The sequence below is a fragment of the Mytilus edulis genome, chromosome 3 (assembly GCF_963676685.1).
Source record: "Mytilus edulis chromosome 3, xbMytEdul2.2, whole genome shotgun sequence".
Lineage (NCBI taxonomy): Eukaryota > Metazoa > Mollusca > Bivalvia > Mytilida > Mytilidae > Mytilus > Mytilus edulis.
Window position 1 is genome coordinate 23,139,775 of NC_092346.1, and position 72,089 is coordinate 23,211,863.

The 72,089-nt window shown below is 32.8% G+C and overlaps 2 protein-coding genes across 3 annotated transcripts; both read right to left on the reverse strand.

The window, feature by feature from the left end:
• Window positions 1-5,984: 5,984 nt before the first annotated feature.
• LOC139514226 (microtubule-associated protein 1 light chain 3 gamma-like) lies at window positions 5,985-51,662 on the reverse strand. 2 transcript variants are annotated; one of them, XM_071303079.1, is made up of 4 exons: window positions 51,471-51,662; window positions 31,264-31,319; window positions 22,200-22,306; window positions 5,985-9,533 (listed from the first exon to the last, which is right to left on the reverse strand). In XM_071303079.1, exons 1-4 carry the CDS (start codon window positions 51,532-51,534, stop codon window positions 9,368-9,370), a joined length of 393 nt encoding a protein of 130 aa, XP_071159180.1. In that variant the 5' UTR covers window positions 51,535-51,662; the 3' UTR covers window positions 5,985-9,367. The 2 variants fall into 2 exon arrangements, with proteins under 2 accessions (XP_071159180.1, XP_071159181.1); XM_071303080.1 differs by lacking the exon at window positions 51,471-51,662 and adding an exon at window positions 51,392-51,434.
• Window positions 36,585-41,488, reverse strand: LOC139514225 (uncharacterized). The gene is made up of 3 exons (XM_071303078.1): window positions 40,354-41,488; window positions 39,549-40,137; window positions 36,585-37,845 (listed from the first exon to the last, which is right to left on the reverse strand). The coding sequence occupies exons 1-2, from the start codon at window positions 41,204-41,206 to the stop codon at window positions 39,575-39,577; spliced, it is 1,416 nt and encodes a 471-aa protein (XP_071159179.1). The 5' UTR covers window positions 41,207-41,488; the 3' UTR covers window positions 36,585-37,845; window positions 39,549-39,574.
• Window positions 51,663-72,089: the final 20,427 nt, after the last annotated feature.

Consider the following 72,089-nt stretch of genomic DNA (forward strand, 5'->3'; position numbering starts at 1 on the left):
AAACAGGACCATAAATGAAGAATCTACAAACACAGTTAGATTTGGTATATCAAAGAACCCCATTTATTCAATTTTTGATGAAATCAAACAAAGTTTAATTTTGGACCCCGATTTGGACCAACTTGAAAACTGGGCCAATAATCAAGAATCTAAGTACATTTTTAGATTCAGCATATCAAAGAACCTAACTGATTCATTTTTTGTCAAAATCAAACTAAGTTTAATTTTGGACCCTTTGGACCTTAAAGGGAAATTCCGCAATTTTTTACTTATCATCTAATTATGTTCATCTTAACATAAAAAAACACATTTGCAAAGTTTTAAATTTATATTCCTTCTAATAACGGAGAAAATCAAGTATTTGTAACTTTTTTGGTTGAATTCTCGAGTGGGTCGTGACGTATTAGCCCGATTTATTGAATTCTGGGAAAAAATAAAATCTGTTTAACTCTTATAGCTTATCGACAATATACGTAATTAAAAGCACACAGCTGACGAATGGTCGAAGTTATAAACCACAATATAAGAATGAACGAAAATGAATATGCATATACCGTTTTGTATTGATTGAATTAAACTCCTATAAAATTATCTCTAGTAAATGTTTTTGAATAAATTTAATAAATTATTGTTGAGATTTTTTTCATAAAATATTTATTGAACATTTTTACTGATATTGAACTGAAAATATTTCAGTTCTATTTACCGTTATTGTTTTGATAATCATTTCAATGCAACTAATGTGTGAGCAGAGTGTGTATATTATTTTGTAAAGGTCACTGTATATTTCTCGGCTTGAGGTCAATTCGTTTACCTTGTAGCTATTTAGCCGCAGGTGTGAGTTCAAGCGTACACAGGTATAAATGTTGTTATTTGGAAAGGATAAACAGAAAGGATTAGAAAGAGTATGCTGTCACGATGTTAATACACTAAGATTTAATACACGATGAGAATAAAGATACAATAATTAAATTGTGTAAATTAATTGAAAATAAAATTCAGATTCGTAATTCCGAAAGTGTATAAAAATAAAAGGAAACAATTTTTGATTACTTTCTTAGCGGCAATTGGCGTAAAGATTCAAATATGAAGCAAAAAATAGTAGTTTTAATCTTTTATAAAAACTAAATGCAATATTACCCAATTTGATAAACCATTGTACATCTGTTTGATATCATTGACTTTACCGGAATTTCTTAACTTGTATTCAAATCTGGCTGTGTTTAAATGCTAATAAAACTATTGCAATTTTAAAGTTTTTACATGTAATTGACAAAAAAATACAACATACAACATGCATGATTTTTTTTTAGTTTCTTTTTAACATTTTATTCTTACATAATTAAATTCATTTGACAATCATTTACACGAACTTTTTGTGAAAAGAATATCAATTATCTAAGCTAAGGCATTATTTCTTTTGAGGATTTTTGAGGATTTTTTTTAAAATTCTATGATAATATTTGTGCAATGTTGAACATGATAGCCGTCATTAATCCAAATAAGTAATACAGTAGTTGTAATAAAAGTTATATTTTAGTCATGCATAACTGATATTGATGAATTTATAATAGTTCGTCCATACATCGTTGTTTTTGAAACAATCATTATTAGTATACATGTAAGTTTCCTGACGTATAAGAGCCATTACAATTCCAATTCCTAGTGGCGTTTCGTTCGTTTGTTTGTTGGGAAAGGAGAGGAAATGCAACCGCTTGTACAGATAAACGACAGAATTACCATACAAGCATTTATAGTCAACACAATCAGAAAGAGGTCCCATCGTTAGACGGGGAATATGAAGGCTTCCAAGAATGAACAAGTGACATGTTTAACTCTGAACAGTTAGAAAACAGACTATCGACATCGACCGCTTGTTCTTAATATTTGAAACTGTATGCATATATATACGTATACGTTTATGATATGTATAGTGATGAGTTCTTGCGTCTGACAAAAACTAAATTCCTTCATGGTTATATCTTGCCATACGTTTATATTGGTTTGTAAGGTGATTACTCACAATCGTTATTTGAAAATCCTGTTTGTGAGATGTAGATTCATTTCAATACAGAAATTTCGTCTATATATTTCACAAGTGTATAACACGGAGAAGCTCTGAAGGTCCATTACTCCCATTTTGTTTGGGTGTGAACCATCGATGTTTACAGCAATATCACAGAATAAGATGATGATGGTAGAAAGAACTATGGGCGTCATGTGGCAAATATTACATGCATATCGGACAATGAGTTGTCAATCTGTATGAAAAGATTTCCAATACAACCATATTATTGAGAAGGAATGTTTACATGCTATATTCTCGTACTAGTATTACAGGGTTCTTGTGGCGTTCACCTTAGACACACATCTTTTTAACGATGTTTAAAAAAAAGACAGAACCAATTTAATGTCATATTTCCCTATTTTTTAAATATAACTAAAAGTCTTTTATCTGACAAGAATATCCCTATTTAGCGAACAAGTAATTTATTCTTTTTTCTGTTATTGAATACCAAGAAAGAAAATAAATCCCGAAATTAATTTGAAACTTTGATACTCAAAAGTTTCCCAGCAAAATATTCACATATAAATCTGTGATTTTACTAGGTCCACAGCTTCAATGAACCAAAGCAAAAGTTATACATCGACCTGTATTTAAATCAAATTGGTTCTCTTCTTCTTCTGGTATACAATAGTCTATCGACATTTGATGATTACATACTGTTGGCATACGTGGACTAGTCTATTTACAACAATTTTACCCCTATTTATTCAAAATATATGTTTTTTTCTTATGTTCAATGTATACATGTATATATTTTGAATTGCGCTATAGTTCCGTAACTTTCTATCCAGTCGTATAAACGAATCGTCGGCAAGTGCGTACATTTTTTTAAATCAATATTTCTGGTCTGTTCCAATCTGTCCTTCACTATTGACAATGACTATATATTACATTTTCCCAAATTCACCCTTGGAAAAAATATTTAAATAGATTTTAATTTCATCAAATCTTATTTTTTGGGCTTATATGTTTATGAATTATATTCTTTACACCAGAAATGTTATTTATAAACAAGCGTATGAGTTTAGTAATGACAAGTAAGACAGAGTTGTATATTATTCATCTGATAGTTCAAAATGGAAAGTTATAAGTTATAAGTTATCAGCCGTGTACACTGATCAATACCTGCAGAAGTGAAACGATGCATGAACTTGCAAGCCCGACAGGAAATCGCTTGAATACCTGGACGTGTCACCTCACACCCCTCACAATACCTTTGGAAGAAATACCTTTAGCCATGCTGGTGATCAGATGAGGGAAGATCAAAATATATTTGTTTATTACTTTAAAGAATTATGAACAAATTAGATTTTCGAAAACAATTTTCACGGAACACTTATTTATGATTTCAACTTTGACTTTTCACCTAATTCCAATATCAACAGCTTAAAAACAACAGACCATAGTAATTTAAAAAAAGTAACAATATTTTTCGTATCAAGTTAGTTAGTCGGATAAAACAACCGTACGATTGACAAGATATCGACACGCAATTACGACTACATCGGTTACTGTAGTTTTGTTTCTTTGTGGTTTATAGACATATCGTTTTTATTAATCGGGAAAGAAGACAAAATGGCGGATCGCAGAGAATTGATCCTCTAAATTTAAAATCGATGGTGATCGCTTATCTAAGGGAATAAAACTTTAATATCTATGAATTTGAGCATTTTTATACAGAATGAACATAATATCAATTTTTGATTTTTTTGCGAAGTTTCCCTTTAATGTAGACCAATTTGAAAACGGGACCAAAAGTTAAGAATCTACATACACATTCATGACAGTTAGATTCGGCATATCAAAGAACCCCAATTATTCAATTTTGATGAAATCAAACAAAGTTTAATTTTGGACCCTTTGGGCCCCTTATTCTGTTGGGACCAAAACTCCCAAAATCAATACCAACCTTCCTTTTATGGTCATAAACCTTGTGTTTAAATTTCATAGATTTCTATTTACTTATACTAACGTTATGGTCCGAAAACCAAGAAAAATGCTTATTTGGGTCCCTTTTTGGCCCCTAATTCCTAAACTGTTGGGACCTTAACTCCCAAAATCAATACCAACCTTCCTTTTGTAGTCATTAACATTGTGTTTAAATTTCATTGATTTCTATTTACTTAAACTAAAGTAATTGTGCGAAAACCAAGAATAATGCTGATTTGGGCCCTTTTTTGGCCCCTAATTCCTAAACTGTTGAAACCAAAACTCCCAAAATCAATCCCAACCGTTCTTTTGTGGTCATAAACCTTGTGTCAAAATTTCATAGATTTCTATTAACTTAAACTAAAGTTATAGTGCGAAAACCAAGAAAATGCTTATTTGGGCCCTTTTTGGCCCCTAATTCCTAAAATGTTGGGACCAAAACTCCCAAAATCAATACCAACCTTCCTTTTGTGGTCATAAACCTTGTGTTAAAATTTCATAGATTTCCATTCACTTTTACTAAAGTTAGAGTGCGAAAACTAAAAGTATTCGGACGACGACGACGACGCAGACGACGACGCAGACGACGACGCCAACGTGATAGCAATATACGACGAAAATTTTTTCAAATTTTGCGGTCGTATAAAAATTGTATAAGAAAAAATATTGAATAATAATTTCCTGTCAATATACATAGTATGTCCTTATTATCTACAAAATTTCATGAAATTCTGTTGTGTGATTTCAGAGGAGTTGAGATGACAAACTGTTGCAGAAGTACATTGAGGCAAATAAGTTCAAAGGGGCATAACTCCTAGAAAAAAAATTGAACCGTAATTTCCTGTTGATATGCACATCTACATAGTATGTCCTTATTATCTACAAAGTTTCATGAAATTCTGTTGTGTGGTTTGAGAGGAGTTGCGATGACAAACTGTTGCAGTAGTACATTAAAGGAAATAAGTTCAAAGGGGCGTTACTCCTAGAAAAAAAATTGAATCGCAATTTCCCGTCGATATGCACAACTACATAGTATGTCCATAATTATTATCTGAAAAGGTTTCGTGAAATTCTGTTGTGTGGTTTGAGAGGAGTTGCGATGACAAACTGTTGCAGTAATACATTAAAGTAAATAAGTTCAAAGGGGCGTAACTCCTAGAAAAAAAATTGAATCGCAATTTCCCGTCGATATGCACAACTACATAGTATGTCCTTATTATCTGAAAAGGTTTCGTGAAATTCTGTTGTGTGGTTTGAGAGGAGTTGCGATGACAAACTGTTGCAGTAGTACATTAAAGGAAATAAGTTCAAAGGGGCGTAACTCCTAGAAAAAAAAATTGAATCGCAATTTCCCGTCGATATGCACAACTACATAGTATGTCCTTATTATCTGAAAAGGTTTCGTGAAATTCTGTTGTGTGGTTTGAGAGGAGTTGCGATGACAAACTGTTGCAGTAGTACATTAAAGGAAATAAGTTCAAAGGGGCGTAACTCCTAGAAAAAAAAATTGAATCGCAATTTCCCGTCGATATGCACAACTACATAGTATGTCCTTATTATCTGAAAAGGTTTCGTGAAATTCTGTTGTGTGGTTTGAGAGGAGTTGCGATGACAAACTGTTGCAGTAGTACATTAAAGTAAATAAGTTCAAAGGGGCGTAACTCCTAGAAAAAAAAATTGAATCGCAATTTCCCGTCGATATGCACAACTACATAGCATGTCCTTATTATCTGAAAAGGTTTCGTGAAATTCTGTTGTGTGGTTTGAGAGGAGTTGCGATGACAAGAAACTGACGGACTGACGGACGGACGGACGGGTCAAAAACATTATACCCTCAGCAACTTCGTTGCGTGGGGTATAAAAATGTTATAGCCCAGACCACTTTGTAGTAGCAGAGGCGGATTTAGGTGGGGCCAGGGGGTCCGGTCCCCTCTTTTTTGGGAAAAAATTTGGATGCAGACTCAATACATAGGAACTAAAAACTATGCAATTTAAAAATTATTTTAATTATATATGTAAAGATGAATTATTTACAACTCCACAAATAATTGCACTATATAACCATTCCCTGAATGAATGAAAGACAGAACATGTACAGTTGCTAACAGTTACAAATATATTTATTGTCAATGATTCAAGTCTTAAATGGAGGCCCATAGTAGAGTATCACTCTCTTGACACAACATGGGAAGATAACTCCCAGATATAAAAATATTGCTAAAACATTTAATGCCAGTACTCAGTTAGGTTCAGTTAACTCCTATTTTTCATTTTAGTCATGGAATAGGTCATGCTAAATAGGAGCTGTAGTTATCGAACCATTATTCAAAATGGAAGGTTGAAATTTATTCCTTCCTTATAAACATGTTTTGTATTAATTGATTCTTTGAAAGATTTTAAGTGAAAACAAAAATATGGCAGCTTTATTTCTTTTTTTGATAATGAAGATTATCAATTAAATTTATAAAGTGCCTCGTGAACAATTTAACCAGTCACTTTTCATATATTTTTTTTTATATGGATAAAATGTTAAACTTTCAGCAAAGTTGATAGCTAAGTTTGATGGAGGTGAAGGATATGGATCTAAAGGGATGATACAACATATGATTGACTAACATTCTAGTTGCAATTTCAACTTCTCATATTTTTTTTTCTTTGTTAGTTTTAGAAGCGGTTGTAACACTGGCTGATTGTCAAGAAGATTGGTAAACTGTGAAACTAGATACCTTTAGAATGATCTTTACCTATTTAGGTTCCAACTGAGGAAGTGGTTTCATAGGAGAAAATGTTCATGATGTACAACAGATGACTGACACATTGTGATGAAATAATGTGTCACACAACCTTTTGGTCCTTTACAGGAATTTTTGTTTTCTTGTCTTCAAAATAAAGATTGATTATTTTGGGGGTCACAACAATAAAACTTTCAATAGTTGTGTCATCTGAGAACATCAAAAAAACTTTTCCAAATAGATACATAATTATACTTCATTCATAAGAAGATTTTAGAATACTTATTGCCAATAAGTATTGGGGTAACTTTAAGGTATTAAATATAGAATTGCTTCTAATGTGTTCATTCGGGTACGTCTAAATTTAACAATAACTGGCAAAATTGTTTTTTTTAAAACCTGTTGAACATATTTACTTGTTGAATTTACAGAAATAAATACATTGATTTTTTTAGTTTTCTTCCCACATGAAACATCAAATATTAAAACTTGGCTAAGGAATGTAGTGGTAAAACAAACAGTTTATTCCTTGACTATATTTGTTTGTCAATGATTAAGGCACATACAAATCAAAGTACTGAAGTACTGAACATCGAATGACCACAAGTTATGTTGGCAGGCGATAATATGATACCTGATAGACAGATATGTACACTCCTACTGTTGTTGGAATATGTTTTTGGGATATTTATCTGCAAACAAAATTTTTCTGTACATGTGCATAGATATCAATGGTTTTTTACTTATACATATATATATATTTCTCATGACAAATATTTTCATATTATTTATTTATGTTCTTAAATAATATTTTCATGAATATTCATTGAAGAAATGCTCAATAATATTAGCATATTTATACCAAATACATTCAGTATTCAGACAAAAGTGCATGGGACGTGTGCAGAATTTCTGCAGCAACATAAAACCAGATGATCCGCAGGGCACAGCTTCATACGACCGCAGAGGTCGAAACACTGAACAGTTGGGGCAAGTATAGACACAACATTTTAGCTTGATACAGCTCTGAATTTGGATTGTAATTAAATAGTTGACACAACATAGGTTTCTGACACAGAATGAATGTTGTCTAAGAACTTAAACTTAAAAACTTAAAAATTTTCAATTGGACATTTACCTATTTAATATGGTCCAATTTCCAAAATCTAAATACATGGTTAGATTCAGCATATCATAGAACCCCAAGAATTCAATTTTTGATGAAATCAAATAATGTTCAATTTTAGACCCTTTAGAGCTCAATGTGGACCAATTTGATAACCAGGCCCAAATATTAAAATTTCTAAATACATGGTTAGATTCAGCATATTGAAGAACCCAATATATTCAATTTTTGTTGAAATCAAACAAAGTTTAATTTTGGACCCCGATTTAGACCAACTTGAAAACTTGGCCCATAATCAAAAATCCAAGTACATGTTTAGATTCAGCATATCAAAGAACCCCAAGAATTCAATTTTTGTTAAAATCAAACTAAGTTCAATTTTGGACCCTTTGAACCTTAATGTAGACCAATTTGAAAACAGGACCAAAAATTAAGAATCTAAATACACAGTTAGATTTGGCATATCAAAGAACCCCAATGATTCATTTTTTGATGAAATCAAACAAAGTTAATTTTGGACCCTTTTGGCCCCTAATTCCTTAACTTTTGGAACCATAAACTCCTAAAATCAATCCCAACCTTCCTTTTGTGGTCATAAACCTTATGTTAAAATTTCAGATTTCTGTTTACTTATACTAAAGTTATTGTGCGAAAACCAAGAAAAATGCTTATTATGGCTCTTTTTGGCCCCTAATTCCTAAACTAATGGTACCAAAACTCCAAAAATCAATCCCAACCTTCCTTTTATGGTAATTAACCTTGTGTGTGTTAATTTCGTGGATTTCTATTCACTTATACTAAAGTTATAGTGCGAAAACCAAATGTCTTCGGATGACGACGACGATGACGCCAACGTCATACCAATATACGACAAAAAAAAATCAATTTTTGCAGTCGAATAAAAACACCAGTATCTAACAAAAAATATGGTATTGATGGGTACATGTGTTGTGACATATTCAAAGCAAGTGTTAGATACAGCATCTGTATTGTTTTTGACTAACCATTCTCCCATTGCTATATAATGACATTTTCAAAAATTTATTATAAGTATTTGAATTGTAGATTTTCAATTCTGGTGTCTTAATCATCTGTTGATTATGATAAACATCGAAACAAGACCCTAAATATATCTATAAGCAATTGTTAGATAGGCACTGTACATGCCTTACCAAAATCAGAAAAAAATGCCTCCGCCAATTAAACATGTACTGGTATATTATGCATTGTACTTGTATTACCCTTATAATGTATTATGTACTTTTTTGTTATTATTTTGTTCATTTCATGTATGCCATCTTTCCCATAAGGGAATACTATGCATTCAAATATAGATATACATAATGATAAACATTAACACAATAAATCCATGACAATCAACATGAATCATTATTATTTCATGATGAGAAATATTCACAATATATTAAATTTCAGATCAAAATAGAATAGAACCAGGTGCATGCCACCTTTTTATCAGACATTTCAATGAAAAAATACATTAATGTCATCATTTCAACAATTTCCAAACATTTCTTGTGAAGCATAAGTCATATATAAAAATCCATCTTCATCTCTATCATCTCTGTATACTTCTGCCAAAGTCATTGACATGCTAGAAATACTCTTGTTGTTGATAATAAGATAAAATGCTTGATTGGCATTCAGTGACATTCTATTTCTGTAAGATAAAATTTCAAAATTATGATATATAGTGGTTATTTCCATGCACTTTAATAATAACTTCCAATTCACAACATAATATACACAAATATAATTACAATATATGCTATATAAATCTATAATTGATATATAGCGCCAAGTGAGCTTTTCTCATCACTTGGTGTCAAGCGGTGTCATTAACTTTTACAAAAATCTTCTCTGAACTTACTGGGCCAAATTTAACCAAACTTGGCCACAATCATCAATGGGGTATCTAGTTTAAACAAGATGCTCCACAGGGCGTAGCTTTATACGACCGCAGAAGTTGAACCCTGAACGGTTGGGGCAAGTATGGACACAACATTCAAGCTGGATTCAGCTCTAAATTTGGATTGTGATTAAATAGTTGACACAGCATAGGTTTCTGACACAGAATGAATGTGTTCTAATGAACTTAAAATTTTTGTTTTCTCTGAGAGCAATTCACTATGCTGTTGAATATTAATCCTCTCAAAAAAATGTTTGAAGAAATTTTCTTTTTTATTTATGAAATTTCAAATGAGAAAAATTGAACCCAATTTTTTTAATCACATCCCCCTTTCCCTTATTCCAAAACTAATCTCAATTAAAATTTCTAATGGAGTTTGCAACAATAACTACTCATTTAAATACATCATAAAATATTAAGATGTAAAAAAACTGCTTGTTATCACTGAATGGTAAAGATTATTTTAATTTATCAGTTGGTAGTAAAAAGTGAATATACATTGTATATTGTATATAACAAAGATTTAAGTTGATTCTGGACAAAGAAAGATAACTCCAATTAAAAAAAAATCTTGCTATTGCACAATATTTTGCAATTAGATATTTCTTGCTTACTATTCTGGACAAAGAAAGATAACTCTAATTAAAAAAAAATTTGCTATTTCACAATATTGTGCAATTAGATATTTCTTGCCATTGCGCAATACTGTGCAATTGAAAAGACTTGCTATTGCACAATACTTAATATAATAATTTTAGATCCTGATTTGGACCAACTTGAAAACTGGGCCCATAATAAAAAATCTAAGTACATTTTTGGATTCAGCATATCAAAGAACCCCAAGATTTCAATTTTTGTTAAAATCAGACTAAGTTTAATTTTGGACCCTTTGGACTTTAGTGTAGACCAATTTGAAAACAGGACCAAAAATGAAGAATCTACATACACAGTTAGATTTGGTATATCAAAGAACCCCATTTATTCAATTTTTGATGAAATCAAACAAAAAAAAAGTTTAATTTTGGACCCCGATTTGGACCAACTTGAAAACTGGGCCAATAATCAAGAATCTAAGTACATTTTTAGATTCAGCATATCAAAGAACCTAACTGACTCATTTTTTGTCAAAATCAAACTAAGTTTAATTTTGGACCCTTTGGACCTTAATGTAGACCAATTTGAAAACGGGACCAAAAGTTAAGAATCTACATACACAGTCATGACAGTTAGATTCGGCATATCAAAGAACCCCAATTATTCAATTTTGATGAAATCAAACAAAGTTTAATTTTGGACCCTTTGGGTCTTTATTATGTTGGGACCAAAACTCCCAAAATCAATACCAACCTTCCTTTTATGGTCATAAACCTTGTGTTTAAATTTCATAGATTTCTATTTACTTATACTAACGTTATGGTGCGAAAACCAAGAAAAATGCTTATTTGGGTCCCTTTTTGGCCCCTAATTCCTAAACTGTTGGGACCTAAACTCCCAAAATCAATACCAACCTTCCTTTTGTAGTCATTAACATTGTGTTTAAATTTCATTGATTTCTATTTACTTAAACTAAAGTTATTGTGCGAAAACCAAGAATAATGCTTATTTGGGCCCTTTTTTGGCCCCTAATTCCTAAACTGTTGAAACCAAAACTCCCAAAATCAATCCCAACCGTTCTTTTGTGGTCATAAACCTTGTGTCAAAATTTCATAGATTTCTATTAACTTAAACTAAAGTTATAGTGCGAAAACCAGGAAAATGCTTATTTGGGCCCTTTTTGGCCCCTAATTCCTAAAATGTTGGGACCAAAACTCCCAAAATCAATACCAACCTTCCTTTTGTGGTCATAAACCTTGTGTTAAAATTTCATAGATTTCCATTCACTTTTACTAAAGTTAGAGTGCGAAAACGAAAAGTATTAGGACGACGACGCCAACGTGATAGCAATATACGACGAAAATTTTTTCAAATTTTGCGGTCGTATAAAAATCTAAGTACATTTTTAAATTCAGCATATCAAAGAACCCAGAGGATTCAATTTTTGTTAAAATCAAACTAAGTTTAATTTGGACCCTTTGGACCTTAATGTAGACCAATTTGAAAACGGGACCAAAAATTAAGAATCTACATACATAGTTAGATTCAGCATATCAAAGAACCCCAATTATTCAATTTTTGATGAAATCACACAAAGTTCAATTTTGGACCCTTTGGGCCACTTATTCCTAAACTGTTAGGACCAAAACTCCCAAAATCAAACCCAACCTTCCTTTTATGGTCATAAACCTTGTGTTTAAATTTTATAGATTTCTATTTACTTATACTAAAGTTATTGTGCGAAAACCAAGAATAATGTTTATTTGGGCCCTTTTTTGGCCCTTAATTCCTAAACTGTTGGAACCAAAACTCCCAAAATCAATCCCAACCTTCCTTTTGTGGTCATAAACCTTGTGTCAAAATTTCATAGATTTCTATTCACTTAAACTAAAGTTATAGTGCGAAAACCATGAAAATGCTTTTTTGGGCCCTTTTTGGCCCCTTATTCCTAAAATGTTGGGACCAAAATTCCCAAAATCAATCCCAACCTTCCTTTTGTGGTCATAAACCTTGTGTCAAAATTTCATAGATTTCTATTCACTTAAACTAAAGTTATAGTGCGAAAACCATGAAAATGCTTTTTTGGGCCCTTTTTGGCCCCTTATTCCTAAAATGTTGGGACCAAAATTCCCAAAATCAATCCCAACCTTCCTTTTGTGGTCATAAACCTTGTGTTAAAATTTCATTGATTTCTATTCACTTTTATTTAAGTTAGAGTGCGAAAACTAAAAGTATTTGGACGACGACGACGACGCAGACGACGACGCCAACTTGATAGCAATATACTACCAAAAAATTTAAATTTTTGCGGTCGTATAAAAATGACGAAAAGTTGTTCAATATTGACTATAAAAGGACAATAACTTTTAAGGGGTTCTCTGACAATTTTGGTCATGTTGACTTATTTGTAGATCGTACATTGCTGAACATTATTGCTGTTTACAGTTTATCTCTATCTATAATAGTATTCAAGATAATATCCAAAAACTGCTAAATTTCCTTAAAATTACCAATTTTAGGGCAGCAACCCAACAACAGAATGTAGGATTCATCTGAAAATTTGTGAGGGGATAGATCTTATTCTGATGGACATTTAAATGTTGAAAGATTTGCCCTAAATGTCTTAGTTTCAAAGATATATATTAACAAGAGTGCACACACTGAAATGTCTCGCCTTCTTTACTAATCATTGATATTATGTTGATAGTCCTAAGTATAAAGCGTTATTACAACGTCACATAAACTTAACATTAAACAAGATAGTTAAACAAAGACCAATGAACCATGAAAATGAGGTCAAGGTCAAATGAACCATGCCAGGCAGACATGTACAGCTAACAATGCTTCCATACAACAAATATAGTTGACCTATTACTTATAGTTTAAGAAAAATAGACCAAAACACAAAAACTTAACACTGTCAAATGAACCATGCAATTGAGGTCATGGTCAAATAAAACCTGCGGGACTGACATATAGATCATAATATATTTCCATACACCAAATATAGTTGACTTTTGGCATATAATATTAGATAAAAAGATCAAAACTTAAAAACTTAACTTTGACCACTGAACCATGAAAATGAGGTCAAGGTCAGATGACATCTGCCCGCTAGACATGTACACCTTACAATCATTCCATACAACAAATATAGTAGACGTATTGCATAAAGTATGAGAAAAACAGACCAAAACACAAAAACTTAACTATAACCACTGAACCATGAAAATGAGGTCAAGGTCAGATGACACCTGCCAGTTGGACATGTACACCTTCCAGTCCTTCCATACACCAAATATACTAGCCCTATTGCTTATAGTATCTGAGATATGGACTTGACCACCAAAACTTAACCTTGTTTACTGATCCATGAAATGAGGTCGAGGTCAAGTGAAAACTGTCTGACGGGCATGAGGACCTTGCAAGGTACGCACATACCAAATATAGTTATCCTATTACTTATAATAAGAGAGAATTCAACGTTACAAAAATTCTGAACTTTTTTTTCAAGTGGTCACTGAACCATGAAAATGAGGTCAAGGACATTGGACATGTGACTGACGGAAACTTCGTAACACGAGGCATCTATATACAAAATATGAAGCATCCAGGTCTTCCACCTTCTAAAATATATAGCTTTTAAGAAGTGAGCTAACACCGCCTCCGCCGCCGCCTGATCACTATCCCTATGTCGAGCTTTCTGCAACAAAAGTTGCAGGCTCGACAATAAAACCTGCTCGACTGACATAAAGATCATAAAATATTTCCATACACCAAATATAGTTGACCTATGGCATATAGCATTAGATAAAAAGACCAAAACTCAAAAACTTAACTTTGACCACTGAACCATGAAAATGTGGTCAAGGTCACATGACATCTGCCCCCTAGACATGTACACTTAACAATCATTCCATACAACAAATATAGTAGACCTATAGCATATGGTATGAGAAAAACAGACCAAAACACAAAAATTTAACTATAACCACTGAACCATGAAAATGAGGTCAAGGTCAGATGACACCTGCCAGTTGGACATGTACACCTTACAGTCCTTCCATACACCGAATATACTAGCCCTATTGCTTATAGTATCTGAGATATGGACTTGACCACCAAAACTTAACCTTGTTCACTGATCCATGAAATGAGGTCGAGGTCAAGTGAAAACTGTCTGACAGACACGAGGACCTTGCAAGGTACGCACATATCAAATATAGTTATCCTATTACTTATAATAAGAGAGAATTCAACATTACAAAAAATTTGAACTTTTTTTTCAAGTGGTCACTGAACCATGAAAATGAGGTCAAGGACATTGGACATGTGACTGACGGAAACTTCGTAACATGAAGCATCTATATACAAAGTATGAAGCATCCAGGTCTTCCACCTTCTAAAATATAAAGCTTTTAAGAAGTGAGCTAACGCCGCCGCCGTAGCCGCCGCCGGATCACTATCCCTATGTCGAGCTTTCTGCAACAAAAGTTGCAGGCTCGACAAAAACTGCATTTTACCACTATGTTCTAATTTTAGCCATGTCATCCATTTTGTTTGGTAGGTGGGGTCATCTGACACATTTTTTATACTATATACCACAATTATGATTGTGGCCAAGTTAGTTTAAATTTGGCCCAGTAGTTTCAGAGAAGAAGATTTTTGTACATGTTACAAAAAATGACAAAAAGTTGTTAAAATTGACTATAAAGGGCAATAACTCCTTAAGGGGTTGACTGACAATTTTGGTTATGTTGACTTATTAGTAGGTCTTATTTTGCTGAACATTATTGCTGTTTACAGTTTATCTCTATCTATAATAGTATTCAAGATAATAACCAACCAGGTGCTCCGCAGGGCGCAGCTTTATACGACCGCAGAGGTCGAACCCTGAACAGTTGGGGCAAGTATGGACAAAACATTCAAGCGTGATACAGTTCTGAATTTGGATTGTGATCAAATTTTTGACATTACATGGTTTTTTTTTTACACAAAACAAATGTCAAGATTTTACAAATCAATTAAAGATTTCTTCTTCAAACTTTTAAATCTAAAATTAAATAGTTGACACAGCATAGTTTTCTGACACAGAATGAATGTGGTCTAATGAACTTAAAAGTTTTTTTTTTTTGCCTTTGAGCAATTCACTATGCTGTTGAATATTAATCCTCTCAAAAAAATGTTTGAAGAAATTTTCTTTTTATTTATGAAATCTGAAATGAGAAAAATTTAACCCCCCCCCCCCCATTTTTTTTCACACACCCCTTTCCCTTTTTCCAAAACTGATCTCATTTCAAATTTCTAATGGAGATTGCAACAATAACTACTCATTTAAATACATCATAAAATATTAAAATGTAACAAAAGGTGATTGTTATCACTGAATGGTAAAGATTGTTTTAATTTATCAGTTGGTAGTAAAAGTGAATATACATTGTATATTGTATAAAACAATGATTTAAGTTGATTCAACTACTATTCTGGACTAAGAAAGATAACTCCAATCAATTGAAAATTTCTTGCTATTGCACAATATTGTGCAATTAGATATTTCTTGCTATTGCGCAATACTGTACAATTGATAATATTTGCTATTGCACAATACTGTGCAATTGAAGATTTCTTGCTATTGCGCAATACTGTGCAATTGAAAATTTCTTGCTATTGCACAGTACTGTGCAATTGAAGATTTCTTGCTATTGCTGAATACTGTGCAATTGAAAATTTCTTGCTATTGCACAATACTTAATATAATAATTTTGGATCCTGATTTGAACCAACTTGAAAACTAGGCCCATAATAAAAAAAATCTAAGTACATGTTTAGTTCATTTATTTACATAAATAAGGCCGTTAGTTTTCTTGTTTGAATTGTTTTACATTGTCTTATCAGGGCCTTTTATAGCTGACTATGCGGTATGGGTTTTGCTCATTGTTGAAGGCCGTACGGTGACCTATAGTTGTTAATGTCTGTGTCATTTTGGTCTTTTGTGGATAGTTTTCTCATTGGCAATTATACCACATCTTCTTTTTTTTTTATATTAGATTCAGCATATCAAAAAAGCCCAAGAATTCAATTTTTGTTAGAATCAAACTTAGTTTAATTTTGGACCCTTTGGACTTTAATGTAGACACATTTGAAAACGGGACTAAAAATTAAGAATCTACACAGTTAGATTTGGCATAACAAAGACCCCAATTATTCAATTTTTGATGAAATCAAACAAAGTTTAATTTTGGACCCCGATTTGGACCAACTTGAAAACTGCGCCAATAATCAAAAATCTTAACACATTTTTAGATTCAGCATATCAAAGAACCCCAAGGATTCAATTTTTGTTAAAATCTAACTACTGGTAAGTTTAATTTTGGACCCTTTGGACCTTAATGTAGACCAATTTGAAAACGGGACCAAAAATTAAGAATCTACATACACAGTTAGATTCGGCATATCAAAGAACCCCAATTATTCAATTTTTGATGAAATCAAACAAAGTTCAATTTTGGAACCTTTGGACCCCTTATTCCTAAACTGTTGACGCCAAAACTCCCAAAATCAAACCCAACCTTCCTTTTATGGTCATAAACCTTGTGTTTAAATTTCATAGATTTCTATTTACTTATACTAAAGTTATGGTGCTAAAACCAAGAATAATGCTCGTTTGGGCCCCTTTTTGGCCCCTAATTCCTAAACTGTTGGGACCTCAACTTCCAAAATCAATCCCAACTTTCCTTTTGTGGTCATAAACCTATTTACTTATACTAAAGTTGTGGTGCGAAAACCAAGAAAAATGCTTATTTGGGCCCTTTTTTGGCCCCTTTTTCCTAAATTGTTGGAACTAAAACTCCCAAAATCAATCTAAACCTTCCTTTTGTTGTCATAAACCTTGTGTCAAAATTTCATACATTTCTATTTACTTTAACTTAAGTTATAGTGCGTAAACCAAGAAAATGCTTAATTGGGCCCTTTTTGGCCCCTAATTCCTAAAATGTAGGGACCAAAACTCCCAAAATCAATCCCAACCTTCCTTTTGTGGTCATAAACCTTGTGTTAAAATTTCATACATTTCTATTCACTTTTACTTATGTTAGAGTGCGAAAACTAAAAGTATTCGGATGACGACGACGCCAATGCAGACGATGTAGACGACGACGCCAACATGATACCAATATACGACCAGAATTTTTTTAAATTTTGCGGTTGTATAAAAATTATATCAAGAAATAAAATAAAATAATTTGCCTACCTACCTACCCATACTCTGATAACCTCAGTCGGGGAGGGGAATCAAAGATATTTTTAATGTTGGCCTTATAAGAAGTGAAACATGATAGATAGATGATACAACAAAGATAATGTTAGTATTCAAAAGGTAAATAACTCTGTATAATTACGTCCTTCATATTCACTGGTGTCAACCTGATGACCGTAACTGCAATTAAAATCATCCCAATTTGGTGGACACAAATTAAGGGAAATTTTAGAAGGCCGATTTCTCCACTTTAACTGCTTATTTTCAGATTTGTTTTATGTCAGAAAACATCTTTATAAGCATTGCTATTGAAATATTTTTTTGTTCATGGTGAAAAAAGAACAAGAAGAATGAAAATCAAGATACAAAAATTCACAATGATGACCTTAACTTTTATTTATTTTTATCAACGATGATTGTAACTTTTATTTAAGATGATTGTAACTGTCTGTTCCAACGAAACTTTTTCTGATAAATAAAGCTGTCTGGCATGCACAAAAGTGTACATTATCAGCTAATATTGTGAAAAAAAAGAGGGCGATCACTGGAGGGGAGGGTAATGTCCTATTGGTAAGTGCACAAATGGTTATGATTTTGCGAGATTTCGTTATTTTTAAATCTAGTTCATTATTAAAATGCATTTGAGTTTACCAACTTTATATTGATTACATATCTATAATACTAAAATTACGAGGTCCAATTTGTCAGCCGTCATCACGTAAAAACGACGAATCAAAGAATTCAACTTTATATATAACTAATATAGTACAAAGGTGTAGATTAAAAATTACACCACTCCAGGCCCTTTTGTTTTCCACGTAATTAATATTGCCAATAATTAAGAAGTTCCGGGTCGAGTCCGATACCGATACCAATAGTATATTCACCTGTTACCGATTACCTTATTTGTACGTTCCACATCTGACAGGCGCACCACCAAACGGTGTATTCAGGATTGATATGCTATATAGTAATTACACGGGTCATAATCACAGGGTTGACACTACTTAATTGTCAAATTTTATTTATAACTAATATAGGACAATGCTGTTGATTCAAAAATACTCCATTCCAGGACCTTTTGTTTTCCAAATAATTAATATTATCAATAATGGATAAGTTCCAGTTCGACGGGTTCAAACAGAAAGATTTGAAAGCAGAGAAAACTGTGTATCTTATAATCGGCATGACTTTATCAGATGACAATACTAATACTAAAATAAGGCTTGCGCATAGTTATATACTTTAATTCAGTCACGGACCCGCGATATCACGGGTGTGTTCTAGTATTTTATATAAATAAGGTATTGGACATTTCATATTAATGGCAAGTTTGGTAAAATTGTAGATTTGTTCCCCCCCCCCTTACACTTTGTAGGAACAATTAAGTACCTTTAGAAAACCTGGTATTTTTTGGGAATTCAAAGTTTATAGTTTTTTTTTAACAGATTTAGGTTTTTTAAAGGAGAGGTTGAAAAAATATAGCATTAAGCAGTGTCGCCATATCTGTTGAATGAAAAAAAAAATTAATGAAACTATCAATTAAAGGAGCTACTATTTGTTTTTAATTTTATTGGGGGAGGGGCTAGGATTAAAAATTTTGTCCTGCATTTTTTAAGTTGAAATCTCATCCTGCACTTTTATTTTTCACTCTATTCGGTTCTGTCTTTTTTTTCATTAATTCATCCTGATTTTTTATACCTAAATTAACGTCCTGCTGTTTTATTTGGCCAAGTTGTTAATCTTGCCTTTTTTTACTCAAAACTCTAGTCCTGTCTTTTTTTTACCCATGGTAAATATAGGCAAAGTAGTCCAGTGGAGGATGCAGAGATTTCCATAATGGGGAAGGGGACTGGCTGCTTTAGATCTAGAGTAGGCCTGCTATAGTCATGCTTCATTGATTCCCTATATAATCAACCAAATTTTCCCCACAAAAAGGGGATGCAGACACCCTGGTGCTCCCTCTAAATCCGCCTTTGTAGTCTACCAATGTTTAATAGTCATAGTTTGATTAAGAAAATACCAGGCAACAAGATAAAAATCGATAGAAACACATCAAAATAATGTAACTTTATGCCTACCTTTCTAAAATATTCAGTGAAAATTTTGGCCTGTATTCTTAAATGTATCATGAGGATGATGATTATATTTACTTCATTTAAACGTATTCCATCTTGAATGTTAACTTACTCATAAGAAACAAATATTGAGGACATGTGCATATAAGCCTGCTACATAGGGAGATCCAGGACCCCCCCTTTTGTGGAAAAAATTTGGTTGATTATATGGGGAATCACTGATGCATGACTGGAGTGCCCCCCCCCCCCCTTTTTATGAAAAGTTCTGGATCCGCCACTGTGCTAATTCCCCCTTATGTCATTGCTTATTGACAAATAGCGGTGATCATTAAAGCTCATTTTGTCTAGTTTTAAATCATACTATTTTCAGTAGTACCAATATATTTCGACTGCTAAATAGGACGTTCATTCAAAGAAACTAGAGGCTCTAAAGAGTCTGTGTCGCTCACCTTGGTCTAGGTGTATTATTAAACAAAGGACACAGATGGATTCATGACAAAATTGAGTTTTGGAGATGATGATGTGTTTGTAGATCTTACTTTACTGAAAATTCTTGTTGCTACAATTATCTCTATCTATAATGAACTTGGCCCAGTGATTACAGTCGAAAATATTTTCTAAAAATTTATAAAAATTTATGAAAATTGACTATAAAGGGCAATAACTCCTTACGGGGTCAATTGACAATTTTGGTTATGTTGGATTACTTGTAGATCTTATTTTGCTGAACATTATTGCTCCTTACAGTTTGTCTCTATCTATAATAATATTCAAGATAATAACCAAAAACAGCAAAATTTTATTTAAAATTACTTATTAGGGGGCAGCAACCCCACAAGGGGTTGTCTGATTTGTCTGAAAATTTCAGGGCAGATAGATCTTTTTCTAATAAACAATTTAATTTCTATCAGATTTGCTCTTAATGCTTTGGTTTCAGAGATATAAGCCAAAATCTACATTTCACCCCTATGTATTATTTTTAGCAATGGTGGCCATCTTGGTTGGTAGGCTTGTGTCATCGGACACATTTTTTGAACTAGATACCCCAATGATGATTGTGGCCAACTTTGGTTAAATTTGGCCCTGTAGTTTCAGAGAAGAAAATTGGGGGGCAGCAACCCAACAACCAGTTGTCCAATTCATATGAAAATTTCAGGGCAGATATATATTGACTTGATTAACAAATTAACCTCTGGTCACATTTTCTCAAAATGCTTTGGTTTCATAGTAATAAGCCACAACATGTGTTCTATTTTTAACCATGGCAGCCATCTTGGTTGGTTGGCTTGGTCACCCCACACATTTTTTAAACTTAATACCCTAATAATGATTGTGGCTTAGTTTGGTTGAATTTGACCCAGTAGTTTCAGAGGAGAAGATTTTTGTAAACGATAACAAAAAGTTACTAAAAATTGGTAAAAAATGAATATAAAGGGCAATAACTCCTTAAGGGGTCAACTGACCATTTAGGTCATGTTGACATATTGGTAGATCTTACTTTGCTGAACATTATTGCTGTTTACAGTTTGTTTATCTCTATCTATAGTAGTATTCAAGTTAATAACCAAAAATGGCACAATTTTCTTAAAAATTACCAATTCAGGGGCAGCAACCCAACAACAGGTTCTCTGATTTATCTGAAAATTTCAGGGCAGATAGATACCTGATAAACAATTTTACCCTTCATCAGATTTGCTCTAAATGCTTTGGTTTCAGAGTTATAAGCCAAAATCTACATTTTACCCCTATGTTCTATTTTTAGCCATGGCGGCTATCTTGGTTGGTTGTCCGGGTCACCAGACACATCTTTTAAACTAGATACCCTAGTAATGATTGTGACCAAGTTTAGTTGAATTTGGCCCAGTAGTTTCAGAGGAGAAGATTTTTGTAAAAGTTAACGACGACGGACGACGGATGCCAAGTGATGGGTAAAGCTCACTTGGACCTTTGGGCCAGGTGAGCTAAAAATAATCCTATGAAAGTGAATGTCAGTTTCATAGAGAATTTATGATATTATGATATTCATGAATTTTTTTTCTGATAAACAGTATATTTCTTAAGACAAAACATGTTGATTACAAAAAAATGTTCTTAAAAAAAAAAAATTCATGAAATTTCATTTGAAATTTTTATATACCAGTATATGTCAAGCTATAAAGGATTCCATTTTGCACTTACATGTATAAACAGTAATGCTGTTTTGAAAGCACACACAGAAACTCTGCCATAACATTACTTTAGATTCCCCAAGGTAATTCCGAGTTATTATAGCTGATGTTAACATGTAAAAAATAAATTTTGTTAAAATCTAATGAATCTGTAGGTACAAGACTTGCAATGTCAGAGGACACCCAAAAGAATGCATGAAATGAACATAAAAATTTCCATATCTCCTCCCCTTGTTAAGCAACAAGGACCATAATAACTTTCAGCTCTCCTTACAACATTTTTATTATTTTTGAAATTCTCAAATAGCAATACAATACTAACCTTATTATAGAAGCAAACTGTGACATGGTTAGCTCTTGTGGTACTAAGAACTTTGTTTTATCTAATAATGGTAACTGCTGCTCTTTATGATATCTTTCAACAATAACCTAAAAAAAATAATTAACAACTAAATTCTCATTTTTCTTCCTTTTCTCTATACATATATCTTTGGTTTTTTTCTGTCTATTTGTTATATTTTCATAACCATCAACAGACAATTTGGACATGAAAATAAGCCCTTTTTCTCTATATACTGTGGTTTTGTTGTTACAGGTCAACCACGAATTAAAATCTTCAACAAATAACATATTTTCAATAGACTTTATATACAGCGATTGGCACTTCCACGAAATCAAATATCCAAGAATATGCAAGTTTTCAGCAATCCATGAAAAATTGGTACCCACGAAAATAAATGAATCCACAGTATAATATATATTAGCTGCAATAAGTTGCTGCTAACATATATATACAATAATTAATTTCTTTGCTTGAACAACTACAAGTTTTTTGAGAGGATTGTATGGCAATACATAATTTTATCCCATACAGGTTCAAAGTTATAGTATTGGGTTAAAATTAATATCTTCCAGCATGATGAAAAAAGATGTGGAAAACTGATTATTTGAGTGAATTTTCTATGTCCAGGGACCATAACTCTGCACAAAATCATCAGACTTGGAACAGATTTTGAACTTGATCTGTCACTTGTCATATAGCAGACAGACAGACAGACCAGAAAAAATAAATTGCTTCATCAAGCACAGCTGAATACACAGAGGTCCAACCCTGGACAGTTGGGGCAAAAATGGACACAATATTCGTGCTTGATACAGGTTGAATTTGATTTGTAATTAAAGATTTGACACAGAATAACTATAGTCAAAAAACTTAGAATTGGTTATATGATTAGAATTAATATTGAATGTTATGCTTTTGTGTTTTACATTATGCCGTTGCAAACTGTCAACCCACCCTCCCACAAAAAAAAATACCCTTTTTTTGGTGCTTTTTTGCAATACACAATGCTGTTGCAAATTGACTCCACCGCCAATTTTTGTAAACACCCTTCCCCCCATTCACCATAAAAGTCTTGAACCAGATGCTTCGCAGGGTGCAGCTTTATACGACCGCAGAGGTCGAACACTGAACAGTTGGGGCAAGTATGGACACAACATTCAAGCTGAATACAGCTCTGAATTTGGATTGTGATTAAATAGCTGACACAGCATAGGTTTCTGACACAGAATGAATGTGGTCTAATGAACTTATTTTTTTTTTTTTGCTTTTGAGCAATTTACTATGCTGTTAAATATTAATCCTCTCAAAGAACAAATATTTGAAGAAATTTTCTATTTAAATTCAGAAATTTGAAAAAAAAATTGACCCCCACCCCAATTTTTTTTCTCACTTTCCCCTTTCCCTTATTCCAAAAATGATCTCAATTCAAATTTCTTATGGAGCTTGCAACAATAAGGGGACAACCATTTGATATTCTGGGGGCGGGGGAGGGGGGGCAGGAGGATTTGTTTTTGATCAATATTTATTTTCGTAAACTAAGAGGACAGATTATTCATTTTCTGCACTATTGAAGCAAGATTTTTCATTTTTATTAAAGCAAGGGACTGATTATTCATTTTCACAACTATATTTATGATATTCGAAAACATACAATTTTTATATGATTTGTTTATTATAAATAATATACATGTATAGTCAAGTCATTATGTAGCATTTAATCAGAATTAATCATCATCCTCTGCAGAAATGAATCTGTTATATTCCCAACTGCATATACATGTATTGCATACATATATGTACATAGTATTAAAGTTTGGTTGTAACTAGCCCCTTTTAAAAGTATTGGCAAACATATTTCGCTGAGCGGAGCGAGGCAAAATTTTTTTGAAGGGTTTTGGAGCTACTGAAGGCCCAAGAAGATATAGAACTTGCTTCTTGCAAGGGACTCCCCGTGAACACAATTTGATATGGAGTCACAAGCGTTTGGTTTTGAAATTTCCTACATGAGGCCTTTGCCTCAATGTAGTTAAGGCCCTGTTAAAATAAAAGTGAGGCAAGGTTTTCTGAGACAATATACCTCAAGTTAAATGAAACCAATTTTCAGACATTTCAAGAATATTTGAATAATATTTATACTTTTATTATTAAAAAATTTGGGAAGAGTTTCACGATTTTTTTGGGGAAAAAGATGAATTTATGAAGAATCTGGTGCCATCTCATACTTTCCATTAGACCTGCTGAGTTATTTATTTTCAATACATTGCATGTCAGGTAATTTTTTATTTTCAAACTACCACAGAACAAACCATTTATTTTTGTGATTATCAAGGCCAAGTTATCTATTTTCAAAATGCTAAAAGGACACAGATGATGCCCCCACTAGCATATAACGTTATACAGGGACAAATTCAAGAACTGTAAAAGTGAAGCTGCCAAAAATTGAATTTAAACTAAGTTTGGAGGTAATAAGCATTGTATACACATTTCATTAAATTTAGTTAAGACAAACTTAAGTTAAGAGAACAGAAACTAAAAAATTCTTCACTTTTTCCACTTGTAAAGGGGCATAACCCTAGAATGGTAATCAAAGTGCTTGTAATCACTGAATGGTAAAGATTGCTTTAATTTATCAGTTGGTAGTAAAGTGAATATTGCATTGTTCTTGTATATAGAATTGATTTAAGTTGATTAAGCTTCTATTATGGACAAAGAAAGATAACTCTAATTTTCAAAGAAGATTATGTCAGTTAACTGCTAGTAGTCTGTTGTTATTTATGTATTATTGTCATTTTATTTATTTTCTTTTGTTACATCTTTTGACATCAGACTCAGACTTCTCTTGAACTGAATTTTAATGTGCGTATTGTTATTCTTTTACTTTTCTACATTGGCTAGAGGTATAGGGGGAGGGTTGAGATCTCATAAACATGTTTAACCCCGCCGCAATTTTGCGCCTGTCCCAAGTCAGGAGCCTCTGGCCTTTGTTAGTCTTGTATGATTTTAAATTTTAATTTCTTGTGTATAATTCAGAGTTTAGTATGACGTCCATTATCACTGTACTATTATGCATATTTTAGGGGCCAGCTGAAGGACACCTACGGGTGCGGGAATTCTCGCTACATTGGTTGCCTTCGGCTGTTGTTTGCTCTATGGTCGGGTGGTTGTCGCTTTGACATATTCACCATTTCCTTTCTCAATTTTATATAAAGCATTGGTTTTAATGTAGGAGATTCAACAACCATTCTGGACAAAGAAAGATAACTCCAATTTATTGACTTGAAACTACAAAAATGCTTGTTTTTGGCCCCTTTTTGGCCCTTTATTCCTAGACTGTTTGCCCCATAACCCTTAAAATATCTCAACCTTCTACTTATAGTATTAAACATTGTGGTACAATTTCAGAACAATTGAAATACTTATACACAACTTATTGTTCTGACACTAGATAAATGCTATTTTTGGGCCCTTTGAGCCCCTAATTCCTAAACCTTTAGGACCATAACCCCCAAACTTCTTTATAAGGTTATAAACATTGTGTTAAAATTTTATTGATTTCTGTGTACTTATACTAAAGTTATTATCCGGAAACCATTCGTCGTATAAAAAAATGAACAAGAAACAAATATGTAATATATAAACAAACAACAACCACTGAATTACAGGCTCCTGACTTGGGACAGGCACATACATAAATAATGTGGCGGTGTTAAACATGTTAGCGGGATCCCAACCCACCCCCTTACCTGGGACAGTGGTTTAACAGTAACATTTGCATGTATTTCCCATCAGGTTCTATGTTAAACGTATATCTACTGCTGACAGCCATCTTGGATGACAAATCAGCTATAAAGTAACAACACTTAATATTTAATTTAGTCAGCACCTCAAAAGAAACTTTCATAACATGTTTGGTTTAAATCCAATTTTCTAGAAGAAGACAATTGTATATATTTCCCATAGTTCCCTTTAGTATATACTAAGTACCCCTGTTGGCAGCCATCTTGGTAAATGGATTGGCTATGTACAATGTAATAACAATAACACCTCATAAGGAACATTCATGCCATGTTTGGTTTCATTCCATTATAAGGTTTTCTCAAAAGAGCCTGTGTCAATTTTTTTCTCTCTTTCTGTTATGATTTAACAAATATGGCTGCTCATTAAATACCGTGTTTTGAAGCCGAAGTTTACCGATTGTCACCTTATAGTAAACAAATAACAACCAGATGCTCCGCAGGGCACAGCTTTATACGACCGCAAAGGTTGAACCCTGAACGGTTGGGGCAAGTATGGACAAAACATTCAAGCTGGATTCAGCTCTAAATTTGAATTGTGATTAAATAGTTGACACAGCATAGGTTTCGGACACAGAATGAATGTGGTCTAATGAACTTAAAATATTTTTTTTTGCCTTTGAGCAATTCACTATGCTGTTGAATATTAATCCTCTCAAAAAAATGTTTGAAGAAATTTTCTTTTTATTTATGAAAACACCCCAACCATTTTTTTTCTTCACATCCCCCTTTCCCTTTTTTTAAAACTGATCTCAAATCAAATTTCTAATGGAGTTTGCAACAAAAACTACTCATTTAAATACATCATAAAATATTACAAGAGTGCACACACTGAAATGTCTCGCCTTCTTTACTAATCATTGATATTATGTTGATAGTCCTAAGTATAAAGCTTTATTACAACTGTCACATAAACTTAACGTTAACCAAGATAGCTAAACAAAGACCAATGAACCATGAAAATGAGGTCAAGGTCAGATGAACCATGCCAGGCAGACATGTACAGCTAACAAAGCTTCCATACAACAAATATAGTTGACCTACTACTTATAGGTTAAGAAAAATAGACCAAAACACAAAAACTTAACACTGTGCAATGAACCGTGCAATTGAGGTCATGGTCAAATAAAACCTGCAGGACTGACATATAGATCATAATATATTTCCATACACCAAATATAGTTGACCTTTGGCATATAATATTAGATAAAAAGACCAAAACTTAAAAACTTAACTTTGACCACTGAACCATGAAAATGAGGTCAAGGTCAGATGACATCTGCCCGCTAGATATGTACACCTTACAATCATTCCATACAACAAATATAGTAGACCTATTGCATAGAGTATGAGAAAAACAGACCAAAACACAAAAATTTAACTATAACCACTGAACATGGAAATGAGGTCAAGGTCAGATGACACCTGCCAGTTGGACATGTACACCTTCCAGTCCTTCCATACACCAAATATACTAGCCCTATTGCTTATAGTATCTGAGATATTGACTTGACCACCAAAACTTAACCTTGTTCACTGATCCTTGAAATGAGGTCGAGGTCAAGCGAAAACTGTCTGACGGGCATGAGGACCTTGCAAGGTACGCACATACCAAATATAGTTATCCTATTACTTATAATAAGAGAGAATTCAACATTACAACCAGATGCTCCGCAGGGCGCAGCTTTATACGACCACAGAGGTTGAACCCTGAACGGTTGGGGCAAGTATGGACACAACATTCAAGCTGGATTCAGCTCTAAATTTGGATTTTGATTAAATAGTTGACACAGAATGAATGTGGTCTAATGAACTTCAAATATTTTTTTTGCCTTTGAGCAATTAACTATGCTGTTGAATATTAATCCTCTCAAAAAAATGTTTGAAGAAATTTTCTTTTTATTTATGAAATCTGAAATGAGAAAAATTTAACCCCCCACCCCCATTTGTTTTCACATCCCCCTTTCCCTTTTTCCAAAACTGATCTCAATTCAAATTTCTAATGGAGTTTGCAACAATAACTACTCATTTAAATACATCATAAAATGTAAAATAAAGTGCTTGTTATCACTGAATGGTAAAGATTGTTTTAATTTATCAGTTGGTAGAAAAAGTGAATATACATTGTATATTGTATAAAACAATGATTTAAGTTGATTCAACTACTATTCTGGACAAAGAAAGATAACTCCAATTGAAATATTAATTATATATATTGTATAAAACAAAGATTTAAGTTGATTCAACTACTATTCTGGACAAAGAAAGATAACTCCAATTGAAATTGCAATTAGATATTTCTTGCTATTGCGCAATACTGAGTAATAGAAAATATTTGCTATTGCACAATACTGTGCAATTGAAGATTTCTTGCTATTGCGCAGTACTGTGCAATTGAAAATTTCTTGCTATTGCACAATACTGTGCAATTGAAGATTTCTTGCTATTGCTGAATACTGTGCAATTGAAAATTTCTTGCTATTCCACAATACTTAACATAATAATTTTGGATCCTGATTTGAACCAACTTGAAAACTGGGCCCATAATCAAAAATATAAGTACATGTTTAGATTCAGCATATCAAAAAAGCCCAAGAATTCAATTTTTGTTAAAATCAAACTTAGTTTAATTTTGGACCCTTTGGACTTTACTGTAGACCAATTTGATAACGGGACCAAAAATTAAGAATCTACTTACACAATTAGATTTGGCATATCAAAGAACCCCAATTATTCAATTTTTGATGAAATCAAACAAAGTTTAATTTTGGACCCCGATTTGGACCAACTTGAAAACTGGGCCAATAATAAAAAATCTGAGTACATTTTTAGATTCAGCATATCAAAAACCCCTAGGAATTAAATTTTTGTTAAAATCAAACTAAGTTTAATTTTGGACCCTTTGGACCTTAATGTAGACCAATTTGAAAAGGGGACCAAAAATTAAGAATCTACATACACAGTTAGATTCGGCTTATCAAAGAACCCCAATTATTTAATTTTTGATGAAATCAAACAAAGTTCAATTTTGGACCCTTTGGGCCCCTTATTCCTAAACTGTTAGGACCAAAACTCCCAAAATCAAACCCAACCTTCCTTTTATGGTCATAAACCTTGTGTTTAAATTTCATAGATTTCTATTTACTTATACTAAAGTTATTGTGCGAAAACCAAGAATAATGCTTATTTAGGCCCTTTTTTGGCCCCTAATTCCTAAACTGTAGGAACCATAACTCCCAAAATCAATCCCAACCTTCCTTTTGTGGTCATAAACCTTGTGTTAAAATTTCATAGATTTCTATTCACTTTTACTAAAGTTAGAGTGCGAAAAACTTAAAGTATTCGGACGAGGACGACAACAATGACGACGCCAACGTGATAGCAATATACGACGAAAAATTAAAATTTTTGCGGTCGTATAAAATCAGCAAAATTTCCTTAAAATTACCAATTCAGGGGCAGCAACCTATCAACGGGTTGTCCGATTCATTTTAAAATTTCAGGGCAGATAGATCTTGACCTGATTAACAATTTTACCCCTGTCAGATTTGCTCTAAATGCTTTGGTTTTTGAGTGATAAGCCAAAAACTGCATTTTACCCCTATGTTCTATTTTTAGCCATGGCGCCCATCTTGGTTGGTTGGCCGGGTCACCGGACACATTTTTTAAACTATCTACCCCAAAAATGATTGTGGCCAAGTTTGGATTAATTTGGCCAAGTAGTTTCAGAGGAGAAGATTTTTGTAACAGATTATTAAGATTTATGAAAAATGGTTAAAAATAGACAAAAAAGGGCAATAACTCCTAAAGGGGTCAACTGACCATTTCGGTCATCGAGACTTATTTGTAAATCTTACTTTGCTGAACATTATTGCTCTTAACAGTTTATCTCTATCTATAATAATATTCGAGATAGTAACCAAAAACAGTAAAATTTCCTTAAATTGCAAAGTGATGGGAAAAGCTCACTTGGCCCTTTGGGCCAGGTGAGCTTAAAATGAAAGAATATACTATATTCCAATTTGATATTATTGAGGAATGGTAGAACCTTTAACACAGGATTTTTGTCTTTACTTATTCGGGACTAGGGAATTTCGTTTCTTTATATTCTGGGTTTTGGAATCGGACACCCCCAACCCTAACCCCTAAATTTAAAGATTCTGGAACTAAAATATCACCAACTATTTCCAGAAATAATTTGAAATTACGCGGACCTAGATGTAAACGTCAAAAACTCCATTCCCATTCCCCTGTACCCATGGATATCATATATACTTACTCTATAGATAGAATCATATACATGTATCTTATCTCATTCTATCCCTTGTTTGTCTACTCTTTGTCAGAATAAAAGCGAGTTTAATATTTTGTAACTGTGACTGTATGATGGTGCTTACAGGAAAGCTTAACTCCCTTTTGCAAACAAAACTATTCCTACCGATGCTGCTACTGAATTGCTGATGGAAAGGGAATTGGAAGATAACATCGATCATTGTGCTGATGATAATGTGCTACCTTTAGAAACACAGACTGCCCTGAAACAACTGAAAACTTGGAAAAGAGCATGCATAAGTGGCGAGAGATTGTGCGGTCTTGCCATGCTCCATGTTCATCACTATAAGGATATCCGCAGACCAAATTATGATTTTAAAACGATTTGACTGAACCGGCCATAGAAAAATTTGGCAAACTCTACTGAATCGATGTTTGTTCTATGTTCTGGCAGCAGACTCAAATCAGTGGTATTTGGATGATTATCTTACATATGAATTTAAATAAAGTTGTTAAAAATTTGGTGTTAGTAAAAGATATCGACAGGCAATTACGACTACATCGGTTACTGTAGTTTTGTTTCTTTGTGGTTTATAGACATATCGTTTTTATTAATCGGGAAAGAAGACAAAATGGCGGATCGCAGAGAATTGATACTCTAAATTTAAAATCGATGGTGATCGCTTATCTAGCGGAATAAAACTTTAATATCTATGAATTTGAGCATTTTTATACAGAATGAACATAATATCAATTTTTGATTTTTTTGCGAAGTTTCCCTTTAAAATATGAAAAACTTATATAAAAAGTGTCCAAATTCAAAACATTATCAAACTCTCTAAAAATGCCTAGAATGCAGGATTTTGCACCATTCATTTCATACCCTCCAAAACAAATTCGCCTCTCTTCACTAGGAAGCCAGGCTCAATTGTTTTGCCTCACTAAAATAAGATGCCTAGTTCAATAATAACACTTACAGGAACTTTAGTTGGAAACTTTGATCTAATACCAATAACTTCTTCTTTACGAATAGCTGAAAAATAAAGATACAGCATCTGTAATGAATTTATTCTTCAAAATAAATAGGAAACATTCCACTAAAATGTTAAACTAGCTGCTTGCTGCTTAACACAGCATTATTGGAACCTTCTTTTTTTTTATTAAATGGCAATAAACTCTCAACATGGGGTCAACTCATCAGTCAAATGAAAAATCTCAGGTTTATATTCACTGTAAAAGCTATTAATTACACACACTGAAAAGTTTCACCTGATTGATGTTAAATGTCTGTAATAATATGAGTATAACAAATATATTATATGTTGATGAAAATGAGGTCACAGTCATAATTTCCTGTCAATATATATATATGCACATCAACATAGTATGTTCTTATTATCTACAAAGTTTCATGCAATTCTGTTGTGTGGTTTCAGAGGAATTGAGATGACAAACTGTTGCAGTAGTATATTGAGGCAAATAAGTTCAAAGGAGTGTAACTCCTAGAAAACCAGATGCTCAGTACGGCACAGCTTTGATGACCGCAGTGGTCAAACCCTGAACAGTTGGTGCAAGTATGGACACAACATTCAAGCTTGATACAACTCTGAATCTGGATTGTGATTAAATAGTTGACACAGCATAGTTTTCTGACACAGAATGAATGTGGTCTAATATTAGAACTTAAAAATTTTTAATTTACCTATTATGGTCCAATATCCAAAATCTAAATAAATTTTGGACCCCAAGAATTCAAGAATAAAACCCCATTGAAATTGGTCAAGAAATAAGCAATTTATACAAAGTATTGTTTTTGGCCCCCAATTCCTAAATAGTCTGGGGCCTCTGGGCCATCACCCCTAAAATCAATCCCAACCTTCCTTTTTATACGACCGCAAAAATTTTGATTTTTTTGGTCGTATATTGCTATCACGTTGGCGTCGTCGTCCGAATACTTTTAGTTTTCGCACTCTAACTTAAGTAAAAGTGAATAGAAATCAATGAAATTTTAACACAAGGTTTATAACCACAAAAGGAAGGTTGGGATTGATTTTGGGAGTTTTGGTCCCAATATTGTAGGAATTAGGGGCCAAAAAGGGCCCAAATAAGCATTTTCTTGGTTTTCGCACTATAACTTTAGTTTATGTGAATAGAAATCTATGAAATTTTGACACAAGGTTTATGACCACAAAAGGAAGGTTGGATTTGATTTTTGAAGTTGAGGTCACAACAGTTTATGAATTAGGGGCCAAAAAGGGGCCCAAATAAGCATTATTTTTGGTTTTTGCACCATAACTTTAGTATAAGTAAATAGAAATCTATGAAATTTAAACACAAGGTTTATGACCATAAAAGGAAGGTTGAGTTTGATTTTGGGAGTTTTGGTCCCAACAGTTTAGGAATAAGGGGCCCAATGGGTCTTTGAACTTTGTGTGATTTCATCAAAAATTGAAAAATTGGGGTTCTTTGATATGCCGAATCTAACTATGTATGTATATTCTTAATTTTTGGTCCCGTTTTCAAATTGGTCTACATTAAGGTCCAAAGGGTCCAAAATTAAACTTAGTTTGATTTTAACAAAAATTGAATCTTTGGGGTTCTTTGATATGCTGAATTTAAAAATGTACTTAGATTTTTAATTATTGGCCTAGTTTTCAAGTTGGTCCAAATGGGGGTCCAAAATTAAACTTTGTTTGATTTCATCAAAAATTGAATAAATGGGTTCTTTGATATGCCAAATCTAACTGTGTATGTAGATTCTTAATTTTTGGTCCAGTTTTCAAATTGGTCTACATTAAGGTCCAAAGGGTCCAAAATTAAACTAAGTTTGATTTTAACAAAAATTAAATTCTTGGGCTTATTTGATATGCTTTATCTAAACATGTACTTTGATTTTTGATTATGGGCCCAGTTTTCAAGTTGGTCCAAATCAGGATTCCATATCAAGTATTGTGCAATAGCAAGAAATTTTCAATTGCACAGTATTGCACAATAGCAAGAAATATCTAATTGCACAATATTGTGCAATAGCAATTAATTTTCAATTGGAGTTATCTTTCTTTGTATAGAATAGTAGTTGATAATATATGTTGGAAATTTGCCAGACATGACTATGATGTCATTTTCTATTTTTATTTCCCAATAACTTTATGTAAATAACTTCATTGGAAATTTGCCAATATAAAATGTTGCTCATGAAGCTTTTTTTCCTTATCTTATCTAAAATGTTTTTAGATAATGTATGTTGGACATTTGCCAGACATGACTATGATGTCATTTTCTATTTTTATTTGCCAATAACTTTATGTAAATAACTTCATTGGAAATTTGCCAATATTAAATGTTGCTGATGAAGTTTTTTTTATTGTTTTATACAATAAACAATGTATATTCACTTTTACTACCAACCAATCTTTACCATTCAGTGATAACAAGCACTTTATTTTACATTTTAATATTTTATGATGTATTTAAAAGAGTAGTTATTGTTGCAAACTCCATTAGAAATTTGAATTGATATCAGTTTTGGAAAAAGGGAAACAGGAATGTGAAAAAAATGGGGGGGAGCGGGGGGTTAATTTTTCTCATTTCAGATTTCATAAATAAAAAGAAAATTTCTTCAAACATTTTTTTTAGAGGATTAATATTCAACAGCATAGTGAATTGCTCAAAGGCAAAAAAAATGTTTTAAGTTCATTAGACCACATTCATTCTGTGTCAGAAACCTATGCTGTGTCAACTATTTAATTTTAGATTTAAATAAGTTTGAAGAAGAAATCTTTAATTGATTTGTAAAATCTTGACATTTGTTTTGTGTAAAAAAAACCATGTAATGTCAAAAATTTGATCACAATCCAAATTCAGTGCTGTATCACGCTTGAATGTTTTGTCCATACTTGCCCCAACTGTTCAGGGTTCGACCTCTGCGGTCGTATAAAGCTGCGCCCTGCGGAGCACCTGGTTTGAAATTGAACCTTGTGGTTCAATTTCAGAAAGATCCATACACTTACACGCAAGTTATTGTCTCGAAAAATGAGTGTTATCTGTAATTAATATTCTTTAATATTTTTAAAAGTACATGTAGTAATTACACCATAAAAAATCTTGTTATCGGGATATATCAGTTTGTTTTGGGGATATTATAAAGGTTCATGTATTTCTTGGGAAATAGTGGTACCGGAAACCCCGAGCTTAAAAACAACTGATCCCGGAGTCCCTATAAAGGTCCTATCCCCCCTCAATAATAAGAACTTGTATTCTGATATAGGACAAAAGTATATCTATATGCAAATTTTCATGAAATTGTAATAACTAATCTTGCAGTTTCGATCAATTCTTCAAAAATCGCAATGAATAATGAATGCAAGCAATAATTTCTGCATTTACAGAATTAACATAGCAACAGATCCAACTATAACTAAATATTGTTGACCTGTCATGTATAGTTGCTGAGGAACAGAACTCTTCCTGAAAAATAATCTTCACCACGTGCACACAGGTGTGGGAAATACAAAATGTAAGTTTAATAAATGACCAATGACTGTATAAGACAAGCATATAATTATAAACATGAATTGCACGTTGGCATACCACCTCTGCCTTAAACAAGCTGCATTTAATGAATGGCTATTATTTATTTTGAATTCATTGAACCATAAAATTAATTTTTGACTCTTAATTCACATTGAATAATCCGCAAAGCGGATTATGTTAAATGTGAAGAGTCAAAAATTAATTTTATGGTTCAATAAATTCAAAATAAATTATTGCCATTCATTATAAATAAATTTCTATCAAAAATAAAGCCCAAAGAACACTTTATATTAACAATAACAACGTACACACATGTTGGCGTATGAATACACAACGTCAGAGTGGGCGTGTCGCCATAAAAATTGACAACATTGAAAATAAAACTAATAATTTTAACCAATCAGAAGACAGTAAATACACAAAATTTATTTATTAAATAGTAAGGTGTTCATAGTGATTTGAATGAGTACTGCTTGTACTGAACCAACATGCTGAATTAGCAAGCTAAGAAGGTACATGTAACAAGTCTGCAGAAAGTCATTATACAGATCTATACATTAGTTAAATCATGGAAAACTACTATAAGATCTAAGCTTTTTCTCTTAAAGCATTTAGTAATTGAGCTTGTTAGGCATAGAAGCTGTAAATAAATCTGTAATTACCCTTCGGTTTGACACAGTTGGGGATTGAACCCTTGATCTCACACATTCAAGATGTGCAAAGTTATTGAGAGACCAAATGGTTACTATACACATCAGTTTACAAATAGTTGCCAGTTGGTATATGTATATGAAATTTTCTTTGCATTAATATTTATCTTAGTAACTACAAGTCATAGGTCCTTGATCATTACATGTACATGTAGTCCGGCCGATTGGTGCAGATATAGGGTAGAATTGCTCACTTGATGAGGAAAGCATGAAACTTTGCACAGTAGTTCTTGGTCATATACCCTTTGATTTTAGCTATGGACCCACTCTGAAAAATTCAATATGACTGCCATATTCAAGATGGCGGAAAAACGTTAAAAATAGCAAGAATATCCGTAAGGTATTCTATATAATTTCGGAAATTAAAGTAATGAATCTTTTAAAATGATCTTCATGTTTTTGAATTTGTTATCAATTAATTTTGAAATATAAAAAAAATAATTTGGTTATTTCTATAACGCATACATTTGCAAATATGGCTGCATATACAAAAACAAAAAGTGAAATTCAAAATGTTAATCAATATGTTACATGTTATTGTAATTGTAAAATTAAATGAGGCTTAGTTATAAGACGATATTTGATTAAAATTTTTATAAACCAATAGTTATGCTAAGAGTTAACATGAGAAGCGCATGCGCAGATAGAGGTCACTATTCAGAGATATTCATGTATAATTGAATAAATTTCTGGGTGGGTAATGATGAAAAAAGGGTGGGCATGTTAACTCTTAGCATAACTATTGGTTTATAAAAATTTTAATCAAATATCGTCTTATAACTAAGCCTCATTTAATTTTACAATTTTTATAAACCAATATTATGCAAGAGTTCCCATGAGATTTGAGAGCCAATTTACTTGAATACGTGTAATTTATACCTGTTGTGTAGGATTACAATAATGTATTGGATTCCCAAATTACTATAAATTAATATAGCAATCAGCTCACAATTAGTTATATATATCTATAACTGTTTCAACGACATACGGAATACCAATATATCTGTAGGCAACAAAGCCATTTCATAATATGGATTTTGGTAATGATAAAGACATTTTCAAATAATATTGTATTAACTTATATACATCATGAACATTGGTACATTATAAGCAAAAACAAAACTATTTTCCACGAAGTACTCGTACACTATAGTTATCATTGTACTCTTGAACAGTAACTGGTCTATTGTAAAATTGCCTAAAAGTAGACTCATTTGTCCATCCTGCTGATTTTAAAATAGAATTTACCGACACCCCAGCTCTAAGTGCTGCTGATGTACTAGCTCCCCTAGTACTGTGTGTTTTAAAAACAGAAGTATTTACACCTGCAAGCTTTAAAACCAATTTAATCCAATTACTAATTGTTGACTTTGTTGGGTGATGGTATGGTTTTACAAATGTAACAAAAAGTTTTTGAGATGTACGTATTGCAGATGTTCTTTCGATATAGGCGTTTAAAACTGTTACAATACACAGTCTTGTGTCATCAACAAATGCTGGCAAACATATTGGTGATAAATGTTTTCCTGGTTTTGAGGTTTTCAAAACCTCATTAATTTCAATTACAACATTGTCTTTTGTAATTTTCATAAAATCTAAATCTACACAATGTAACGTCTGTATTCTCTGTCCAGTAACTAGTGCTAATAACATGACTAATTTCAAAGTTAAACATCTCAGTGACAAAAGCTTTACAGGCGATAAAGTAATCAAAAATTCTAATACAACATTAACATCCCATGTTTGCTGATATCTAGGAAACATTGGTCGTTTATTATAAACTCCTCTGAGGAACCTTTTAACTAAAGGCCACTGACCAATCGGCAGTGTTTTTCCCAATGTCAAATATGACGATAATGCAGATCGTGCTGTGTTAATAGAACTATATCCTACACCGGACTCGTATAAAACTGTCAAAAATTCCACTACATCCACCTCAGTTGGCGTAAAAATATCAATCTTTCGTTGACAACAAAATGTACACCATTTTTTGAGATATGTCCAATACTGTTTTTGTGTACTTTGTCTCCAGGATGAGATGACAATTTCTGCAGCCTTTTTTGATAGTCCTGTATTTTGAACAATTTGCCCGACAATCTGAAGACACCCAAAATCAGTTTTTTCAACGGATGTTTCTTTTGAGGATCTGTTGGCAGTATCAACAACTGTTGTCCTTTTTCCCTGGGTATTATGTAAGAATCCTGAACAATATGATGCAGTATTTGAGGGAACCAATGTTGAGTGCTCCACAAAGGTGCTATTAAGGTTATTTCTGCTTCCTCCAAAATCAGTTTTTGGATAACTTTTCCTACCATGCTAAAAGGAGGAAAAACAAATGAGTTAAAGTTAGTCCATCTTATAGAAAAAGCATCTACTGCTTCAGCATTAGGATCAGGTAAGTATGAAATATACCTCGATAACTGATGATTTATCCTTGAAGCAAATAAATCAATATCATGCGGACCATATATTGAATTAATACACATAAAAACATTAGTGTTAAGTTTCCATTCTAGATCTGTATTATTAGAACGTGACAATTTGTCTGCTTCAACATTTGTTTTTCCCGGTAAATGACAAGCACTTAACCAAATGTTTCTGTGTATACACCACTGCCATATTTCCCTTGTTAAGGTATTAAGAGATTGAATTCTACCTCCCATTTTGTCTATATAGGTCACAGCTACCATATTATCCATGTATATTCGAACATGTTTATCAGATTTTGTTGAACAAAAACATTTTAATGCTAAAAACGCTGCTTTCAGTTCTAAATAATTTATGTGTAATTTCTGCTCTTCATAAGACCAAAAACCCTTGGTTTGAAGTTGTGTATTGTCGACAACACCACCCCAACCAGTTTTTGAACTGTCTGTTTTTAAAATGATCTCAGGATCTTTTCGTACTAATGGTTTAAAACTAGACTCAACATGAGAAATCCACCAATTTAACACATCTACTGATTCATTTGAAATGATGATTTTAGTGTCAAAATCGCCATTGTTTTGTTTTAAAAACTTGTCTTTTTCTATTTCTAAAGATTTTATATATATAAGTGCATGTTCAACTCCTGGTTCGGCAGCAATCAATTTGCCTATAATCTGTGCAAATTGCCTGATTGACATTTGTCTGTTTTTAACATATTTACAGCATGCAAGTTTTATTGCTTGTGCTTTTTCAGTTGTAAGTTTAATTGTCATTGTTATTGAATTCAAAACAAATCCTAAAAATGTAATTGTTTGTGTCGGTTCAAATACAGATTTGACAGGATGAATAGTAAAGCCTAATTTATCCAATAAAGTGACTGTATCAGAAATATTAATTGCACATTGCGAATAACTATCACTGATCAAAAGACTATCATCAATGTAAGCTACATTTTTGTGTCCAATTTTTCTTAAATGTGAAAATGGCACTTTCAAAACTTTTGTAAATATCCTTGGCGCAGTTGTCAGCCCATTAGGCAAACATGTATATTCATACAACTGATCATTCCAATAGAACCGTAAATATTTTCGGTCTTTGTGGTCAATAGAAATAGAATAATATGCGTCTTTCAAATCAATAGAAGCAAACCAGCAGTTTTGTGACACACATTGTATTGCTGACTTTAATGTTTCCATTTTAAAATGGTGTTTTTCAATATCATTGTTGAGAACTTTTAAATTTAAAATTACTCTACATGTACCATCCTTCTTTGGTCTTGTAAAAATATTTGAAACATATTGATTTTTAATATACGTCACTGGTTTTATAATTTGTTTCTGTAAAAATTTATCTATTTCTAACTGTACCATATTTGTTTCATCTTTATCAAATTGTAATAAATTTGGTTCTTTGTTTTGATATGGAATTTGCTCAAACTCAATTTGATACCCTTTTACAACATCTAAAACCCAGTTATCTGAAGTAAGACTCATCCAATTATCTAGGAATGTTTTCACTTTCCCACCAATGAAATTGTCTGGTGTGTTTGAAAATGTAAATTGTGTATTCAATTGCTGAACTGAAGTACTCACAGGCAAACTAATTTGCTTTGGCAATTCTAAAACTTCTTGTCCTGCTCTTGGAACTTCTTTTTGAACTTTTTCTTTTTGTAAGTGGGTTTCCCTAAAAAATCTTTCTTGTTTGATGGTTTGTCAAAATGACGTTTTGGTACATGTACATATGGCTTCTTAAAAGTTTTCTTGTCATCATGTGATTTCTTTCCAACATTAAAATTGGTTTTGCCCAGTTTCTTCCCTACTGTATATTCAGCATCCATTTCTTTGACTTTATCTTTGATGTCATTTCCAAAGAGAAAATCAGTTACTGGAACATCATCTTTGCATAAAGCTTTATATTTTGGTTGTATTTCTGCTTGTATTAAAGCTCTTCGTCTAAAAGTAATGTCTGCATACGTGACTTGAGTCATTTGGTACGCGTCCTTACAGAGTTGTGTAGCAGAGTGTACCTCTTCTGTCGTGAGTCCATCATTGGTTTGAGATTTACCAAGAAACATGTCCATTAAATACAGCATAGGACACGCTGCTTTGCCCAATAGGTTTTGAATTTTTTGTAGTTTGACGTCATTCATTCTATTAGATATTGACATCTGTGACCAGATACCTGAAAAGGAAATGAATTCCTGTATTTTATGTCGGCCTCAATCAAATAATTTATATTGATTTTAATTAAATTTTAAAAAATACATTTACATGTACATGTATATAAATATATATTTGTTTTCAAAGAATTGAATTTTAATTAATTTTAAAATTTAACATGTACATTTTTGTACATGTCTCATATGTTTAATAGTATATTTACTTTATATACACTCACCCAAATTAATTTTTGGGACTGTCAAACTGTGTACATTTTCTGGCTTTGCATACTTTTTGGTTAGCTCATCAACTTTGTTTTGCTTGGCCTTTTTTCTCAAGCCATCATTGACAACAGATGCCAGTTCATCATTTATCTTTGGACCAGCTTTCTCTTCAGTTACCATGAAGCCTTTCATATCTTCAATGACAGACATAGTGTCATTGTTTTTATTAGAAGTACTATTACTGTTAATGTTAGTATGTATTTCTTGTTGATCAAGTTCATTGTCAGAATTATTTGAGCTTTCTGATTCACTTTCACTTGAGACATCAGATAAAGGGCTTGCTTCCCTTTGATTTTGTTTGTTGTTTTGTGATTGGCAAAGTTCTTGAAGTTCTTTCATGTAACTTTGTGTCAAAGACTCAGATTGTACTCGTGATCCATGTCCGTGGCCACTTTCAGTTTCATATCTTTGTTTTTTAGAACTTGATGGACTTGCGTCATCACTAGCAGATACAGTACATGTTGTACGTCGTTTGCCACATTTGTTTTTCTTAACTGGCGTGTTAGAATCAGTTCTTTCATTGTTCAACAATGCTTGTGTTATCATTTGAGTTTGTAGCAGTAACTGATACAGATCCGGTTGTTTGTCAACATCCGGTGTTTGGTTGATTGACACATGTGACAATGGAGCTCCGCCCCCTACGCACAAATTGTCTACATTTTCAAGTCTAGCTTCAAACACAAGTTCATTATTAGAAGCGTTATCAATATTGCAGTGTTGTTGATTAACTTCATGAAAATGAAGAAATCTACTGTCATTCGAAGAATGTCTTTCCATTTTGGAATGTTCTTCCTTTTCATCCGCCATTACGGTCGGATATTTGGACAGTCACACTGTGGTCACAAGAACGACCTCGACCGCAGTCGTCAGTCTTATAATGTTCAAGGACCTATAACAGCAAACGTTGCTGATATCACTGTTCATCCATTGAACATAATAATAAATCCAATTAATAAGAATAGAATCAAAACTTTCAATAATAAGTTTCTAAAATTTTCCACGTGTTAACCTCTTAAAATCTGCTAACGCAGTGACCTCTATCTGCGCATGCGCTTCTCATGGGAACTCTTGCATAATATTGGTTTATAAAAATTGTTCTTTAAACGCTTTCAGTTTTAATGGTTGGAATGAAATATATTGAAGCGATTCGATTGAAAGTTAATATAAGTAGGTTAAATGTGTTGGAATATTAGGTAACTTATCTGAACTTTGAGGCAGTGCCGAGGGCACCTTGTCTCGTGTCTCTTCAATGCAACGTCTTACGTCACTTATCGCGTTTTCATCTGCCGTCCCCACTACATCGCCAAACTATTCTATTTAATCAATAGGCGTACCTTTCTTCAGGCGCATTAGACGATTGCCATCATTTAAAATAGTTAAGGGGCAACTATTTCCTTTTCCGACTACGTGCGAAACCAATTCGCAACTAGTCAGCGAGTATGGTCTTAAAATGCACTCCTGGTTAGCACTTTTATTAGTTTAAACGGTCTGAGGGATGGTTCGTTTTTTTTTAAATTTGCTGAGTTTAAATCTCGTTTCCACTGTTAACAAATGCCGCATTTATCACTTTATTGTTGATGCTGAGTGTGGGAGTACTCAGATTTATCACTGCGCTCAGTTTGTTCAAAATAGCTAGCATAAGATCGTCTGTTAATGGCTCTTAACACACATCTAATTGTATGTTTACTCTATCACTGTCGAGTGTCGTTCTTTATAATCTTCCCAATAACAAGCTGTTCACCAAAGCCATGTAGCGTAACGATCTCCAAATCTCCATTATCTGCCGGAATTAATTTCTCATTTACTAATGTTATCATTGCAGCAGTGTCCACAACCATGCTCAATTTCTGGTCATGTATAGTACCTCGTACTGCTAAGCTCTTTCAAATGGTTCGTCTGATGACAATATAGGAGGGGTAGCGCTTTGATCTAATCTGTATCCTGGTGAAGTTAATTGACCGTTGTCTGAAATAACCGGGATTTTTGGAGTTTGTCCGTGGAGATGCTAATCTTTGTCCTTGATGACTTTATTATCTCTGTCTTAGTGGGGGTGTTGCTGGTCGATGTGCATTAAACTTGGGTGTATTTCTATCTGGCGATCTACCGCGATTGTATTGCTCAGGAGATTTACCACGTGTATATTGGTCAGGTGATCTTCCATGATTATTTGATCAGAAGGAACAAGGTTATATTGATCAGCCAATCCAGGTTATGCTGATTAGTTGAAAGCATAACATCAGCTAGTTTTGTGACAACTTGTTTTAGTTAATGCACCTCATTTTCCAAGGATTTCTCATATTTCCTTTATCGGTTGGTGATACTGCGCCATCAGTAAAGTAGACTTGCCGATCACCATAATTGGCACTTTTTGATCCATATATCGCCATCTGGCTGGCTTTTGAGGTTTTCAATTGTTTTAACGCCTTGTTGAATATTTCTAGGTTCCTCTCTATTACATGGCTTGCAGACTCTTTGTCTTTTAAATTTCATCTTTTAAGGAATGCTTCGGTTCCAATCTGGTTTGATCGTCTTCCTTGTTGAAGCGCTGCTCAGCTCAAATACTTTTCTTTAGGCCTTGTAATCATCATCTGTGTTTACCTTGTGAGCGTACTCCAAGCCAACATCGGCCTGACAATCTGGGAGCCTACACACATTGTTCCTGTTTTTCCATTGTCATCTACCAGCAGTTCGTTCAAATTGGTAAATGAACGCCTTCCAATTCAATTTGGATCCTCTTCAATTGAGTATTTCCATTTTTGGGAGCTGTAGGCTTCGGTTCCGGTCTCTTGCACCGAGATTTCTTGCCATCGAGTATATTCTCTCTCGAATGAGAAGTCTGAAGACGAGCTGTTACCACACTCTTTTGGTTTCATCTGCCCTTTCCTGGATCGTTCAGTGGAGTCAGCTTGCTGTTATGGAAAGTCTGTTAGAGCTCCAGGAGCTGACGAGGTTGTTATAAGTGGAGTGATAAATTTGGGAGGAGGATTTGCCATTGACTCGACGGGGATGATACCGTAAGTAGGCACTGCAGTCAGCATTGGAGATGCTAGTTGTTGGAAGTTACACTGCTGTTTAAATGCACTTTGGAATTGAATCGTGTCTCCTTCCTCAGTTGTTGTCAGCTTGTCCATCCGTCTCACCACAACATTGACTATCTTATTGGTCTGATCATCAATTCCGCCAAGCAATTACCACTAGCCTTGTGGTCTATCCTGTCTACAGACTGCTGACGTTGCTGAGATATTGCTGTTCGTTATTAATATTCATTGCCTCTTTCTGTTTAGCTTGCATCGTAAGGAGATAAACACATATTTTCTTAATTAGCGCTTCGCTCTGTTTTATATTGCGGTTAGTCTCAGCTGTTCTTTAAACATTATATTTCCTAATAGTCACTTCTTAGTTGTCCTCTGTTAAAGCGTCTTCAGTAGTGGGTGTGTAAATATCCTAAAGTGAATCAGTTTCTGGCATTTCAATGTTCTTGTCCTTGTTGTCCTCAACTCCTGCCATTTTACTGATATGTGTTAAACTTTAAATGATTCTCAATTCCCAGTTTAATATCTCAAATTGCAAATTATTGCGACATAAGAAATAAAATAGGCACTGAATATTTTTTGGGGCAGATTAATCCCAAATCACAGCTTGTATGTGTGAATCAAGACAACAAATAGTGCAGCTTTTAATGAAAGCTACTACAGCAGCTTTTTATGAAAGCTACTACTTTGTGTATGAAATGACAAGCCAGGCAAAATCAAAAAGGGCAGAACTGGGACAAAGACTTAATGATATTATTCATCAATAAAATGCTTAAATTTAGGTCAATAATGAATATTTGCTTATTTTTCAAGGCGGCCATTTTGAAAATAGCCGCCATTTTGAATTTCAAAGATAGATCAAAACAAAATCTTGCTAAATACACCAAAACATTCAAATTTGTTGATTTTTGTGCTTCCAGCATCAAATCCACTGTGATTTGTGCAATACTGGAAAATATTTTAGAATGTATGACAGCCATCTTGAAATAAGCCGCCATATTGAATGTTGAGGGTGGGTCCATAGCTAATATTGCTTAGTACACAAAAATGTACCATCATGCAAAATTTGGTGCTTTCCTCATTATTTGAGCAATTTTTTCACCGATCGGCCGGACTAATGGCACCAAATCTTGTAATGCCAAACAGATTTACATACTTTTAGTTTCTGTAATGTTCCTCTTTCTGTTTGGTGTCAGACTACTTGAGAGGGATTATATTGAGTGAGTAATAGCTCACAGTATATCTTGTTCCACTAGCTCTTGCTTGAAAAGGTGTATTATCACTTTATGTATATAGAACTTAGAATAAGCAGTTGAAATATATAATGATTCAAGATTCACAGCAAAGTTGAATTTATTGTTGAAAAATTATTTACCCGGCCACCCAACTGCCACTTTAATACATCTGTTTTAGTTAATTTTTGTTTCATGTATTTATTAATAAAGTTTTGCTTATCTAAGTGTGGCTACATCAAATGTGTATTTGATCTGTTTTTCTTATTATATTTATCTACTTGTAATGGCTTAATAATAATTGTTCCTTATTTTCTTACAACCAATTTTGTTCTGTGAAATATATAGATTACTATATATTGAGGAACTTTTGATTTCATTTGTCAGAAGCCTAGTAATTTTTATCTGCTTAGTCCGCACAGGTTGAATGTGAGGCAGACTACAATGTTTTGAGACAATGTTTGGTTGTTTTGCTTATACTGCAACACAAGTACCGGTAACTTCACCAAATATATGTATTTTCGGTAGCACCTGTAACTTATAAAAAAATACATGTATTTTCGGTATCAACCATAACTTCACCAAATACATGTATTTTGGGTATCAACAACTAAGAACTTTAAGCAGATCTATGAGGTCAAACCTACAGTCCTTCACGATTTGAACTATATATATATATGTATTATCAACATCCAAAACAAGGCCTTTTTACAGTCTGAACAGGCTATTATTTGAACCTGGAATTATTTTCAATTATGGAATTTGCATAATTTCTTGTGTTTAAAATTTTTAATAAATTCCATATTTATTTGGTATCATAATCATTTGAGCGGTTAATAACACTTTCTTTACAATGTATTTTGGTTAGATATTTTTGTGCGCGGCACAGTACATTCTATTTAAAATATACTATTTTCTTTGTAATAGAAAGGTTGTGCGCAGCACAGAACATTTCAGTACAGAAAAAACATGGAATTTATTAAAAATTTCAATAACAAGATATCAAGCAAATTCTATAATTAAAAATAATTTTAAGTTCAAATAATAGCCTGTTAGTCACTGATCAATTTTTTCATAGTCTTTTATTTGACTTTATCCCATCAGTGAAAGACAAAATGTGTATGTCAATGCATTTTGACTGTGCAAATACACAGTTGCAGTATAAAGATATATATATCTGTCAGAGTGAATCACCCACAATCACTAGTTCAAAAGATATAAGGTCATTGTCAAATATAAAGTTTGTTTATTAAACTATCAGTACATGGACTGTAGGAGACAGTATCTGCACTGCAATAATAACAATCTGTATATCTGATCAACCTGATACAATTTATAGTCAGTCAATAATCCCAGAACATTCACACCTCACAATGTGTCTTCTGACCAAAAACAATTTGTACAACTTTCTGTATAATCATGATAGTAGAAAAACAAAGAATATGGCACAACATCATTAAATGAACAGTGCAAAGGATGTATTGCTGTTCTTCATCTCAAAGTCAAAGTAAGGCCTTCTACATGGAGTAAAAGAAAAATGACAAAAGAATCTCTCACCTCACCAGTCAGAGCTCAGACATAAATGTCATAAATAAGTCTCACTGGGAAAGCCATTTGGTTAAAGAGCCTGCTTATTATCTAGAAGCCCATAAAACATCTAGAAAAATGGACTGTGGTTAAAAGATAACCAGTAATCTTTAACTATAGATGTTTGACAGAAAATTGGATGTAAGACAAGAAGTTAGATGTCTTCTTTATTTTTAACCGTTCTTCTTTATTTCTAGACTTTCGTCCGGCGTTTTAGATGTTTACTGTTATCACTCTCATACTCTCAGATAACGATGTCTCTTTAATAATTCGCGTGAATGATAACGTGTGTATTAAGAAACGTTAACTATAGTATTGAAATGTTTCAGTTAAATTAATGCACATGATTTATCTAGTTTGACAGGAATTACCTGTTCGTCCGACAAAACTGATGTATATCGAGTTGCCAATAATAGAACCAGTGATGCGTGAGCGACGGTTATAAAAACATTGTTGTAAGGAAACATAAACAATGCTTACATAATCTGTTAAAACTAACCATCTTATTTCTCATCGTTTAAATGATGTTTTTTGAAAATATATATAGATCTGAATCTGCTTTTGGCTCATAGAGGTCTAAATTTGTAGACTTAAAAGATTTGTCTCCCTTTAATTTAAGACAAATTATTAGAATGAAATTCAAAACAGTGTGGCTGTGGCCATTGATTGACACATTAAATTCATCCATTGACTGGGACAATTTAGGTGAACGTTTGTATGTAACGACCACTGCTCACTATGTACTTTTTAAAGACACTTAAACTATGAGGTCACCAAAGGTTCTCAACACCTTAATAAAGTAATTCGAAAAATTAATCAGAAATAACACGATGTTTTGATTTATATCAATTATATAAATCAAAACATAAAGGTTATTCCTGATTAATTTTTGGAATTATTTTATAATTAAAGGCGTTAAGAAACCTTTGGTGACCCCACAGTTTAAATGTCTATCGTAGGTACATCGTGAATAGTGGTCGTTACAGACAAACGTTCACGTAAATTGTCCCAGTCAATGGATGAATTTAATGTGTCAATCAATGGCCACAGCCACACTGTTTTGAATTTCATTCTACTTTAACAAGTCAATTAATGTTGAGCAAGAATTGACTCCTACAAGTCAATGTTAAAGTTACTAAAATTGGTCATCTACAAGACCCATGCATATTTATAAAATATCATGCATCTACATGAAATTATGGCAACATTGAATGACAATGCTTTATAGATATAGGAAGAATTTAGATGTGGTATGAGTGCCAATGAGACAACTCTCCATCCAAGTAACAATTTATAAAAGTAAACCATTATAGGTCAAGGAACGGCCTTCAACACGGAGTTTTGGCTCACACTGAACAGCAAGCTATAAAGGGCCCCAAAATAACTTCTAGTGTAAAACCATTCAAATGGGAAAATCAACAGTTTAATCTAAATAAATATGAAAAACAAGAAACACGTATGAATTATACATAAACAGAAGACAACCACTGTACATCAGATTTGTCTGATTATAGACAAAAATGCATGACAGTATAAAACCAGGTGCTCCGCAGGGCGCAGCTTTATATGACCGCAGTGGTCAAACACTGAACAGTCGGGTCAAATTTGGTAACAATCTTCAAGCTTGATACTGTCTGAATTTGGATTGTGATCATATTTTTTGACATAATATGTTTCTGTCACAAAATAAATGTGGTCAAAGATCTAACAAATCTATTTGCCTTTAGAAGCTAAATAAAACAATGATTTAAGTTGATTCAACTACTATTCTGGACAAAGACAGATAACTCCAATCAATTGAAAATTTCTTGCTATTGCACAATATTGTGCAATTAGATATTTCTTGCTATTGCGCAATACTGTGCAATTGAAAATATTTGCTATTGCACAATACTGTGCAATTGAAGATTTCTTGCTATTGCACAATACTGTGCAATTGAAAATTTCTTACTATTGCACAATACTGTGCAATTGAAGATTTCTTGCTATTGCTGAATACTGTGCAATTGAAAATTTCTTGCTATTGCACAATACTTAACATAATAATTTTGGATCCTGATTTGAACCAACTTGAAAACTGGGCCCATCATCAAAAATCTAAGTACATGATTAAATTCAGCATATCAAAAAAGCCAAAGAATTCAATTTTTATTAAAATCAAACTTAGTTTAATTTTGGACCCTTTGGTATTTAATGTAGACCAATTTGAAAACGGGACTAAAAATTAAGAATCTACATACACAGTTAGATTTGGCATATCAAAGAACCCCAATTATTCAATTTTTGATGAAATCAAACAAAGTTCAATTTGGACCCTTTGCGCCCCTTATTCCTAAAAACCTGTTGGGACCAAAACTACCAAAATCAAACCCAACCTTCCTTTTATGGTCATAAACCTTGTGTTTAAATTTCAAAGATTTCTATTTACTTATACTAAAGTTTAATTTTGGACCCCGATTTGGACCAACTTGAAAACTGGGCCAATAATCAAAAATCTAAGTACATTTTTAGATTCAGCATATCAAAGAACCCCAAGGATTCAATTTTTGTTAAAATCAAACTAAGTTTAATTTTGAACCCTTTGGACCTTAATGTAGACCAATTGGAAAACAGAACCAAAAATTAAGAATCTACATACACAGTTAGATCCGGCATATCAAAGAACCCCAATTATTCAATTTTTGATGAAATCAAACAAAGTTCAATTTTGGACCCTTTGCACCCCTTATCCCTAAAAACCAGTTGGGACCAAAACTACCAAAATCAAACCCAACCTTCCTTTTATGATCAAAAACCTTGTGTTTAAATTTCAAAGATTTCTATTTACTTATACATGTACTAAAGTTATGGTGCGAAAACCAAGAATAATGCTTACTTGGGCCCCTTTTTGGCCCCTAATTCCTAAACTGTTCAGACCTCAACTCTCAAAATCAATCCCAACCTTCCTTATATGGTCATAAACCTTGTGTTTAAATTTCATTGATTTCTATTTATTTATACTAAAGTTATTGTGCGAAAACCAAGAATAATGCTTATTTTGGCCTTTTTTTGGCCCCTAATTCCTAAACTGTTTGAACTAAAACTCCCAAAATCAATCCCAACCTTCCTTTTGTGGTCATAAACCTTGTGTCTAAATTTCATAGATTTCTATTCACTTAAACTAAAGTTATGAAAACACATACACTGTACTGATTAACATGACTAATGAACAAAATTACAGTGTTTTTGGTTTGTGAGCTTTAGAGCAACGACAAGCTTGTATCTTTCTTGGAACTAGGTTCACTCCCTCCACTTTATTATGTAATGATCAATATGATAAGAAAGTTATTGAACCTTCAAATATTATTCTATGGGAGGCCATAAATCCATCCTTTTCTATGAACAAACCTTACCAGGAATCATGGATAGGAAACATTGCTTTAGAATATTCAGCTGTCATCTTTCATTCAATCTGATATTATCTTCATTGTTACCGGTATTCTATTTGAGGTCTGATCGTATGTTTACCGGGATACCCATAAATGTTTTGTAGCTGTTTCTATTCAGAATATGTGAACATGATCAGGATTTGTGGTTGACGTGTATCTTTTTTCAGTTTATCCCATTCTAGAGCATTTGTCTGGAGAAAATGTATATGCAGCTGAATTCCAATAATTAAGTTCTGCACATTATTCTCTATTCTGCATACCATCCAGACCCTCACCAGTCCATTTTGAGGTAATGATGTCTTTATGCTTTAGTATTTTTTTTAGTACAAATTACAATGTACTAATATTTTGTGAGACCATTATCATAAATTCAACAAAATCTTTGGCAAAGCCCGTCACAATGGCATAATAGTGTTGAATTTGTCTATCAAATAAATAAGTCTGAGCAAATGCTTTAACATTAGTTTTGCTTAAACAAACTTTTTAAAACTGTTAATTCAAAAACATATATTAAACTGCTGACTTTTTGAGATACAATATGTACTCAAAGTTTAAAGAAACTTGTAAAATTCATTCCAACTTCGTTTAAGATGCTGATATTTGACTTTCATTTTACTGACCTCCTATGATTTTTATTGGCATGATTGGTAGAATTTGGGATAGTCATATGACATTGAGTTTACATTCTTAATGACATGTATCACACATGTATTTATATATAACTTTTTTGCACATTTTCATTTATTTTTCAGTACATGTAGGTCCTATTTGGGTCCTTAATACCTATCCTATTTTTACATTAGGCATGTATTAGGTCACAGCACAGGCACTTGATTTCTGTCAATACTAATAAAATATTGGCAATGGAAAGAATAGAATAGACCAGAGACATAAATACATGTCTCTGAATAGACACTGTCTTGATGGTGTTAACATTCCTTGAAATGAAACTCAAGATTTATATATTTGAAAATGGCCAAATAATCGATAACCATGTCTTCTCTTAGTTTTTCCCCTACTCTTTAAGGTTCATCATAACAAATGGACAAATATGGCAGAATTTTCACCTCAAAAACTTCTCCGTGTACAGACTTACCTGTGCTGTTTGGAAAGTTTTAAGGCCTAGCATCCACTAAATATATAAAAGTTAAATGCATTGGTTTTTGATGGGGTTTTTTTTTCTGCAGAAGGTGTAAAAATAAACAAACACCTGAATTTATTAACTTTGATCTGAGACTACTATGTGTTATAGTAGTCTCAGCTTTGATACTGTCCACTCACTGACTCAGATAAACTCTTTAACTGAATAATTCACCTGTAGTTGTGTGAAGATACCTCTTGTCCATGTCAATTGAGGACAATCAAAACAATACAAACCGGTTTTTACCTGAAGGGCTCATCTCAAACTTTAGCTGCGGAACCGTAGCTCTTAGGTCCTTATGTTATTTTTTGACTATTTGCGGCACAGCTACTCAAACTTGTACCACAACTTTAATAGTTAATTTTCACACCTCATGCATGAAGGGAAAAAAATGCCCATCAAAATCCAAAAGAGATCTTTCTGAAACACAAAAATTATGCATTTAAATTTAATATATCTAGTGGATGCCATGCATGAAAACATTTCCAACTTCACAGGTAAGTCTGTACCCAGGTTTTTGACATGTAAATACAGCCATATTTGTCCGTTTGTTATGATGAACTGTAATGTACCTGTCATAACTTGGGAAAACTTTGTCATTACTCGATTACTGTATTGGCATTTTTATATTTTGCTGTATCGTGTACTTACAAAAACTCTTTCTCTGTTTGAATGTTTTAGCCCCCTCGGCCGTATTATACTGCCTTTCAGGCATGTTACCACTAATATTGTGTGTATCTAACTGCGAACACTTTTCAATCTGTCATCAGCTGGTTATGACGTAAAACCCAAGGTTCAGAGAAAATCATAGTCGTTATTTGGTATTAGGATACGCCGCTGAATAACTCGGCCTAAAGCTAACTCGGACTATAACAAACTCGGCCCACCACTATTACTATACTATATATAAAAAATATTAATTTTCGCGAACCATTTAGGTCACGGAAATTCCAAAATATGGCATCAGTAAGGAGAGTTGTACAAATAATGTAAATACACAGAACCCCCATCCAATATTCATCTTTAGCTAAAAGTATTCATCATTTGAACACGTTCTCATCTAAAATTAGAAATTCTCATATGCCACTTAACTTATTTTTGTGTGAAAAGGCTACAACATTTGGGATTATTGATATATTTCGCGTTAAAAACTCACTGTATAGCATTAACAATATTTGTTTGTCATCTTTTGGCAAGATTTGTGATCTTTCTTTGTAAATGCGAACCAAAATTTCATCATTTTATCATAAACCTTTTTCATAGGATGCTAGAATGAACTATTTTAACACCAAGGAAATAGTTCAAGTAAATAAACCTTAAAAAGATACTCATTCTGCATTTTTGTTATACTTTTATGTCATTTTTGAAATATATACATAACATAGCATTTACCCATCTTTATTTCAGATGTTTCAATGAAAAGAATGCTAAATTAAGTCTTTTTTCTCTTACTTGTATTTGTCAGGTCTGTATGCCTGCATACCACCCTGGTGTATGCTAAAACCTCACTGTATGTGTATACTAGAATTTGTCAGGTCTGTATGCCAGCATACCGACCTGGTTAATGCTAAACTCTCACTCTATGCATATTCAAGTATTTTTCAGGTCTGTATGCTAGCATACCGACCTGGTAAATGCTAAACTCTCACTCTATGCATATATACTAGCATTTTTCATGTCTGTATGCTAGCATACCGACCTGTTAATTCTTAACTCTCACTCTATGCACATCCTAGTATTTGTCAGGTCTGTATGCTAGCATACCGACCTGGTGTATGTTAAACTCTCACTCTATGCATATACTAGTATTTTTCAGGTCTGTATGCTAGCATACCGACATGGTTAATGCTAAACTTTCACTCTATGCATATACTAGCATTTTTCAGGTCTGTATGCTAGCATACCGACCTGGTTAATGCAAAACTCTCACTCTATGCATATATACTAGTATTTGTCAGGTCTGTTTGCTAGCATACTGACCTGGTGTATGTTAAAAACTCACTCTATGTACATACAAGTATTTGTCAGGTCTGTATGCTAGCATACCGACCTGGTGTATGTTAAACTCTCACTTTCTGCGTATATAAGTATTTGTCAGGTCTGTATTCCTGCATACAAATCTGGTGTATTTAGAACCTTTAATATATTTATTTTGGCATAGTTAAGGTCTGTATGCCTGTATACGAACCTGGGATATGTAAACCGATTTTTTTTTTAATTTATTTTGGCTTTTTTTCTGCTAGGTACTTGTATGCCTTCATGGATTCTAAAATTTTATTCTGGATTCATGTTTGTATTGGCAAGTCTGTATGCCTGAATGCTAAGTATTTACTGAGTAGTAACATTTCTTATTTAATTATGTTTGCATACCTCCCTTAGAAAATAAGGAGATGTGTATGATTGTGAAATGAAAAGGTTGAATTACTTATGTATAGCCTTCAACTTCATTTGAATTTGAAAGAAAGCTCTTAATTCTTAACTGCAACACTCAGGGGTTAATTCCCGTATACTAACCCGCTTTTCAATAAACCCTTGTAAAACAATGGAATTCATGGGTTTGATTGTCGGTATACCAACGTATAATCCTATACCCTTTGGAACATAAAAGTTTGCATATTTGTTTGACATTTTCAGTTCACGGTATTCTTGCATGCAACACTGGTGTACGGTGAAAGCTTATTTTTCTTGCATGGATACATACAAGCTTTAATTGCTTGTATACCAATCTATGTTTTATTGAATTGCAGTTTTACATACATTCTAGTATTGTGAAACCAAGCTGTTTTTTAGTAAGCTTGTGTTATTGTGTATGGTTTGCCCCAGTCTTAAATGTCTGCATATTTGGTGGCACTTATTAGATATTAAGCAAGCTGATTGGTTTGCATTCTAACCAGCCTTATATTGTATTCATATTTTGAATTGCAAAACTATCATTTTTCATCATTCTCTAAGTTATAGACTTCAAGAGGGGCGAAAGATACCAGAGGAACAGGCAAACTCATAAATCGAAAATAAACTGATAACACCACGACATGAAATATACAAATTAAAGTACACAAGAAACAGCATAGAAAACAAACACAGTCTGAGCAATTAACACGAACCCTAACCAAAAACTGGGGATGATCTCAGGTGCTCCAGAAGGGTAAGCAGATACTGCTCCAAATGTCCAACAGTGGCACCGTCGGGTTGCTCATGTTTTTACAAACCCGATTTAACTAGCTTTATACAGTAAGTCAAATTCATGAAAAGGGAAGAGGATTGTAGTTATGACGTGAGAAACATATCCCATATCATCTATGAAACGGTTATTCCATAACGGTCAACCAACTATATACTATGGTAACAATTGTGTATACACTGGAGTTGTAAAAACAAATCCTTCAACCAGGAAAGCCAAAGAATTGATGCCTTTTCTAGTGAAGCCATGCATACATTATTAGCAGGAACAGCAAAAAGACTGGTGTTGTTCATTGGTGTCATAGTTTTCTAGGAAGGCATTGGTTTAACCTAACCAGTCACTAAGAAGTGTTACAATTAAATTCATAAGCAACACATAAATAGTTACATGAAAGGTATAGCCAATGTTTGAAAAATAAAATGCTGAAACGAGAAATGGAAACTACATATTATATACATATACATAGGCGAGTAAATATTTTACACTTCACAAATTTAACATTGATGTGGCGTGGTCAACTACATCAAAGATTTGATGGTCAATTATACTTAATTTGTTGAATGATCTTTCATCTTGATTAATATTAAATGTGACAGTTTGCATGTACGGTACATTAGTTGCATAGTAGAATTGTAATAACATTTGGACGTTTATCAAAGCAAGGTTTAATGTAATTTAAGGACAGCGGTTCATAGCACGATTTTGTAAGAAACTTTGCATTGATCACTTATATTGGTGTAGTAGCTTGAAGTAACAATTAAGTTGCGATATAGATTATAATGAAGTAACATGTTGTTTTATAGAGTTGGAACTAAGTAACGTTTTGTATTGGAATTTATAACTGTGAACCTGGGCTGTGAACCTTTTAAATATATCATATATATACATGTACTTTTATATGATTAAACATGTGAACATTAAACAGACTTCGTTACTAGTATATAGACGGTAGTGAGTCTATATATATATGGTGAAATATTTAATAGCTATTTCCTTATGTAAACGGGCAAGAAGGATTAGATCCCAGATACATATATCCAAAATAATGACTGTCCAAAATACACAGAACAAAGACCCGTTTAGCGTTACATTTATATCACAATTACTGATTTTAAAGTTTATATGAACTAAGGGTTCTTTATAGTGGTTGAATTGAACTCGTTCCCTTGAAAAACAAATTGTCGCCATGCATGTGATTGATTGAAGATCAATGAAATATGTCATTTCCTTAGTACTAGTAACATTCATTTTTCCAATTTGAACACTCTTGACAAATAGACAAGATGCAAATTATTGCAAGAACATAGTGATTTATTTAAGTACTTCATCTTGACAGTCGCTGCATGATTTTCAAAAAAAAATAACTTACAAGGCCAAGACGACCCCCTACTGACGAAGTGGTTATCTTAAAAGTTTACATTACAGCAATTTTGCGCCTGTCCTAACTTGTAGCAAGGAACCTCTGGCCTTTTATTTTTTTTTATAATGAATTTTGCGCAATAATTGCATGCTTTGTAAATGACACAAAAATGGAAACAAACTACAAAACCTGCAAGACACAGACATTAATATACTTGATTTTTTTCAAATTGTCGAGTAAAAAATGCTGCTTTTCAGAAACGATTTTTAGTGGCAGGAAACGACTAGAATGCAGGATTTTAACGCTATGAACCCCAGAGCTTCTGGGGGCCTTGAGCGGCTCCCATACCCTCTGCAGTAAGACGCTGGCGGAACACTTCCGTGTCCCATATGTCTAATTTGCCAAAAAACGTACCATTATTTATGGGCCTGCTACGCCTATGTATTAGTGAAATAAAAGTATCTGAAGTATCTTAAAAAAAGATCTTCATAAATTACCCTGTTACAGTATTTATTTAAACAGTCTAGTGGCGGATTAAGATATTTTCATAAAGGGGGAGGGGGTTCCAGCCAAGGTTCAGTAATTCCTATATAATCAACCAAATTTGCCAATTTTAACATGTGAGCGCTCAGCTTCCCCTTTTTTTTACCTGGGAAAGTTGTTTCCCTAAAAGTTGTAAGAATAAGACATGAATATCCAGAAGTTTCATAAGGGGGATGAGATAGGGAGGGCACTGCATGACTTCTTTAGAGATGGACGCTTCAGTACTGTTTCCCTCAATAAATCAACTAAAGTTTTCCCACAAAGCACTGGCATAGCACCCCCTTATATAGATTCTACCTCTTGCTACATGTGTACATGTTCAAGTCGACCTCTAAAAAAGAGGGTGTTAAATGAAGTCGTGAAAAATGTACAAAAACAGCTAGGTTTACTTACCATAAATATATCCGACATTCTGTTTTGCTTCTGGTTTATTCAAATCAAGGTAATAGGGCGTATTTTTGTCCATTTTCTTCTCCGTGAGGGGAACTCCTTCATTGATCATTCAAATTGTTTACATTTATAAATGACGTCGTCTAGATGGAGTGCGTGACTCCGCAGATAAATAGTCCTTTTTTCTTTGACTTTTTAATAATTACCAATACCAAGTATAAACAAAACAGGTTGTTTTGTAATCAATTTCTATTATTCTAATTAAGTGTGCTGGTAAGTAACTTGTGTAAGTCAAGGCTATCCGTCTATATCCCTCCGCCTTACGTCAGAAGGTCTCTGACGTCATATAAATTTTTGTCAACAACTTTGAACTTGGAACCTTGTACAATCTGAAGACACTAAACAGGATGATTGTTCAAATATTAAATTAAATAACTATGAAGAACATTTTCAAAATCTTGGTAAGGCTGAAAAATATGATAACTCTTTTAAAGAAAAAGTTAAAAAAGATTTAAATATGCTTGAGAGTACTTTAGAACATAATATTTATACTGATGGTCCATTTTCAATATCAGAAGTAAAGAACTGTATAAAAGAATTAAAATCAGGGAAAAGCTCTGGACCTGACTTAATATCTAATGAAATTATAAAATATAGTAGCATTGTTACAGTTACAGCCATAGTTAAACTTTTTAATCTTATTTTATCATCTGGTATTTACCCCACCAGCTGGAGAAAAGCATTTATTGTTTTAATCCATAAGTCTGGAGATAAAGAAGACATATGTAACTATAGAGGCATTTCTATTTTAAACTGTCTAGCAAAATTATATAGCTCTATTTTGAATAAAAGACTAGTAAAGCATTACGAAAATAAGTTCTCCAGTCATCAATTTGGATTTCGTTCAAATCACAGAACATCTGATAGCATATTTATTTTAAAAACTCTTGTCACTAAATATTTGAAAAAAAATAAGAAAAAGCTGTTTGCTTGTTTTGTAGATTTGCGTGGTGCTTTTGACTCTGTTTGGCATAATGGCCTGTTGTATAAATTGATAAATGATGGTGTTGGTGTGAAATTTTATACTACTTTGAAAAACATGTATAGTTTATCCCAGTCTGCACTGAAGATTGGCAATGAACACTCTTTGTTTTTTCCAATAATTAGAGGTGTAAGACAAGGGGACAGTTTAAGTCCTACTTTGTTTAATTGTTATATAAATGATTTACATTCAATTTTTGATGTAAATTGTAACCCTCCAGTTCTTGATACTTCAAGTATCCAAACTCTCAGCTATGCAGATGATTTAGTGTTACTGTCCGAGACACACCAGGGGCTTCAAAACGCATTAGATAAACTAAATAAATATTGCACTAAATGGCAATTGAGTGTTAATACAAACAAGACTAAAATTCTAGTTTTTCAGAATATTTATAAACAATCCCCACCCCTCTTGTTTAATAATAAATTTTTGACTGAAGTTAAGGACTTCAAATTTCTAGGGAATATTATTAACTATAGGGGAAATTTTACAAAAACTACTGAAGAGCTGTCTAAAAAAGGCATTAAAGTTTTATTTTTATTGAGAAAATATATGTCAAATTTTAATTTTGTTCCCACTAATTTGTCATGTAAATTATTTGATACTCTTATAAGACCTATTTTGACATACAACTCTGAGATTTGGTTTATGGATAATTTTCAGTCAGCTTATAGAGCATCTAATAGAGCTGCAGTAAATAATACATTTTGTGATACTCTTGCATTAGCAGAAAAAATATCCCTTTGAGAAGGTTCATTCTAAATTTTGTAAAGCAGTATTAGGACTGAAAAAGACAGCCACTAACATAGGTGCTAGATCAGAATTAGGTAGATTTACTTTGGACTCCTATATAAAAACTCAAACACTCATGTATTTTTATAGAATAAATTGTAATGATATTAATCCCCTGGTTAAAGAATCTCTACAAACAAACATAAATTTACATTCAGAAGGAATTTATTCTTGGTACTCATTTGCAGATAAATTTTTTAAAGAAATGAAAATAAACCCAGAAAATTACTCTAATAATAATGTACCTTTTAAACAATCAAAAAACATGTTAAAATGTAATATAAAAAAGTGTGTTTCAGAGGAATATGAAAAAAATACTTTAATTAAACTTTCAAAAATGGATTCCTCATCCAAACTTTGTCTTTATGGGAAATTAAAAAATAATTGTCAGTCTGAGGAATATTTAAATTGCAATAATTTTATACATAGGCAGTTACTCTCAAAATTTAGACTAAGTGATCATTCCCTAGGCATTGAATTAGGAAGGTACAGAAACATTCCGAGAGCACAAAGATTATGTAAAAAATGTGAAGTCTTAGATGACGAATATCATTTCTTTTTGTATTGTGACATTAACACATATTTGCGTTCTAATCTTTTTGTTTATCTAAAAGACTATGTACCATTATTTCAGCATCTTGATGCATTCAATAAACTTAAACACATTCTAAACCCTATCCCTGAACTTGTTTGTCATATTGGAGTCTTCATTAAACAGTCTTTAGAACTGAGGGAGTCAGACCCATGTCAGGCAAGGTTATGATGGTGTTTTTTACATACATTTATAATTGAACTCTAATGTTCTATTTTTCCATATATTGTATTGTATTATTTTGTATTTCATTGTATTACATTGTATTTCATTGTATTGCATTGTATAGTATAAAATTATTGTTTCATTGTATTGCTTGACCCTCATGGGTGTAATTTTGCAATAAAGATATATGATCGCCTCATTTTTCCGTAATTTTAATTTGCAAACAAAACAGATAACTGCTAGGTCAATAAAGCAATCATAGTCATGGAACTTGAGAATTGGTTTTCATTTATAGATTTACAACAGTGAACGCTTTACCGGTTTGCCTTGCAAATTAACCGGCGCTTTTCTGTTTACCAACGGGAGAAAATAAAAAGGTCAGTGGTAGGCTTTTAGTTTTAAAAAAACTTGAAATCGGCAATAAAGTAAAACCACAACTATACTGACATAAAGGATTTTTTTAAACACCCAGGTTCGTATGCTATCATACAGACCTGTGAAATATAACATCTGATTCAATATTTGCTGTTCTGCATACACCAGGTGCGTATGCTAGCATACATACCTGAGAAATACAATGTATTAATTAAATGTAGACATTAGCATACACCAGGTACGTATGCTAGCATACAGGCCTGAGAAATGCAAGTTAATTTATTACAATTCAGTTCAGCATACACCAGGTGTAAAATATGCCAGATTCACGATTTCCAAGTGCTTGATAAAATAAAAATGTGTTTTTTCCTTTATTTTTCTCTTTTTGCATAAGTTTGTCTTATGAGCAATAATTCGACCTATTTGAGCACGAATTATGACAAATTACCGTTAATGAGAATTTCTAATTTTAGATGAGAACGTGTTCTTTCTATTTTATATGTACTAACAATATTCCATTTTCAGTCTACAATTTCAATTAAAATGTGCCAAAATCTGAGTTAAAATAGGTCGAATGCCCCAAATAAACATTCCCTGAATTGCCGGTTGGAGTACTGTGGCGTCGATATAAAGCACACGCTTCACAGGAATAAGGAGAGTTTTACAAATAATGTGAATACACAGACCCTCGATCAATCCAATTTAAGTATTGCTGAAAATAATCAAATGTTCATCATTTTCTGTTTTGATTCCGCTAACAACATTCCATTTTTTTCTATGATGTAATCAAAGAGTTCGAAAAAGAAATTCAGATCCAGTATCATTAGTTTCTTCAAATATTAACTCTCTTCTATTTGCAGATGATCTTCTTTTAATATCTGAAACTAAAGATTGATTACAAAATAGTTTAAACAATTTAAGTGCTTTTTGTGATAATTGGCAATTAAGCGTAAATGTAAATAAAACTAAAACTATGATTTTAAAGCAAACCTGTTCCAAAACAGCTAACTCATTTGCAACATACAAAGATATTCCGGCCAATATCAGACACAAATGAGTATACATTTTTAGGAATGTGGATTAAAAATAATGGAAATCTTTCGCACAGTACTATAGATCTAACAAAAAAAGCTAAAAAAAGTTCTCTTTGCGATGAAGTCATATATGAGCCAGTCCATGCGAGAAGGTACAAAAACGAAAAATTTACGAAATTCTAAAAAGTGTGCATAATTATTGGTAGTAGACTTGTGATTTATAAAACACATTTACTTTCCCTCATATCATCAAGCTGTGAGCTACACGCACCTGCGAGTGTTGAGACCCCACCCCCCTCCCCCCTTTAGTTTTATCAATATTTATAGTGAATTATTTCATATATTTCAATCATTTTCAAAGTACAGTTTAAATGGCTTGATTTGCCAATTAATAATGTCAGAGACAGTATTATATGTCTCTAATAATGGTAACCCCGGTAGCAGTGGGGATAAGGCCCTCGCTTACGATGCGGATATCAATGCAATCAAACCGGGCAACGGTTCGAATCCCGTAACGTTGATTTATATATAGTTTTATATAATATTAAATAACTTAAGTTAATAACTTAACTTAAGTTAAATTTCAATTTCTAAAACACAAGATGTCATAGTTTTTGTATTTTCCCTCATGTTTTAATGTTATCTTACTTTCTTTAAACCTGTAGAACAACTTAAGTTAAATTTCAATTTCTAAAACACAAGATGTCATAGTTTTTGTATTTTCCCTCATGTTTTAATGTTATCTTACTTTCTTTAAACCTGTAGAACTGACGGAAATAATTGACTTTTGTCTCTGTAGTGTCATACATTTTTAAGTTTCTGGTCGGTATAGCATTAGTCCGGGGAACAAATGATTTTACACTTGCTCAAATACCAAAAATTCAGATATTTCTACGTCTTTTTTTCTGTTTTAGTTGACAAATTCAGGATAGAACTGACAATCTTATGAATAATTACATTAATCTGAGACTACTATAACACATTTTTTTCGGATAAAATCGTTTTTCAAAAATACTATAACAAACTTTGATAACGTGTCCTGTAAAGTTTACCAAAAGGACTTTTTGTACCTTTTCGCATGGACTGGCTCATATACTAGTCCATTGAATAATATACCAGTTAAAGTTGCAAATAATCTCTTTGATTCATTAGTTAAAGGCCTATACAGTCAGGATTCTATATATACTTCGTCAAAATTATCTCCCCATTTCGCCAGTTCATTTTCACAATCGTAGAAATGGAAGCCATTGTAGGGATGACGCGTTGCCAATTTTGCTCTCGGAAACCGATAAATTTATCCACATTGCACTATTACGATCCTTATATGTCAGTTATATTTTAAAAGAAAAATGTATCAACTAGCTAATGAGCATCAGCTAGGGGCCGTATGCTTGTTGATTTTCCTTAGTAAACACTTAAGTTAAGGAAACTCCTCCCTTTTTATCTAAGTGGTGTGCATAAAAAAATCTTAAACTAAGTATTTCCTTAGTAAAATCTTAGTTGTTTGAAGTCACGCCCACAAAACTTAAGTGGTATGCATAAAACTCCTTATAATAAGGAAACGTCAAAGGTAACACTTAAGTCTAAGGTACTATAGACACAGTGTGGGAACGGAACTGTACGGTTTTCTAATAATTTGGTCATTCGGGAGACTGTCAAGCGGTGCTCCGACATTTGCAAAATAACAAGTTGCTTGATGGAAACTTTGACGAACTCTTATGTTCCTATATAACGTTTCTGCTTCAAGTTTTGATAGCTAAAACATTCTTTATGTAAATATGAACCAATAAAATAATAAGACAGATATATGCATCAAAACGTTTTCCTTAGAATGGTGGAGCTCCGTGGAAAACGATCAAAACTGTCACACAACAGCGATCAAAAATGTCAAATAAACATCGAAAAATCAATGTTTGCTGCCTGAATTTTCACATGTACCTTTTCTGATATATAGTCTTACCTGTCTGAAAGTTTCAAAGCCATTGTCCCAGTAGAAGTCTAAATATACTCATTTTCTCCATGTCGGATATTTTTATTGACTACATACAATCGCTTGCAAGTTTACTGTAATATCACTCGGAGCCTTCCTGTACAATCGCTTGGAGCTTTTCTTTTCGTCGTTTGGCCAACTAGACTACTCCGAAAGGAGGGTAACCTACTTAACCTTGTTACGACTTCACGTTCCAGCTAGCAAGCAAGCTAGTCAAAGGTATTACTTTTTTCTACATACTCATTGCATTTTGCTGTGATAGTTTCTATAGTGGCATATGACTAATTATAACTCTTAAGTAGATAATGCTAACGACTATCTCTTCTGCCACATTCATGATCAGTTTATGTTTTCCATGACACTTTTGTCATATAAATATTTATAAAAACTACTGCAATCCAATAGAATATATGTCTGGCATGATTTTTCTCTCCTTTTTCTGTTACGATTTAATAACTGTTAGATATTTGGTATTGTTATCAATTTTCTTTAAACCTAAATTACACACTCAAAAATGTTAATGATGTTTGAAGCTTTTATTTGAATGGATGTAGCCTGCATTAGCGGATCCGGTATGCGGGAAGAGGGAGTTTTGGTGGTTGAAACCCCATGTTTTCGTGTTTTTTTTTTTTATTTTGTGGACGTTTCAGGGTGTTTCGTGGTTTGGACCCCCCAGAAAGGCGGGATCCGCACCTGGTCTGATATCGTCAATAATAGTATGATGATCCGATCATTCATTTGATTTTTTTTAAGTTTGATCTTGTGCTGTGCTAGTTTTGGGGATAAATTAGCGCACACAGACATTTTTAACACTGCTAAATTCTTTATGTACCTGTTTCAAGTCGAGAACTTGTAGTTCAGTGGTTGTCTTGTTCCTGTCTGTCATATATGTTTTTCGAAAATTGTTTTATTATGAATTAGGCCGTCAGTTAAATTCGAAAGGTATTGATTTTTATTTTTCATGTCGGGACCTTTTAAAGCCGACTATAGTTGCTTAAATCCATTATTTTTTTGAACTTTGACCATCATATGACATCTCCTTATTTTTATATTGAAGATATAAATGTGGTTTGATAAAATGTTGTTCTCACTAAAAAAAAAAACAATTGTTTCGTTCGTTTGTGTGATGCTATAGTTGGGAATATTGAAAAGTTCCTGAATCGTGACATTGATATAAAAAAAAATCATGTTGAAGGATTTTGTGTTTTCTCTGTCTTTCAGATAACAAGTCCTCTCCCATCCTTGATAAAATTTAATTTTACTGGAGCTTTTTCTACCAGTGGCTATAGCTGGTAATAAACAGACATCTCATTTGATATTAAAACACATCTTCTTATTTTGATATCATGTTTATTGACATATACGTGTCTTTTCCTGGATCAGTGGTTAGCTACTACCATTCCACATTCGAATTCCTTGTTATAGTTACCAAATTAAAAAGTGTTGGGTATGTGTAGATACACCATACTAACAGGGACTAAATTTCACGAGAACGCTTTGCTTTCGAGTGTGAAATTTAGTTCATCCTATATGGTGTATCTACACATAGCCAATCACTTTTTTATTTGGTAAATGACATGTGTCAAAGTTAACAACTAATATCACAGGAAAGAAAATGTGTTACATTGTAGTTTCTGGCTAAAAGTGTGAGGTATCTAACATACACCACATGACCTTTTTCAATCTTCTGGTAAACCAATCAGAGGGTCGATATGACACTGTGGTGTATGTGTTGATACCCTCACACTTTTTCAATGGAAAATCAAACAAACTATGGTACATATCAAGTTACAATATCCCGATCCTGCGATGAAAAATTCTTTGTTGTATTGTTCAAATACATGTATGTATTTATTATTTTTTTTAAATTGCTGGTAAATAATATATTAAGTAAAATTCAAAATATGCTAATTACCCTTCCAGAGAATCTAGTCACCTTTTCAGTATATTTAAATATTTATTTTGTACGAGGATTTTCATTTTCATTTTAGATTAAATTCTTAACATATGTACTGTCCTTTCCTTTTTATCTTGTATACTTATTCAGTGGTTGTTTGTTTATGTGTTACATATTTGTTTTTCGTTCATTTTTTGTACATAAATAAGCCGTTAGTTTTTTCGTTTTACATTGTTATTCAAAGTTCGGGGCATTTTATAGCTGACTATGCCATATGGGCTTTGTTCATTGTTGACGACCGTACGGTGACCTATAATTGGTAATTTCTGTGTTATTTTGGTCTCTTGTGGAGAATTGTCTCTTTGGCAATCATACCACACCTTCTTTTTTATATCTATTGTACACATTTTGTTTTTGTCTCTGATATAGTCACCTGAAAAGGGTGACTCATTGGTGGCCTTCGACTGTTGTCTGCTCTATGATCGGGTTGTTGTCGCTTTGACACATTCCCCATTTCCTTTCTCAATTTTATCCTTGATAGATCTTAATTGTCGAAATGACTGGTTCTGTGCTTATTTTCAATTCAAATACCATAGATGAATATAATAGGACAGCAAGAAACGACCAATGCAATGCATATGCAATGTATTTAATAAATTTGGCCAAGCAATTCCACAGGAAAGCTCCAAGTGATTGTACAGGAAGGCTCCGAGTGATATTACAGTAAACTTGCAAGCGATTGTACAGTCAATAAAAATATCCGACATGGAGAAAATGAGTATATTTGGATTTCTACTAAGACAATGGCTTTGTAACTTTCAGACAGGTAAGACTATATATCAGAAAAGGTACATGTGAAAATTCAGGCAGCAAACATTGATTTTTCGACGTTTATTTGACATTTTTGATCGCTGTTGTGTGACAATTTTGATCGTTTTACACGGAGCTCCACCATTCTAAGGAAAACGTTTTAATGCATATATCTTTCTTATTATTTTATTGGTTCATATTTACATAAAGAATGTTTTAGCTATCAAAACTTGAAGCAGAAACGTTATATAGGAACATAAGAGTTCGTCAAAGTTTCCTTCAAGCAACTTGTTATTTTGCAAATGTCGGAGCACCGCTTGACAGTCTCCCGAATGACCAAATTATTAGAAAACCGTACAGTTCCGTTCCCACACTGTGATAGAGCTACCTTAAATTTCAAAAATAGTTGAAAATCAGTCGAAAGTATGCGGTTTATGCAGCACATTAATAGGCTACATAAAATTTGATTGATTAATAATTATATCAGAAATAGCTAGATATTAACGATCGTCGTAATTTTCTTTAAATCACGTACAATCAACACAGTGGGTAGTTATATACTTAAATTCTAATTCGTAAACTCAAACGAATATAAAATATTTATCAAATAACCACAAACTCTCACATGGGAGACGCCACTTGCAGAGACAAGTGCACATTTTATTATTCGTATATGTATAATGAAATCAATGTTTTTGTGTAAATACACCGAACATTCTCAGCTGGTAACTAAAGATGAACAAATCTGAAAATAAATAATATACAATTATTCTCGAGTCGAGATTAAGAATTGAACGATGGACACTAAGGGCGTGAATTTTTCTTGCTACCTGATTGGCAGATATCACGAGACGTGAATAATTAAAATTTATTGATTGGTTAGGACAATCCAAACCAAGTAAATGTCCTTCAATCCCGTAGAGTATCGGATTTGTCGTCTCTATTTTAGCAATTAGATTTTACACAGGTAACTTTTATCTATAAATAGACGAATCTTCTGGAGTAAACAACAACGATAAACGATACTACAAGTTCATAACGTGTGACCTCACGTGTGTTGTAAAATTTGTTGATTGATGCACGTGGCTATTCTAGTAAATGAATTAATCTACAAAGCGAGAGCTCTTTCCATTTTCATCAGCTAAGAGTCGACTTTAGCACTTTTTGAAAGGCTATCGCTTGTTATATTATTTATTTGGAAAAGTGCTACTGGTCACTTTAACTGCAATGGCTCGAATGACTTTAAACTACCTGAATTCACTCGTGCATGAAACTTTAAACCCCTTTCAAACCGACCTTACTATAAATAACTAAACACGTGTTAACTATAAACAACAACAACATTCTTCATGTTCGACTTTTGTACAACTTTGATAAATACATTTCATTCTACCCTTATATCCCAATCTCGTTGTTATGTATACCGCAAAGTACTCAGTTTTTACACTCATGTAATTCATGCTACTACTTGTCATTTATTTACTCTGTACGTGCACGTTTTTTTTAAATTGTTAAAATAAAAATTAAAATTAAAATAACCACGCGGTATCAATTGTAACCGTTAGTTAAAACCGATTGATGGATGAAGAGATAAGGAACTTCGAGCATGCAAAACCACAATTTCTATGTGTGTGTGGATTTTTTAAGGGGGGGTGGGGGGGTCATTTAAATTTTTCAAATTAGCTTTATTCTAAAGATATATAGGGCACACCCTAAATGTGTTTCACTATTAGAGACAAAATCGAAAATTTTTACTTGAAAATCATAAGGGGGGTGCATAGACCTCCATTTTGTTGAAACAATTAGGTGAATTGTTTATGAAATCCAACTGTTACGGAAAATATTGCTATGTACATTCTACGCTAAGATGTAGAGAGTATACTTACCGCAATAATTTGTTTTAGTAAAGATTGTAGAACTTTTGAAAATGCCCTAGTTTTGTATATGGATTCCGGGGGAAAAAATTCTACCATCCCCGTTTAACAAATAGCTTCGATTCTTTTGTTCTATTTCAACCGGGTTTCCGACTGTATAGCTTTATATAATTCAGAAGTTAAATTTTTAGACTCCTATATAACATATTTTAGGGCAAAAAAAAGAGCAAATAACTCTGGAAAACAATTGGACCCCTTTTATTTCTTTGATAAAACACCTATAGAAAAGTTACACCTACAGTTTTGTAAATATAAAGGGGGGGCAAGGGGGGTCCCAATAACAGCAAAACAGCAAATTGATTTGGCTCATAACAGATAACAAGGAATTAAAATGGACAAAAACAGATAACAGTAAATGAAATATTAAAATAATTCGGTCTTTGACAAATCAGTATTTCTTATTACGGATATAATCCTTTGTAATGCATTCCATTTTTTATGACTATGTTTTTAGTATTTATTTATGTATCTAGAATGTGTTTAAATTACTACTCAATATATTATAATATTTTTTATACGCTCGTTTACGGAACGTATTATGGTATACTGTTGTCCGTCTGTTGTCAACATGTCGGACATTAACTAATAAAGGGCTGCGCTTTAGCGCATGATACGCCCGTTGCTCTTTTAACTTGTCTTTTATGCTTTAAATGAATTTATATGATCAACTAGAAATATATATACAAATCAAAAGGGATGTTACATTAATATATTCACCAAAGTTTCATAAAACCCCCCTTTTTTAAGTATAAAAATTCATTACTTAAGAAAACGTAAAATCTAAAATTTATAAAAACGGAAATAGATATAAACAATTTATCAAAGTTGCATAAAATTTTGTGAAAGTGTTAGTTATTGTCCCAAAATTGGAAAATCCCCCCTTTTCTAAGCATAAAAATTCATAACACGGAAATGTAAAATCTGAAATTAATAAAAATTGAAAGGGAGCTTATATATACATCAATAGATATAAACAATTCACCAAAGTTTCATGGACATTGGTGAAAGCCTTTTTGAGTTATTGTCCGAAGTGTTGAAAACCCCCCTTTTTTATGAATAAAGCCCCATAAATCCAAAACTTAAAATCTGAAATTTATAAAAATTGAAAGGAGCTTACATCAATAGATATAAACAATTCACCAAAGTTTCATGGACATTGGTGAAAGCCTTTTTGAGTTATTGTCTGAAGTGTTGAAAATCCCCCTTTTTTTATGAATAAAGCCCCATAAATCCAAAACTTAAAATCGGAAATTTATATAAATTGAAAGGGAGCTTACATCAATAGATATAAACAATTCGTCAAAGTTTCATGGACATTGGTGAAAGTCTTTTTGAGTTATTGTCCGAAGTGTTGAAAATCCCCCCTTTTTTTTATGAATAAAGCCCCATAAATCCAAAACTTAAAATCTGAAATTAAAAAAAAAACGAAAGGGAGCTTACGTCAATAGATATAAACAATTCACTTAAGTTTCATGGAAATTGGTGAGAGTTATTGTCCGAAGTGTGGACGACGGACGGACGGACGGACAGACAACGGTATACCATAATTATACGTTTCGTCTAAAAGACGACGGGCGTATAAAAAACTCTTTAACCATTTGCATTAAACTTTGGGAAATTGGTTATATCTATTGACGTGAGATCCTTTTTTTTTTCTTCTTTTTTTTTTTTTTTGTTATAAATTTTAGATTTTAAGTTTCTGGGTAATGGGTTTTTATTCAATAAAATTGGTGTTTTTTTTTTTAGTTTTCTGATAATATCTCAAAAATGCTTTCAAAAAGCAAGGAATTTTGGTGAATTGTTTATATCTATTAACATGAGGTAACTTTCAATTTTTATAAATTTTAGATTTTACTTTTCCGAGTTAACGGGTTTTATTAATTAAAAAGGGGTGATTTTCCAGTTTTTAGACATTAACACAAAAATGTTTTCAGCATTTCTCATGAAACGTTGGTATATTGTTTATATATATTGACTGAAGCTCCCTTTGTTGCTAATAAAAAAAGTGACCTAAAAGAGTTTGCATATTCTGACTTTTTCTAAATGACCATTTAATGAGGTGTGTGAATTTTTCTTAATAAAACTTTGAGGCAAAGTGGTATATAGGGTAGAAAAATCAAAAGCACCAATTATAAGCATGCAATTTATCAAGTACTTCGAACGAATTTTGACACTCTAAACGCAATTTATTCCATTATTTTCAAAGGCCTTATTTGAACAATTTTTTATCAGCTGAGGTTTTTGATTGTATCAAGTGTACTAGTAAGTAGAATACATAGTTTAGTAGGGAAACAATGGCTTGAAACGAAATAAATCTTTGTTTGTAATGAGTTATGTGCAGCTTCGGACCCAAGTACATGGTTGGAACTTTCATTGTACAATGCATTTGGTTCTACTTTGAAAAGAATCACAGAGCTGAGTCTATGTACCATATTATATAAAAGGTTAAGTGGTTGTTAGGACCTAGTCCTTAATTGAGATCCTTGTCAGATATTCCTGGCCATATGTTTTCATTTTTGTTATATTAAGAATTGTTTTAATTTAATATGTTCGTACGGAAAACAAGGAACATTATTCTCATACAAAAAATTAAGATAATTCTAAATACACATTCATAAAAAAATGGAATTTATTACAAAGGATAATCATAAGATATACTTGAATTGTCCTGGACCTCACTTCTGTGATGGGTATATGTTAATGGAATCCTTCTCTGAATACGGGACAAACATATTAGTAGTGGCAGACCCCAATGACCAATGATCTTCAATTTATACCGAATATTGTCTGTGAAAAAAAATGCTAACATTCCAATTTTCAATAACAGTTAACAGCAAATACATTATCACAATAACAGATAACAAAAAAACTAAAAGCCCAATAACAGCTAACAAAGAAAAAGGCAATAACAGCTAACAGCAAATATATTTTCAAAATAACAGATAGCAAAGAATTAAATTGCCCCATAACAGCATAACAGTTAAACCCCTTGCCCCCCTCTATAAACTTGGTATAAGGAAAACTTCATCAAGTTTAGGGGCAAGAGCTGATCTGGGGAGACTTCCTCTGGAACTTAATATTAAATTTCAATATTTATTGTATCTTATTAGATTATATTCTGATGAAATTAATCCTCTCTTAAAAGAATCCTTTATTTTGTCTCAAAACTTAGACTTGGCAGGAAATTATTCTCGGTTCTCATATGTATAACATATAGTAGAAGAAACTGGTATGGATTTGGACACTTTGAAATCACTGCATAAAAAAGAAGATGTGGTATGATTGCCAATGAGACAACTATCCACAAAAGACCAAAATGACACAGACATTAACAACTATAGGTCACCGTACGGCCTTCAACAATGAGCAAAGCCCATACCGCATGCATAGTCAGCTATAAAAGGCCCCGATAAGACAATGTAAAACAATTCAAACGAGAAAACTAACGGCCTTAATTATGTAAAAAAATGAACGAAAAACAAATATGTAACACATAAACAAACTACAACCACTGAATTACAGGCTCATGACTTGGGACAGGCACAATAATACTCACATATACATAAATAATGTGGCGGGGTTAAACATGTTAGCGGGATCCCAACCCTCCCCCTACCTGGGACAGTGGTAAAACAGTACAACATAAGAACGAACTATAAAAATCAGTTGAAAAAGGCTTAACTCATCAGATGGACAAAAAATACAAGTGGACGTGGCCCGGTACTTATACATCCCGACACAATGAACAGATCTGAGAGTACTCGCAGTTATCTGACAGCTAGTTCAAAGCCACTAACAACTAATAAAAAAATCATGCATCTAAGACTAAACTATCAATCCGTACACATCCAATATCCAATGGATTTTGTGTAAAGACGTCATAAACAGCCAGAGAAAAACGGGTCTCTAAAAACACCGCAAAGGACCTCCTTTGTGCACAAAGGAGCACAAAGGAGCACTAAGGACCCTAAAAAAGTTTGATAAAAGCACAAAGGACCTGAAATTCCCGTTAAAGCATAAAAATATTCTGATTCCTGAAGAAAAATGTAAAAAAAATAAAATAATTTCAATAAAAATTGCGATTTTTATAATGTACGACTGGATCGGATTGGAACCGACTTTATATCCGGGAAAGTGATAGCTCGTGTATGTAAAATTTTATATAGTTGTAATATGATATAAATGATAAAAACGTCAATTATTATTCTTAATATTTTGTTGTTGTAATATATTTTAAGATAACAGACTTTACCAAAACTACGAAAATTATGTAAGGATACCGATGTTTTGCCTTCATATTTTATCATCAGCTAGCTTTCTTATGTATGGTAATATGTATTGCTATGACGAAAACGTTTCTAAAGGCACAAAGGGAATACTATGGCAATAATTATAAAAGTAGGTAATTAGTTTAAATTTGTCAATCCGTATTTCATAAACTTCAAAATACACTATGTTTTTATAGTGTTTTTAACTGGCTGTTTATGTATTGGCACTGGTATAGATTCAAGGTTTGCTGTATTGGCCTCGAGACCCGTAGGGTCGAGGGTCAATACAGATGACCGAGAATCTATACCAGTGCCAATACAGAAACAGCCAGTTCATAACACTTTTATTAAATGATAATAAGAAAATTAAAAACAAAACCGTAATCAATACAGGGCCAATACGGCTTTTTCCCCGCTTTTGAGATCTATATTTCGAAAACTGGTATATTATTATTGTGCATATGTCTATAGTTTTCTTTTGTTTTTTTAAATATATTTATAATTTAAAAATACATATTTTATTATTTTCTGAATGTAATTGTTTTTAAAGACAGTCTTTTAACACTAATAATTAACTGTAAAGAATTTATAACGTTTTTTCATCCCAAGTGCTATCAAGTCTTCATGAAACAATCCTTATTAATGCTCGAGTCGAAATCTTGACCAACAATGTTTGCTTTATTTTTGTTCGGTTTATTATCCAGTCTGTATTTATATCATATGTTTGTGTTTTCTCAATATTTTCTAATTCATGAATGTATTACTAAGTAAAATTTTATAGAAAAGGGTCGTAATATTATGCATATCCGTACCCATTACAGAACACATGACTGTGCAGTTCGTATATCTTCAACTTTAATACCAATTTAACTTAATACATATTTTTTTTCTTAAAAA

Excerpts from the sequence above, each read along its gene's own strand:
- LOC139514225 (XM_071303078.1), bottom strand. The coding sequence starts at position 41,206 with ATGGCGGATGAAAAGGAAGAACATTCCAAAATGGAAAGACATTCTTCG. Across the intron at positions 40,138-40,353 it reads AGTCCCAAAAATTAATTTGG|GTATCTGGTCACAGATGTCA; the intron begins GTGAGTGTATAT and ends TTTCCTTTTCAG.
- LOC139514226 (XM_071303079.1), bottom strand. The coding sequence starts at position 51,534 with ATGCCTGAAAGGCAGTATAATACGGCCGAGGGGGCTAAAACATTCAAA. Across the intron at positions 31,320-51,470 it reads CAAACAGAGAAAGAGTTTTT|CTATTCGTAAAGAAGAAGTT; the intron begins GTAAGTACACGA and ends TTTATTTTTCAG. Across the intron at positions 9,534-22,199 it reads CAGTTTGCTTCTATAATAAG|AAATAGAATGTCACTGAATG; the intron begins GTTAGTATTGTA and ends TTTATCTTACAG.